At 33.5% G+C, this 68,773-nt stretch overlaps 2 protein-coding genes across 8 annotated transcripts; both read right to left on the bottom strand.

Moving 5' to 3' along the window:
• Positions 1-13,699: 13,699 nt before the first annotated feature.
• On the bottom strand, positions 13,700-38,983 carry LOC18447454 (putative amino acid permease 7). Of its 3 annotated transcripts, XM_088849284.1 has the most exons (7): positions 38,053-38,983; positions 37,173-37,409; positions 23,116-23,209; positions 17,999-18,213; positions 16,285-16,418; positions 15,102-15,329; positions 13,700-14,532 (listed from the first exon to the last, which is right to left on the bottom strand). In XM_088849284.1, the coding sequence occupies exons 1-7, from the start codon at positions 38,126-38,128 to the stop codon at positions 14,131-14,133; spliced, it is 1,386 nt and encodes a 461-aa protein (XP_088705410.1). In that variant the 5' UTR covers positions 38,129-38,983; the 3' UTR covers positions 13,700-14,130. The 3 variants fall into 3 exon arrangements, with proteins under 3 accessions (XP_088705410.1, XP_088705412.1, XP_088705411.1); XM_088849286.1 differs by lacking the exon at positions 23,116-23,209; XM_088849285.1 differs by lacking the exons at positions 23,116-23,209; positions 37,173-37,409; positions 38,053-38,983 and adding an exon at positions 18,678-18,814.
• A 6,555-nt stretch (positions 38,984-45,538) lies between these two features.
• On the bottom strand, positions 45,539-56,523 carry LOC18447455 (putative amino acid permease 7). Of its 5 annotated transcripts, none has more exons than XM_088849281.1 (8): positions 56,233-56,523; positions 55,987-56,056; positions 55,820-55,900; positions 50,904-50,997; positions 50,308-50,525; positions 47,850-47,983; positions 46,520-46,741; positions 45,539-46,077 (listed from the first exon to the last, which is right to left on the bottom strand). In XM_088849281.1, exons 4-8 carry the CDS (start codon positions 50,912-50,914, stop codon positions 45,676-45,678), a joined length of 987 nt encoding a protein of 328 aa, XP_088705407.1. In that variant the 5' UTR covers positions 50,915-50,997; positions 55,820-55,900; positions 55,987-56,056; positions 56,233-56,523; the 3' UTR covers positions 45,539-45,675. The 5 variants fall into 5 exon arrangements, with proteins under 5 accessions (XP_088705407.1, XP_088705408.1, XP_006857614.2 ...); XM_088849282.1 differs by having other exon boundaries at positions 56,150-56,251; XM_006857552.4 differs by having other exon boundaries at positions 55,820-56,056; positions 56,233-56,459.
• Between the last annotated feature and the right edge of the window lie 12,250 nt (positions 56,524-68,773).

Raw genomic sequence — 68,773 nt, 5'->3', positions numbered from 1 at the left:
AAATTCGATCATCTTCATCTCCTCATCTGGAGATGGAACTCTTGATCATCAACCATAACTTCCCTTTGCATAGTAGTTGGAATGATCTAGAATTTGGATTTTCTTGTCCACATAGCGACAGTAGAGATGTTGACTTCATCTCTACTCATTTCATCTCCATATCTCCTATTCTCCATATCTCATGTGCTCACCCCCTCAAGTAGGGTGTGGATGCGAAGAAACACCCAACTTGCAAAATACAATTTGTTTTGTTTTGTTTTTTTTTCCTTTTGAGTACAATCATGTAAAAAAAAATACTAATGAAATTGGGCTTCTAGACAATGGGTGGAAGCTCGACAAGGAAGGCGTGCTATGGTACCGCATCTCGTGGAAGACGTGGCTTGAGTCAAGGGGTTTTTTGAAGCTTTGTTCCTCCAGCTACGACCTCCATTGATATCAAAGAGGACGGCAGGAATGCTAGCACGTTTCCTCCATTAGATTCTCATCTTTGTAAATTACATTCAGGGCTCTTGATAAAAAAGAGTCATCTAGAGGCACAGGTCGACGAAATCTCTAACTCATTGGAGAGATTTAAGAAAGAGGTAGAGTCCCACTACAAGAGTATTTGTACGATGAAGTCGACTCAGAGGCCGAGCCAAGAGACAAATTGAAGGTGGCTTGGCGAAGGGATAAATTGAAGGTGGGTTCCATATAGAGAGAGAAACTGGAGGTGGGTTTTTAGATCTTAAGATCGCCTCTATCCCTGTCTCGAGAGAGGCAGCTTGCTTATTTAGGGTTTGATTTTTCAGCCCAAACAATCAGATCAGTGTCGAACAAAACCAGGGAACCAGAAGAGAGAGGTGTTCGCTCAAAACAATTTGAGCTCCTCATTAGGCTTCATGCTGAATTTGGAAGGGCCTTTGGGTTCACTATGTCTATCAAAAGATGAGAGAATTTGGGTGAAAGCCCAGTGTTTTTGTCATTAACAGGGTCATGGATGCATTGATTAGGACTGAGCATGTTGACTTGGCCATGATTGTGTTTGAGGACATTGACAGAGATGGGTTGGTCCATCAGTTTCATGATACCTGTCAAGGGGCTATGTAGGGAAGGCAGGTTGGATGAGGCATTCACGCTATTGGGGCAGATGTGAGAGAAAGCACACAAGCCTGATGTATGTGCTTATACTGCGATGATAAAGGCACTAGTTTTGTCGAAAAATTTCAATGCTATATGTTGTATGACATTGGTTGGTGGTCTTTGCAAGGCAGTGGAGTTTGAGAGCCTCTGGTCTCGAAGGGCTCGTCACGTCCGTGTGAGTCACTCACTCAACGCCCAATTTCTTGAGCTATGGAGTAGAATATGTTGGTTACGAGGTCTTCAATGGGGATTTCATGGCTAGAGAAGTAGGCGAGGACTCAATCTTTGAGGGAGCAACCAAAATTGTCGGCTCCTGCAATAATCTTTAAAGTTGGGAACTGGAGTTGAAATTTCTCGACCTCAGATCTGAGGTTGGCGATCTCAGATCTGAGCTGAGGAGTCTATAACAACCAAAATTGTTGGCTCCTGCAATGATCTTGAAAGTTGGGAACTGGTGTTGAAATTTTGCGACCTCAGATCTGAGGTTGGCGATCTCAGATTTGAGCCGAGGAGTTTGTGGCAACCAAAATTGTCAGCTCCTGCAATGATCTTGAAAGTTGGGAATTGGTGTTGAAATTTCTTGACCTCAGATCTGAGGTTGGCGATCTCAGATCTGAGCCTAGGAGTCTGTGGCTCTGATACCATGTTAGAATTCGTGGGAGCATATATGCACAGATATTGAATGGTGAATGGAGAGAACATGCACATACATTAAATGGAGAATGGAGCTAACACATTGAATGGAGAATGGAGAGAACATGCACATACATTAAATGGAGAATGGAGAGAACAAAGCATTTACGTGGTTCATGCCGAAGCCTTACATCCATGTATCCAAAGCCCAACATGCTACATCTTCACTATTTTGGATGAACATTTACATCAATAAGTATCTCTATATAAAGAGGACAATCACACAATTAGATAAAATAATTATGGTATAATAACTTGATGACCAAGTAATTTGGTCTCTATCTTCTAGATACCTAACCTTATCAAGAGATATATATCCATACATCCATAATAATATGTATCAATATGTAACGAGAGATCCATATCCTTACAGTTACTTGGGCACAACTCCTTGCCAAGCCGAGTAGCTTAGGCTCGGCTCTGTATAGATCTTAGTACTCGGATTCAGCTCGAGTTATTTAAAAATAAATAACAACAGTGCTTTTTAAGAAAAAAGCCTTCTAAGATATTTATTTTAATAAATTAGACCTCATGAAATTTTGTTTTTGAATTTAGCTCTTTCTTTTTTTTTTCTTATTTATTTATTTTAGAGGGACAAGTAGAACAAGTTGCCCCTCTTTCTAAAACAAAATCCTAAATCTTTTCTCATTTATCATTTTTTGCCTATAGTTTCTTGATCCATCCTCTTAGGTTGTCTTTGAAAACTCAAAACATTCATCCCTCATATTTTTTTCCATTCGCATTCTAAAACCCAATCCATTATCCTCTCCTCTCACATTCTCTCTTTAAACATGGTGACCATTTTTTTTTTCTGTTGCTCGAGCTTATTATGTTAGGGTCATATGTTATTGAGATTAGCTAATCTGCAGTTTCTCGAGCTTGTTAATTAGATGTGGGTCTGGTGTTTGATAAAGATGGCAAGTTTGGGGATAAGGTTATTAGTTATGTTGATGTTGACTTTGCGAGTGATTTGGACTGCAGGAGATCTACTATAGGTTATGTGTTTATATTTGCAGGAACTCTGATTAGTTGGAAGTTGATGCTACAAACAGTGATTGCCTTGTCTACAATTGAAACCGAATACATGGCAATTACCGAGGAAGTGAAAGAAACCATTTGGCTTAGAGGGCATGTAAGTGATTTGGGCTTACGACAAGATGTGACTGTTATTTATTGTGATAGTTAGAGTGCAGTACATTTGATGATGAAACATGTATATCATGTAAGGACAAAACATATTGATGCCAGGTTTTATCCGTGAGACAATAACTGAAGGTGATATCTTGTTACTAAAAATTGACAATAATAAGAATGATGCAGATATGTTGACAAAGCCGATTATATTACAGAAGTTCAAGTTATGCTTGAACCTGACTAATGTGTTGTTAAAGTGAGTGCATGTAGGGGCACATGTGAAGAAGACGGTCGATGTGAATCTATTTTGAAATTCAAGCCAATGAGGAGATTTATTAGTTATTGTCTTGATTTCATTTTATATGGGATTGTTTTCCTATTTCTTTAAGATAGCTATTAACCCAATTTTCTATTGTGCATGAGTTGTTTTTTGTGGGATAATGTCTTATTAGACTAAAATGGTCATAAGAGTCCATCTTTTATGAGATAGTGATTGATTCCATAAAAGTTGAAAAGAAATCAAGAATTCCATAAAGTTAAGCTTTAGTCTCATATTTACTTTTGGGGTTTTCTTTCCCCATATAAAGGTGTATTGTAGAGAGAAAAACTAGAGGGAAAAGGTAAATGGGCCATTATGTGCACGTTGGGTTTGTTTCTTCTCTCTTTGTTAGAATATTTTATATAGAGAAAAAGTGCATAGGAAAGAAGAGAATCTTTTCAGATATTTTGTAGAGAGAGAAAATTATAGAGAGAAGAGGGCTTAGAGGGAGATTGAGTTCTATGTCTCTAGTTTTATCAAGTAAGTACTTTGTAATTTTTTTTTTTTTTTTAGTGAAAAACATCGATTGTTTTTGTTCGAGGATGTAGTCACATCTGTGACGAACCACGTAAATTATAGTGTTCTCTTTTTATGTTATTTCTTTCATGCTTTATTTTTCTAGCTTGTTGCATGTTCCTTTTTTCTCGTACTTTCTTTGTAAAAAATAACCCATCGAGTTTAGTACTTCCACACAAAACAACAATAAAAAAGAAGTATGCAGTCCCATAGAGAATTTGTGAACCAAATAAATGTTGGACTTATGATACATTGGATATCCTTGAGCATTTCAGAGTTAGAATGAAGAATTGGAAAGGGCAAAAAGACACATGGTGGAGGAGTATGATGGCCTGCCACTTTCCATCATCACTTTAGCTGGAATGGTGTCATGCAAAGTGTCGGAAGAAGATAAATCGGAAGAAAGTTTCACACATAGTTACCGAGAGCGTCCAACTACGGTGGCGCTCTTGCTCTAGGACCTAGCTCCAGTGCTCTGTGGCTGGGATCTCGTCCAGAACCCATTCCCAACTTTTTGGAAGCTCACCCCTACTTTTAGGATTCTCGATCCCATTAACAACAGAGCTCGCTCCCGCTACCGCATGGATCTCATTCCCACTGTTTCACGGAACACATTCCCAAGCAAATTAGATCCCCACTCCTAGAATTTTATGATCGCGATCTCTACGTTCCCGGAACTCCATCCTTAGGGAGGATCCCACCATGAACAAAAACAAAGCTACCTACCATTAAAATAGTAGGGTTATCTACTAAAAAACATGTAGAAATTGGGCCTTCAGGACTCAAAGCAGCTATTCTAGCCCTAATTCCAGATGGGTAAGTTTTTAGTACTCCATTAAAAATGTTAATTTGCTTTTCTAATCCTTTACAAAGGTTTTTTATTTGATTTCCTATAGAAAATCATTCACTATCACCAAGCTCCACAACCATGGAGTTGCCTGCAATCCAGTGAATAATTTTCATTAAAGATTTTAGCCATTTTCAGAGCTTGTTTGGCCTTTTGGAGATCGTCATTAGGTCCCCAACTGCTAGCAAGCGAGGTTGAGATGGGTATGTAGATTTTTGTTGTTGTTGTGATCTCTGAGGAGAGAAAAAGAGTCCACTCACTGTGCAGTTAGACGAATCTGTTCATGAAGTTAGAAAGAGAGGTACGTTTTGGTAGATGGGTCCATTGGATTAGGGGTGGGGAGGTTGAAGAGGTGGTGAATGTCTGGTCAAGAGAGAGAGATATATATATAGAGAGAGGGAGAGAGATATATATATATAGAGAGAGGGAGAGAGAGAGAGAGAGGACATGCGGATATTGGTTCCAAGTTAAGCGGAATACGATCCAACCTTGAAAGGAGCACAATCCATTCCAAATAAGAATGCAATTTTCTTAGATGGGGGAGTGACTCAATTTAAATGAGATCCCGTTCCTGTTGACTATAGGAGCGTGATCCTAATGAGCATGGGAACACGATCCTATTTTACATGGAACACGTTCCTGTTAAATAAGGACCTTGATTCCAATGTATCGGGAAAGTGCTCCCTGTTCATACGGGATCTCGATCTGTAATTTTTACCCTCACCGAAACTCGCTCCCTGAACTCTGGAGCTTTAAACAGCCCTCGATCTGACGCTCCCGCTCCCGGAACCTGAGCCGTTCTCGCTCCCTGTAACTATGGTTTCACAAAGTTTATTTTTAAAGTTTTGGGAAGAACCCTTGTGTTCAAAGACATCAATTGTTAACAATATATAGAGACATAACCACCAGATAAACATCTTACCAATTGGGTATAGACAATCTCCAAATACATGCTCCCTCTAGTTCACTCTACCTTTGCCTATCATTAAAAAGCAAAGCATAAGGTATTGTGGTGTATGTTGTTGCAGATGGTACAGTTTTAATTAATGAGATTGGAGATTGCGTCAATAATGTGTTAGAATTTTGGATGGATGCTCTATAATATAAAGGTTTCAACATTAGTCGAACGAAGATAGAATATATAAAATGCAAGTTTGGTAATAATATGAGTATAAATAAAAAATGAAAAATGATGGCCAAGAAATACCTAAAAGAGATTATTTTTGATATCTTGAGTCAATAATACATGAGATCGAAGAGAATGAGAAAGATAGTTGCGTATATAATTAGAGCTAGGTAGATGAAGTGGATATGTGCATTTGGAGACTTATGTTATTGCTGCATACCAATAAAACTAAAAGGGAAGTTCTATTGGCATGGTTGAAATATTAGGAGGTCAAAAAACAACATACATATGGAATGAGTGTAGCTGAGATGATGATGTTGAGATGGATGAGCAACAAGTCAAGAAATGATATATTTTGGAATAAATACATCCAAGAGAACTTAGGGATAGCTCAAATATTAAAAAATTAGGTGTATTTTGATAAATTCTCTTTTGTAATATAATCTAATTAAAGATTTTATGCTATGGTTTAAAATGTAGACCTAAACCATAGCATAAAATGTTTAATTAGATTATATTACAAAAGAGAATTTATCAAAATACACCTAATTTTTTAATAATTTAACAATTTGTCCTTTTTCAAGTATTCTGAAACTAAAAATATGTGTACTTTGAAACTAAAAATATATAGATTTAAACGATGGAAAGAGTTTATATAGGTTGCAACCTTAAAATATAGAATTACATATGCACCACAAAAATCCATCGGAGAATGTTGTTTTAATGTTGAAAAACCCTCTAATTGATCATCTCGACATTGAGATGTATGAATATAAAGAAAATAAAGATTTGGAGTCGTAGAAGTAGTGCATCTAGCAATACATTATCTAGATCGTCCACTTTCAAGATTTTCATCTGTTTGTAAATCTACTTCATTTTAACCATTTTTGGAGTTTAAAATTATATAATTAGATATAAAAATAGATTTTTAGATAGTACTAAAAATTTTTTACACCAAAATTACATGTTACAATAAAATTTGGAGATGCACCTTCATTGGATTGTTGAAGGTTGCAACCTTATAGAAACCACAACCTTAAATGATAAACGGTTGATCTGTTATGTATAATGTATATAGTGAGACGTTTTATTTTTTATATAGGGAGATCACAATTATATAGGGTAGTTGGAGGTATATAGGGTATTTGGAGGTATATCATTCATTAAACACAAAGTCAAAATTTCTCAAATATTATAATACAGTTTAATCTATCATATGGATAAAATGATTATGACAATCTTGCACCAAAAATAAATGCTATTATAATATACAATTCCTTTCGTAAATATCCCAATTGCACGCAACCCTGAGGCTAACTTTTTGCTTTCTTTTTTACATTTGAGGTGACATAGATGATTAACAAGATAAACATTTTAAGAACATTTCCCCCTGCCAATCTCTACTGTGCCTTTTCTCCTTGAAATGCCCGCACATTCAGACAAGATTGTGATTTCACACGGCCAGAGAACAAAATTTTCAATAAGTTGTTACTTTTCTAACCATTTATCGTCACAACCAATGGAACCATCCTACCAATGCTTCTTTTTCTATTTAAAAATCAACAAAGTACCTGCAAAGTTTCAATAGACAAAACAAGTAGGAGAATAAACAATTATATAAAGGGAAAAGTTTATATCTCTAAACAATCAAATTTGAGCCTACCTAAAAAATTCCATTAGAAGAGATTGTTTGATGTCCAAATATCTTCAAATTGACCATCTCGACATCAAGATGCATGGACATGAAAAAAAAATGAATTTTAAGTTTTGGAAATAGTGTATTTTGTAACACATTTTGGACCGTTAATTTTTAATATTTTCAAGTTTTCATAGATCTATCCATCTACACTATTTTCGAACCTTTAAACTTTATAAATAAATATGAAAATATATTGTAAGGGTATTACAGATTTCCAATATTGAAACCACACTTCTCGACACTACTGGAAGGTGGGCTCTAATTTGATTGTTTAGAGTGTAGTCCCTATACAAACTGCACCCTTATATAAAAGGTCTAAAACAAATTATTTATTAATGTGATTTTCTAGAGTAAAATAACAAAACGAATTATTTATTGATGTGATTTTGTACAATAAAATAACAAAAATACTTCTAGGTCATACGAGACAAACTTTATGGGAGAGTAAAATATGGGCAAGGTTTGGTTGAGTCTCCTGACTCATCTTCTGTTTACATTGATTCCGCTTCGGAGATTCCATCTGTGGTTCTAAATTTTGAGGGTTGAGAATCTCGACCATGGTCAACATGAACATGAGTAAAAATGGTCTTTGAAAATTTAGAATGAAACAGGGTTTTCATGAATCCACCCTCTCGTCTATTCATATGAGTCATGTTGCCGAAATCTATTTTAGAGATGAATTTTGAATTTTAAATTTTTTATAATAGAAATCTCAATCATAATGGGTAAATGAAAATCTAAAAAAAAAAAATTAAATAAAATAAATTTTTAGATATAATTTCAACACTCTCAATTTTAAATTTTGGTGGGACCACTATTTTGTGATAAATTTAATGCGTCAGATGATGTCATGGTAGAAGAACTTTTCCCTTACGCACAAATTACTTTTCCGTCTAAATTTTTATCTTCTAAGTTTTTGATAGGGGCACCAATTTATCGAAAGAAAAAGTTTATATAGAGTCGAGACTCTAACCATCAAATTAAAGCCCACATAAAAAACTTTACTAGAAGAAGTTGTTTTGATGCTCAAATATCCTCAAATTGATCATCTCGACATCCATATGCATGAACATGAGAAAAAAAATAGATTTCAAGATTTGGAATTAGTGTAGCTTGTAACACTTTAGAAAATGAGTCCTCTCTTAAAATTCTAATTTTGAGATGGATTTTATGACCCAATTTTTCAGGATATATAATCTCTAACCTGGATATCATGAATATGAAAAAATAACTAAATTTTAAAAATTAAAATAATAATTTTATAAAGAAAACATTTGGACATTTAGTTTCAAGTGTTTTTAAATGGACCACCCATTTACATCCATCTTTGAAATTGATGCTTTATACGTCAAGGGACACAAATGTAGAAATGCGCCTCCTGGACCCATACAACAATTTTCCTTTATTTATTTATTTGAGCAATTGAATGTTTAAAAATTGCCTTTATAACCCATTATTACCATCTTATGAGTGTGCCACAAATTTGGGAGCCCACGGGGCACTTTACAAATGGACCCAACAAGTCCGTTCTATACCTAATGGATTTTTTTTTGTTTGATAATAGAAATAATTAGTGGTTTTCAAATGCGTAAGTAAAAATGAAACCTTAGACGGGTAGACGAAGCTCAAATAGTACTACCACGATATGTCTAAATCTAATAGACTTGAAAGTAATAAGGTGCGAGTTGAGCTTGGACTTAACCAGGTTGGATCAGTCTCGAATCCAACACTCGGAAGCCACAAGGAGCGGCTTGAGCCCAGACTTCATTAGGTCAACTAAATGGTTTAAAAAGTGGATCGGTGATCCGGATCGGGTATCTCAAAAACCTATCCAGATCGGTAAATAGGGGATCCGGATTGAGAATTTACTGAATAGGTCGGATTAAAGCTTCAAAAAAATCCGAAAAAATTATTAAAATTTATTATAAATATTGTTTTTTAGGAATCCAATAAGAAATGAGGGTACTACATTATTAACTTTTATTTTTTTCATCAATTTGTGAATATTGAGATACTATTTCCCTGTATGAACTTATGTTAACCATTAAATTTACATCACACAAAAGAAATCATAGAATTATCATGGATTAATTATATAATAATATATGGACTACAATAAAGAGTTGACTAAATCGATGAAAATTTGGCCACTAAAATATCGAATTGGCGGAAATTCCTAATCCGCTAAAAAACCTAAATTATTACAACCTAACTAACTATAATATTATATATCAATAATATTTTATAATTATTTTACTATATAAATAATAACAAATCCAAAATATTTTATAATATCATCTAATTTAAAATGTATTATTGACAACTGTAAGAAAAATAGTACACTACATGATTTATAATATAAAAATTAATAAATAAAATAAAAGATTTGGTTATCACTGTAGAAATTATTAGAATGCGTACCAATTTTTTTTAATTTTTTAGGTTTCTAGAATAAATTAGTAGAAAAGGTTGTTGGCAGAAAAAGAGATTTCAAATGGCCTCATTGCATGAATCCTATCTTTAAATTAATATTACTAAATTTATATTAAAGACCATCATGTTATAAAAAGAAAAAATATAATTAGACCATTTATTCCTAGTTTGTATTAAGAAATACCTTTTATTTTTTTGACAAGAAATACTTATTGTGTTATTATTATTATTTTTTTTACAAGAAAAACATGATACTTGTTGATTATCTTTTTTTTTTTTTTGACAAAAGAAGAAGACGTTGTACTACATTTTTTTTTGCAAGTTGTATTACTTTTTATTTTTTTTTACAAGAAAAATAAAAAAATGATGATGCCAAAGTACATTTTATTTTTTTATGCCTTTTGATTTATTTTTTTGCAAGAAATACTTGTTATATTACCTTGTATTTTTTTTACAAGAAAAATAAAAAAATGTTGTATTATATTTTTTATCTTTATCTTGAAAAGCCTTTTATTTTTTTATGTTTTCTAATTTTTTACAACAGTATTTTCTGCTTTTGTTTATTTTCGTTGTCAAAAATTTTTTTTTATGCCTTGTGTTTTAATTTTTTGCAAGAAATACCTTTTATATTACCTTGTATTTATTTTACAAGAAAAATAAAAAAATATTGTATTATTTTTTTTATCTTTATCTTGAAAAGCTTTTTATTTTTTATTTTTTAAGCTTTTTTTACAACAAGAAAAACTTTTTATTTTTTCTATTTTATTTCAAGCTTTTTATTCATTATCTTGAAAAGCTTTTTATTTTTTATCTTTATCTTAAAAAAATATTGTAGTATATAAACGACGACGCACGGGAGGTTCGAACTCAAGACACCCGCCTGAAATCCAAGGTTGTCAACCAACACCACCACATTGCCTGATGTGATTCATTAGCTTCTATAATGTAATACATATTCAATCTTTTTGCTTGAATTGTTTTTTGTGGGAATTATCCCACATCGAAGGATGAGTGACCCTTTGTTCTCTATAAAATGTTATGCACTAGTCCATCAGCTATGCGTATAGATAAGAGAGGGGGGCATACAAGTGAGGTGAATTAACACATATGGATGATTTTTAGGTGCCACGCCTCACTCTCGTGAGGCTGTCATGTGTCACTCTCGATGAGACTCGCGATTCACTATTGGAATCGCCAGGAAGAGTGAGGCTGCCACGTGTCACTCTCGGTGAGACTCGCGATTCACTATTGGGAATCGCACTTGTCACTCTCGGTGAGACTCGCGATTCACTATAGGGAATCTCCCGGTTCTCTCTGGACACGGGCGATTCCCGATTCTTTCGTGAAATCCGCTCGATATCAAACGATTCCCGAATCGAAGCGGACAGGTCCAGCTCGACTCGACGAGTTTTTAAACACTGAGTCAACCTAACCTAAACCAACCTAAAATATATTACATATATTATACTATATAATATAATATAATTTCAACCAGACCATCTGGTTTGGGTCCAGTCTGGCCCTGACCTTGTGGAATTGATAGACTGGACCCAGACGTGACCCATTGGCCACCCTAATTCATGGTCTGCTCATCATCGAGATGTACTTGATGACAGAGGTTGTTGGAGCCTTGTTTAACATGCACTAGTAACCCCTATTAGGAGGCTTTCTTATCCTTTCTTTTCCTTTTTGAATTGGTTTAAAGTAAGTGGCATTTTGGTAATATTAGGTGAACTGAAAAATGCTCAAATGCGAAGCTTCTTCCCAATTTCCATTTGTTAACAACACAAGGATATGGAATTGTTAATAATTCAATGTACCAGAAATGCAATTGTTAATAATTGGCGTAAAGGGACTGCACCCTTCTATTATCCACATAACTTCGTGACTGAGATACAGAGCACTAGGAGGAGGGTTCAAGCAATTTCTGACGGGAGGTTGAGGTACCAATTGGAAGTGGAACAAGAAGAAGGAACATCCTCAAATGATTCAATCGAACATTGGCAAGATCCACGTCTCACATTTTCTTCTATGGAGGAGGAGGAAGATGATATCACGGCTATCGACGAGCCGGTAAGGAAATTAAAATCTTGGTTACTAAATCAAAACCCAAAACGTCAAAGTGCTTTCATCGGTAGGGATGGGTGGAGTGGGGAAAACCACTCTTGCAAAGAGAGTTTATAATTCCCTGAAGAGCAGTTTTTCATGTTGTGCATGGTTCACTGGATTGCGGACATAGTTGAACGTATTCTCAATGAATTTGGGGGGGGGCAAGAAGTGGCGAAGGGGGATCAGGTGAAATTGAGAGAAAACCCTGGAGCCATACAAAGGAGAAGACCATTACAAAATACATCGCATCCCTCGTGTCCAGATGATGTACGGCTTCATTCAAAGATTTCAGTTATCACCCTCTGCTCCGGGCTTGCCTTGTACTTCATCTCCCATTGTCCAGCTTTGAACCAACAATACAAAAACGGGTTTCTCTCCCGTACTCTCCTTCTCTCTTTTTTTTGAACTTCTTCTTTCTTTTTTCTTTCAATGTTTTGTACTTCTCATGTAATCTCAATCGTATCATAATAATTTTAGTTGAAGATCGGTGGGTCATGGTTTTAGGTTTCAGTCTGATTTGTTTGGTTTTCGACTGATATAATGTAATGGATTGCACCGATATGTAACTGTCATATCGGCCCACATGCTATTTGTGAATTTTGGCTCTCCACTAGTAACATCAAATTATACCTTAGTTCTGCATTATAAAGGTGATCAATTGCGCATTTGCATGGCTAACTACAGATCATTTTTATCTAGTCCCCATATATATATATATATATATATATATATATATATATATATAATATGGGAAAAGTTTATATAGAGCCGAGGCTCTAAACAATCAAATTTGAGCCTACCTCAAATATTTCACTAGAAGAAGTTGTTTTGATACCCAAATATCTTCAAATTGATCATCTCGACCTCAAGATACATGGACATGAGAAAAAAATGGATTGCAAGTTTTGGAAATAGTGTATTTTATAAGGCATTTTTGGACCGTCAATTTTCAATATTTTCAAGTTTTCATAGATATGCCGATCTACACTATTTTTTAAGCTTTAAAATTTCTAAATAAATATTAAAATATATTTTAGGGCTATCACAAAGCTTTCCGATATCGAAATCACATTTCTCGACACTATTTGAAGGTAGGCTGTAATTTGATTGTCAGATATATATATATATATATATATATATATATATATATATATATATATGTTTTTTTTCCTTCATAAAAAATTTCAGATCATTTTTATTTAGTCACACCAATATCAATTCCATAAAAAAATGACCTGGAGGTCAAGAAATACTCCAAATCAGTTTCCCTTCAAAGAATGACTTTGAGCCATCCATTTTGGGATTGATCGTTGTTTTTAACATGCAAGTCTCCACGACAAAGATGTTTGAAATATCAGTTTTAACATAAACAAAATCCTAATTTTATTTTATGGTGCGCTAGAGCATATGATCTTTTTTCTTTACTTAAACACACAAAAACATATACATATGAGAGCATAAATAGGAGTATTACTTTGAATTCTCTCCTCGAGGCATTCACCCTCTAATTTCCCTAAAATCTTTATCTCATTGAATTTTGCTTTTATTTGTTATCCAAATCTGATGATAAAATTTCTAAGAAAATTTGTCAAAGACTCCATGTTTCAAATTTCTTCTTTTCGATATCTTTTTTCTTTTCGATATCGTTTGTTGGTATAAAGAGTAAGTGCAAAATTTAGGGTCCAACAGATACCTCAAACACAATTTCTGAAGGAGCAGTTTCATTATATTTATTACAGAATCATGTCATGGGATCACTTCCCACTTCAATATTGAGGAAAATTTACAAAAAATTTACAACTATGTAACAGAGAAATGGATCCAAAAAGAAACTTGGACAATAAAAAACACTAGGGATCCCTGTGACACAAAGTAATAATGTTCATGTTGAGGCCTTGAGTCACAAGTATTGCTCACCTAACAGTTTCTTATATTGAGAGAGAGAGAGAGAGAGAGAGAGAGAGAGAGAGAGAGAGAGAGAGAGAGAGAGAGAGAGAGAGAGAGAGAGAGAGAGAGAGAGAGAGAGAGAGAGAGAGAGAGAGAGAGAGAGAGAGAGAGAGAGAGAGAGAGAGAGAGAGAGAGAGAGGTGGGTTGTTTTTTTTGGGGGGGTGGGTGGGGTGGTGTAATGGTGCTTTTTAACTTGTTTTCTCACTTACAATCCCTTGAATGGATCCAGTTAGGGCTATAACAGATGCAACCAAACAAATACAGCTGAAGGTCTGAAAAATAAGCCACTTGCTTGTCCAGGTCTGCACATTCTTTTGCACAATGTACATTTGAATAGGGAAATAAACAGCAATTGGCCAGAAATTAAGAGCCCCAAGTACACCCAGCACTTGATTGAAGTAAGGAAAAAACATTGCCAAGCCAGTGGTTGAGACAACATATGCAGTCCTAAAGCAAAGCCTAAGTAAATTTAACTGGAAAGTAGGAATGAATGGGATGTGAAGTGTGTATGTTGTTTTCATTAGTGCACAAGTTGGGAATGTTTGGATTAACCATTTCTCTACAAATGCAAAAAGGGGCTGACTGTACACCTGCATAAAGAAGGTACAAAAAACCATCTTAAAAACTTGTAGAACTGCAACAAAGTCCTTGAATATGGTAGTAACACAAAAATAGACATTATATCTGGCTTTCCCAATATCCCCAATGTTTCAAAAGTGAAAAAAAAAAAAGAGACAAAAGAAAAAAAGATCCTCCTTAATGTTTTCCAAAACACCCTTCGAAATCCATAGTTACTCATTGTATGGAATTCTTAATAACCTTCTCCCCTCCTTATCATTACCCGCTGTTAAGGAAGCGCTCATCATTTCCATATTAAAGTTGTTTTTTTCCTATATTCATGAAAGAGTTTTTTCTTTCTTTACAGCTTTTGATAAAGCCCTCTTCTTTGTGGCATTTTGCAAACATGGTTTAATTCTTGTTATGCCAACCATGAATAGTGACAAGCCACGCTAACACCCTACTTATATCAGGGCAACTTCCTGGGAGTTTTATTTCTAATTCAAAAAATCGAGATGTTCGCTTATATCTAATATTTCCACATTCACGAGCATAAAATTTGTGTATAAGGAAATCAAGTTTCATGTTGGGTTTCATTTACCTGATAGCCCCCCACCAAATGAAGCACAATGCAGGCATTTGCAAAGTCTATGAGCCAATATGGCTCATAAAAACCGAACCCAGTCAAGAGATTTCCAGGTGTTGAGTCTCCAAAGGAGGCATAGCCAAAGCATCCACAACACAGATAGAAGAAAGTAGTAATCACAATGGCTGTCATTGAAGCTCTCTTCATTGTGTGGTTCTCTGGTGGAGGTGCCTTGAGTGTATCCTGCAATTCCATGGTAGTGAGGAACTTCTCTTTCTTTTTTCACAGAGCAAGCAAGCAATCATTTTTATTTATTTTTCTCTCTTTGTGTGAACTTCAAAAAAAATAAGTTTTTCTTTAATGTGGTCATTGTAATTATAAGTTTATAATTTAAGTATTTGATTCCTTGTGTTATTTCGAGTATGGCAAACATAACCATTGCTATTAGATTCAGATTGGCCATGGAACTGGTTAACAGTTTGATAGCTCTGGTCCAATAAAAAGTGGTACGAATGCTGGTCAAATCAGTTGGGCTAAGTTAAAAGAAAATAAGAAAGGAATAATAATGTAAGCTAAACTTGGGGAGTGAGGGCAATTCATAAGTTTATGGAACTAGAATAGCCGACCTGACAAGCCCTACTCTCAATTGTGAGACTTGAGTAGATGGGATAGCTTGAGTCACACTCTCACAAGTTGGCTCCTGAGCGTTAAATAATGATCCAACAGTCTGGAGTGTTTTATTTTTAATCATTATTCTGTAAATTATTTTGCAACGAATTAGGAAAGTACATAATCTAGCAAGGGCACACTTGATAAAAATAATAAAATATATATTTTTGGATGGAAACTTACGAGAATCCCCCTTAAACTTTAAGCAACATCTTAGTCATTCATTTTCACCATTTTTTTTGTTTTGCTAGGTGCACCCCCAATAAGATGGATGCTCGAAATTTAAATTAGAAAAGTTTTGCAGAAAAAAATAAAAATCAAACAGTATTTGATCTTAGGCTGAAAAGTGAGGACACATATAATTTTATATATGGATAGGGTCACTTAGAAATCCCATTTTGATCTTAGGCTGAAAAGTGAGGACACATATAATTTTATGTATGGATAGGGTCACTTAGAAATCCCATTTGAGAAAGGAGAAAGATGACCAATTTTAAGAGGCCAAATACTTGGACCATTTTGCCCTGACCTGTATCTCGATGAGAACAATGGAATATGGATATGCGAAAGCAATGTCTCCTAGAGCCTGGCACACCCTTGACAATTTCGCAACCGTTGATGACATTGCCACTCCTGTTATATTTCCATATATTTTTCCATTTTCTGCATTTTCACAACATATAAAAACATAGGAATGTTCAATATAAATTAAATCTTAAGTACACGAACTAACCAGACTTAGTGTGTATGTGTGTGTGCATGTCACCCGGCTTGGCAGGCTGGGTCTAGGTCCAGTAACTGGGACTGTACTCAGATACAAGATTTGGGTCTCACCTCAACCTATTTGGTTAGGGTCCAGGTTGGGGTTGAATAGGACCTAATCTGATCCGTTTACGGCCTGAAGTGTTACCGTTTACCGCTGAAGTGTTTTAAAGGATGGACTTGAGTTGGGACTCGCTAAGGTCCACTTGACCAAATTTGAAAGTGACTAGGCTGAGTTTAAAAAAATTGGCAATAAAACTTGGGAACATGTGAGTCTAGCTAGCTCTCAAAGTTTTTATCTCGGGGATTCTCTACAATGAGACCATTTATCGTTAGGACGATGAGTCACAATTACTTATAACCATTTGATACGAAATTTGATAGCTTGACTGCATTACAATGTTCGAGAATTTTTTTTGAACTTTAAGCATGATCAATGGAATAAATGCAGCCACCCAATTTTACATCCAATGGTTAAAATTAATTGTAACTGCCTTATACCGAAAAAGTAAATTGTCTAATTGTATGCTTTTCCTTTATCAAGACATTTTGTTGAGTTGAGTAACTCAAGCTAGTCCCAGCAGACTCGTTGAGTGTTCGAAACCTTATGGGAATAATTTTATGTGCACAATATTAATACGAGGTTAACACCCAAAAATATGTTCAAGTTGAACTTAGAGGGGATCCTGCAGGTTAAAATTCATGACTGAACCACATAATTCCTTCGCTGCAAAAAATGCTTGTTTATTGTATATATTGTTCATTTTAGTATGGTAATTTTGGTTAATTTAAGGAATACAATAGATTTTTTACCTAAAAAGATGGGCATGTACATGCAGGGAGTAAATTTTTTGGATATGTTCCTCTTTTTTTCTTTTTTGTGCAACACCAGTGTGGTTGTATTCTTTTAATATGAGATGATCTTACATCGCATATTTACTTAGTATCACCATGGAAATTTACATAGGGATATGGGATATCTTTGTTCTTCTTTGAGGTCCTGCCATAACTTCAAAACAATAGAATTTTGGGAGAAAAAAAAGTTAGCAAATTTTGACACTTCATGCTATGCTAGGTTTAATTGATTAACTAACAACCACACAAAATTTTGTTTGGTCCCCGTGACCACATATCTCTTCATAACTTCTGAAGAAAGCTCAAGTTTAGCGTTTAAAGAATTAGGATTTAAAAAAATATACAATAAGACTTTTTATCTTCGATACAAGAAAATGACGATCACTCTTAGCCATTAGATGTGGAAGCGGACGTCTTATAGTATATAATCACTGACGGCTACACATGATCTTGACCTCCTCGTACTAAAGATTGAAGGTCTTATAGTATATAATCACTTGAGGATGACCCCATTATTATTAATAACTATTTAGTTGAATCGCGGTATTATTTGGGTTCAAATCCTATCGAACCCACTATTTAAATCAACATACTTTAGCTTAGAGAAAATAAATTGAAAAAAATACCAATTGTTTTGGCAAGGCCAAGGCCGAATCCAATAGATGAATAGGAGAAAGACATAGCTGCTGCAACAATGGAGAGCCATCCCATGTTGTGGAAATCAGGTATCTGAGAGCATACCAACTGTACCACCCCAAATGTTAACATATATGCTGTATCTCCATATTTACATGCAGCTTCATGCCCTTCTATGTGAAAGCAATTAGATCTCTGAATAGCTCTGCATTTACAGCAAAAAGAAGTAGAAAAGAGAAAAGAAAAAGATTGGTCAACCAAAGTAAATAAAAATGCTTTTATATCTACCAGTGCTTAGTCACATGAACACCTCCCAAGAAAAGGAAAATTAAAAAATTTGAAGATAGAAAAAAGAAAAATCCATGAATTATACTTTTAGGAAATATTTAATGTTCATGTGTATTAGAACCAGTATTGGAAACCTCTATGAGTCCGACTGGGACTTGCCCGAGTAACTTGGGCTTGGCAGCCTGCTGATTCTGGAGCCAAACACGGGGGAACTGGCTGAGCCGGCTGGTTAACAAATTGTTTGTTCGTATTTTTGTTTTGGACTCGGTCGACCCTGTTACACCTGACTCAGGCTCAGGACCCTTTGCGAGAGTCATGATCATAGTCCTTGTTTCTAAGCACGGATTAGTTAAGACTCAAAGCTACAAGAAATAGGGATACCTCAAACTGGAGGAAGTAGTGATTACATAAGCAATTGCAGTCGTATACATGCTCAGATACTGTAGAAAACCACATAGGCATTTCTGGTTTTTCCCTGGATTGAGCCATCAAACGTTTCTTTTAATAAAAACCGATCTCTTGGCCTAAAAATAGATGAAGTTATGATCCTTCAAATTGTGTATGTATCTAAAATTTTTGTGTGTGTATACATACTACTACCAAGATTACACCTAACAGCATCCATATACGTGTAATTCCTCCTTCCATTAACCGAGTCAGGATGTCGATAGCAATGACGAAGTAGCATAGGTAACGATCGCGAAAAAGAGCAAAGATGAGGGGCCTCTGATCCATCCCAACTGAGCTGTGCTCCAAGCCAGTGACAGAACTCCTGAGCCAATAACTGCTCTAATTATATGGGAAATGCAGTTCCATATAGGCCCTGTTTATGATTTTTAACCGAAAAGCTTCAAATTAGACGTACAGATGTTTTCATGCGATGATAGAGATAAAAACTGTGGATTCATCAGTTATTCGGGTGTTACCGGTTCTCTTTGGCCGACCATCTTCATCGAAAGAATTACTTATCGCTCCCTGAGAATTGGGTGTTTGGTTTTCAGTAGTCATTGTTGAAATTGGTGTTAAGAAAAAGCTTCAAATTAGACCTATAGATGTTTTCATGCAATGAAAGAGATAAAAACTATTGGTTATTTGGGTGTTGCCGGTTCTCTTTGGCCAACCATCTTCATCGAAAGAATTACTTATCGCTCCATGAGAATTGGGTGTTTGGTTATGAGTAGCCATTATTGAAATTGGTGGTAGGAAATTCTGAGAAGAATCGATATATATCTCAAGTTTTTTGTCAACATGGCTAAATCTTGATTTTGGGGTGCTGAAGAGAGAACATTTTTTTCTTTTTTTTTGTCAATGTGGCTAAATCTTATTTTTGGGGAGGTAAAGAAAGATTTATTTTTCTTATTAAACTTCCACCATTTGTATGGGGGTGGACCGGTTAAATAGATTTTTCTTTTTTATCTATAGTTGGTGTAGGGATGGACCAGTGAATTGACTGTCATAGAATAAGGCTTTACCATGGTCTACTGAAAGTGGGTGTGAAGTCTTATTCTGATTTTAAAGAAGTTTGTCTGTTTTCTTGCCTTGGACCGATATGAAGATTCCGAAAAGTTGCTACTTTAGGCTAAGGAATGGTTTGTATCTAACTCTGAAGAGAATGAGCTTGCCACCAGATTTGTATGACTATTTGCATTCAATTACACCTATCCTGATCTTCGTCTCGCCCATAAGGCTAGGCCGAGTAACTCGGCCTAGTCTCGGACTAGAACAGAAGCAAAAATGTGAAAGGAAGAAACACAGGCTCAGAATTCATAGTGACTGGGCTTTCTCACTTCTTTTCCCCTTCTTTCTCTAGCTCTCTCTTCATACCACCATCTCTATTTTTTTTCTCTCTCTAATTCCTCCACTTCTCTTTTCTTTCGGATCCATCCATCCACCTCTGTGAATTCTCTCTCAGTACATTTTCTCTCTCTTCCTCTGATTCTTCCCCTTCTCTTGGATTCTTTTTTAGAAGTAATGGTTGCTTTTTTGTCGCTGTGATGTTTCCCTATAAAGAGTTCAAGATCGTGGTCTTTTAGGACCCCAAATTTTGGGGATGTCACATCTTCAACGTATAGATTAATTTCAATAAATAAAAATAAAGGTCTTGAAAAAAATAATGTCTTTAGATTGAATAGAGGTCCTTTAGTATTTAGTATGTAGTTAGTGAGATTTAAGTGGTAGATAATTCAAAATTATTATTATTATTATTATTATTATTATTTGCTTCAGAACAATCACCTCTAGTAATTCTTAAGTAATTTCCAAAATTTTTGATTCGTAAGTTAAATCGTGCTCCTGAGGGAGCATAGAAGACGTGCTCTTTTTATATTAAATGGAGTGATTTAAAGGGGAGTTGATTTTTCATTGATCATTATTTAAGGCTCCTTTTCCTCTATGTAGTCTTTGTTCACTAATATTCTCTCTAGTGTTAAAAACATTTTTAATTCAATCTTTAAAGGGTGTGGTTTCTATAAGGTTGTAACAATAAATAATCCAATTAAGGAGCATCTTCAAATTTTATCATGATATGTAATTTTGGTATGAAAAATTCTTACGATTATCTTAAAATCTATTTTTATATCAAATTTCACAATTTTAAACTCCAAATATGGTTAAAATCAAGTAGATACATAAAAAATAAAAATCTTGAAAATGGACAGTCTAGATAATGTGTTGCAAGATGCATTATTTCTAGGACTCAAAATTTTTTCTTTTTCATATTCATACATCTCGGTATTAAGAATATAAATTAGAGGGTTTTTCAACATTAAAACAACCTTTTTCAATGGATTGATTTTTGATGTACATCTTTAATTCTACATTTTAAGGTTGCAATCTTTTATAAACTTTTTCCATCTTTTAATGGTTTTTTTTTAAAAAAGACAATACTTTCATACTTCCACTAGGCAATACTATCCATTTAGGCCCTTGAGCAAAACCCATTCGAGTATCTTTAGGACCTCAAATTTTGTTGATATATCCTCTTCAATTCACAAACTAATCTCAAGATTGAATAGAGAAGTATCAGAGAATTCAAAATTCAAAATTTTCTTTTAAAAATAATCATCTAATAATTTTTAAGTGCTTTTCAAAATTTCACATAAAAAATTCTTTCCAAGTACCATGCCCAAGGGAACAACCACAACCCACGAGAGCCCAAAATGGTTGCAGGAGAAGTTTATGATATTGATACCACGAGTATCCTTCATTTAAATACTAGAGAGAGAAAAAGAGATAGAGAGGCAGCGTTATATGGGCACCGATCGTAGTTATCTAGTGTAGGGGTGGCAATGGACTGAGACCCTTCGGGTTTACTAGAACGGGTCCAACATTTGGGCCCGACGGGTCGGGTCCTGGTTCAAACCTGGACTTGAACACTATTTAGGTTTGGGTCTGAGTTCCGTTGGACCTGATCCATACCCACAAATTGTTGGAGATAAAATACTTCAAGCGGTATTCATTTGGGTATATTAAGGATCATATACAACAAGAATTCATATTCGTCTTTCGCTATGAAACAATAAATAAGACAACTTGAAATTTAATAGTTGGTGGTAATTTTGTTGCCAATAATTTTGGTATATGATGGTACAAAAAAAAGCAAAAAAAAAAAAAAAAACAGAAGCTCGTAGTGAGGATGGCAATGGACCCGACCATACCCGGGACCCGATGGGTATGGGTATGGATCCAACTTTTGGACAAGACGGGTCGGTTCCGGGTCCAAAACTTGGACCCGAATACATTCGGGTTTGGGTTCCGGTCTTGTAGGACCCTATCCATACCTGACATTTTGCCACCCCTAATCTAGTGATCGGTTACCATCACGTGGTCTCCAAGGTATAAAGCATCCATCTTAAAATGGATGCAAATACATGGTCCATCTAAAAATAATTGAAACTACCTGTCCAAATGTTTTTTTAATAAAATTATTATTTTAAAATTTCAAAATTTATTTATTTATTCATATTCATGATCTCTAACATAGAGATTACATGTTTTTAAAAATTAGGATTTTTAAGAGATGACTCATTTCTACATGGACTCATAGAATTCATAAAAAGAAAAAACAAAAAAAAAAACATTTGAGTGAGTGATTTAACATGTTATATCAAAGCATATTTCCCTTGCATGATTAAGGACTTCCTTTCAGTTATGTATGATCTGATTGATTCGGTTTTATATGATCCATTTGGATAGATAACTAATAGATCACGTAGTTTATCACCATGCAACTGATGTGTTGATGGTGATGTAGGAAAAGTGGAGATGTGCTGCCCAATTACTATCAATTATTTGAATGGTATGGTAGGACAAATTCCGCTCCATAATCGCCAACCCATCGATAGGATGGTGATAAAGAGTGTGCCAGGACGTCTTGGCTAGGGACCTTCCCCCTGGCTGAGGCAAGTTACTCGACTCGTCCTGAGGACTCCCTAAAAAAATTTGAAAAACAAAAAATATGTAGTAAAAGTAAATTGAAATCTCAAACAAATTTTAAAATTTAAAACAAGATTAAAAACGTAGATAATATCGAACAAGTTTAAAATATTCACAAAAAGAGGAAAATATGAAAAATTAGTAATTATAGCAAAAAAGGTCAGCATTCTATGCCAAATACATCCAAATGGTAAAAGAATATAAAACAATCCAATTTTTTTTAATTTTTTTTAAATTTTTACAACTTGGGGAAACCCGGCCGCACCCATAAAGCAAGTCCAAGCGGACTCGGACGAGTCACGGCACACTTGTGATAAAATTACCATCATCGTTCTGATTATGATCATGTGAATCACATTATATGGGAGTTTCAAAGTTGGCATACCTCATAGACTTTGCAGAGGTAATTGTGTAGGCAACTCCACAACCGTAAAGCCCAATTTGCTGAAAGAACCCACAAAACCACACGCTCTTCTCACCTAAAAGTACAATTCAAAATTTTATTACCAAAAAAAAAAAAAGGTAATATTAACTCATGTCACCAAAAAAAAAATTTCAATTTTGTACATGTTTTTATAAATGTCAACAAGGTCATAGAACCCTACGTAATGGGGACACTCGTGTCTATCGTTTTCTACTTATATCAATACATCTAGGAAACGACTCTCTCGTATGCCATTTTTGTCTACATCCAATGTTGACTCACATATTCATGTCTATTTACCGGCTAGACATAGATGTCATTAATGGGGGGCAATATATATAACCTAAAACCTCCCGGTTCGACTCGGGAATCGGCACAGCCCGTGTCGGTTCTAGCACAAAACCAGGAACCGTCGGTTCTGTTCGGTTTCCTCTCGGTTCTAGCCTCAAAACCATATTCACACTTGTGTACGCATCACGCATGCGACACATACCATTCCCACACGTGCAGTTTTAGCCTGTTCAGGCCTCAAAAACACTTTCACACGTGAAACACACACCACTCCCACATGTGCCACACGCACATGCACACGTGCATCTGCACGATTGCCCTAGTGTTTTCACACTTGTCTTTATCTTCCAATTACTTAGTTTATATAGCATATGTGAATACTCATCCTTCGATGTGGGATAATTTCTAAACATCATTAAATGAAAACAGAATGTAAATATATGCTGGTAATTTTAAACACATATGCTAAGGAGGTATGATGGTTATCACTAATGTTATTTGTTTTGACTTCTCAAGTTTGAATTCCCCCTTGGGCCATATAATAGTTTATCGTTTTTTGAGCTAATTTTTGTTCCCCCTTGGGCATATAATAAATTAAAGTGTTATTTCTAAAATTTGTATGCATTTTATTAATTTTTACATTGATAACCAAATATTTTATTTTATTTATTAATTTTTACATTATAAATCATGTAATGTATTATTTTTCTTACAGTTGTCAATAATACATTTTAAATTAGATAATATTATAAAATATTTTTAATTTGTTATTATTTATCTAATAAAATAATTATAAAATATAAACTAATAATTATAATTTCAGTATATAATATTATAATTAGTTAAGTCGTAATAATTTTAGATTATAGTTAGTTAGGCTGTAATAATTTGGGTTTTTTTAACGGATTAAGATTTTTTGTCAAAACGAGATTTTAATGGCCATTGATTTAGTCTAGTCTTTATTATAGACCATATATAATTATATATTTTATCCATGATAATTCTATGATTTTTCTTTTATGCGATGCAAATTTAATACTTAAGTTTATACAGGGAAAGAACATCTCAATATTCACAAATTGATGAAAACAATGAAAGGTAATAATGTAGTACCCTCATTTCTTATTGGATTCCTAGAAAACAACATTTACAATCAATTTTAATAATTTTTTCGGATTTTTTTGCAGCTTTAATCCTACTGATTCAGCCGATTCTCGATTCGAATCGTCGATTCACCTATACGGATCGGTTTTTGAAGTGCCTGATCCACTTTTTAAACCATTGCCTAAAACAATAAAAGTGGTGTCGTAAACCTCTTTCTCTTAAGAATATATTTTCAATGTCAAATCTAGCAAATCTATAAATACTTAAAAATTTTGAAAATAGATAGTGTAGATAATATGTTAGAAGATGCATTATTTTTAAGACTAGAAAAACAACAAATTCATTGGTGAAATCCCACCATTGGATCTGCCAAATCTTATGCAATTTAACTTCTTGTCACCTCTAAATTCTCCAGGGAGATACAATTGCAGTAACAAAAACAACTAAGATTATGTGAAAATATATTACACTTAAATTTAACGCTCTAAAAATAGTGCAGATTGAGCCGATGTATAAATATTCCACTTAAATTGAATGGTCAACAATGATTTACAAGATAAATTAATTTAAGTTTCTAAATTCTTTTCTTAATATCTATTTTTTTTTTAAGGATATCATAAGTTCATATAACTTTAAATTGCATAAACAAAGGGGAATACTTTCTATTGACTAATTCTATGCTTTTTTCTATGTTATTCAAATTTAAGTTTAAGTAAAAAGATACATTAAGAGTAGTTTCCATGTAAAACTCTCTCATGTAACCATCTCAAAACTACCGTTCAAACATGTGATATGAACTATTCCAAAGCTAAACGTTCAAAGGGTAGTATTGAGAAAAAAGCAAAATGTGTCCAAAAAGAATGCGGAGGTCGATGGAAAAGACAACATAGGCAAAGGGTAGTATTGAGAAAACAAGCAAAATGTGTCAAAAAAGAATATGCGGAGTTCGATGGAAAAACCACGCTCCAAAAAAAACTAGGGTTTGAGCCACAAAACATAGCCCGAAACTCGAGGCCACGGCACATGATAGCACCGCCAGTTTTGCCCTTGACATTTTGCTATATTTTTTGCTTATTTTTCATAAATTTATAAGGCCTAATCTAGTCCGACCTTGATGGGACACCGGCTAGGCTAAGCATAGAGTCTGCTTAGACACTTGCTAGCTCTAAATATTTAGGCAATTGAAAGAAAACAAGTATTTATTCGTTCGAACAGAAAATGGTGCTTTGTTGAGAGAAATATTTTAAAAATATTAATTTTATTATCCATGATTTGTTTACCAAGCATGTACAGTTGCTCCAGCAAATAGCTGTTTATGAGGATTACGTTGGTTGAAATTTTAAAATCAAATTTAGATATCACAAGATGAGTATTAAAAAAGAAAAAAAGATTTAAGTTTTTAAGTACTCTTTGACCTCAAAAAATTGAACCGTTTTTATTCAATATTAAAATATTAAATTTTATTAAGCCCATATAGAGTTTGTATTGATTTATTATCATCATTATCGTCATCTTCATCACCATCGTTGTCATCGTCATTATTTTCGTTTGGGAAGTTAAATCCCAAAATGTGGAGCCCTAAAAATACTCCTATATAGGTTTTTACATCAAGAAGTGAATAGATGATATGCTACTGCAGAAGCATATGATCTTTTGCCTTGTTTATATAAAATTATTTCCTTCTTACCGGTGTTTGAAACCTAGTAATTTGAATCGGGAATTGCCAATTTAATTTTGAAATCGAACCAGTTCTAAAAAAAATATGGATACCTACACAAAATAGAAGGCTTTCTTATAACCAATATCCAAGCCTTATCTTAAATTGTGTCCACGGGCAATCATGAATACATGCACTCCTTCGTAGTAAATAAGTCATGTAATTTTAAAGAGAGTGGTAAAAGATGTTTTTTCCTTTTTTTTTCTTTTTCTCTTTTTATCCCCGAGCATCATTTCTTTATCAAGGGAGCTTAATTTCTTATTATAAACATAAATAGCAACGCACCAAACTAGTATACCATTCATTTGCCCACAAAGAAAAGAAACTTTAGAAACTCATTGCTATGGTGAATAAAGAGAATATCCAAAAGGGTTCTATTATTATTCCTTTGGGAGGCCTATCATATCAAAACATTCAACCTAACTTTTGAATGGTGAAAACCAAGGCAAATGACTAGATTAATCCAGATTTGAGGTGTACGTGGCTCATCCGGGTTATATTCTTCTATAGTTGAGAACTTAGTCAATTAGGTTGTGGTATGGAAAAATGTGGCTCAGGGGATAAATGTGGGTCTCACCTACTAAGACCGTGTTTGGGTCACATATACTATTCTATGGAAGACTATCTTATCTAAAATTGATATAATCAAGATAATATTATTTTGTTAGCTATTTAGCATATCCTTTGTATTATATATACTATTATTTAATTATTTAACTTTTTTAAAATTTTCAACTATTTTTTAAAATATTATTTTCATAAAATTACTTTGAATTAAGTTAAAACAACTTCTTAAAAGATACATAAAACTACTTATAAGTTTATCTAAAGTAACTTTATGATGGACAATGCAAAGTGACATATGCTTCATTTTCAGGATTGACTTTATAGAAAAAGTGAATTATATGTGATAATGAGTAGATCAAACATGCCCTAAATGTCCAAAATTATTAGTGAAATGAGACAAGTTAGTTTAAACTAATGATTCAAAACACGTCGGGTTGAGTCAAACCAGTTTGAGTCTGCAGGGATTTGCCCAAAAAACCAGTTGGTCCCCCACAACTAAGATCCCTTGTTAGCATTTTCTCAGTAAATTGGTTGAGTCGCCCTCTGGTCTGCTGATTTTCTGACCAATTTTGGCTTAGATCTTGGCGAGTTCAAGCCTTAGTCTATTTTTTTAAACACCTATATAAACCTTAGCGTAAACTGTTTGATTAGATTATGTTACAAAGGAAAATTTATCGAAATACACCTAATCTTTTAATAATTTAACAATTTAGCCTTTTTTTAACTATTCCAACTTATGACCATGTGTATTTTCAATCTAAATTAAAATATATAGATTTAAATGATAAACGATTTATCGTTTATATATAATGTATAAAGCGAGGCTTTTTATTTTTGAGATAGGGAGATCACAGTAATTATTGGTTGTTAGGTATAAAATCGAATGGTTGGGGATATTCATAAAGTTCAAAATAAAATTTTTAAAATATTATAATACATTTAATCTATCAGATATTACATCTATGGATAAAAATCATTATGACAACCTTGCCCAAAAAATGAATGATCTCATTGTATACAGTCCCTCTCGTAAATATCCCTATTCAAACAACCTGAGGTTAACCTTTTGCTTCTTTTCTTCTGTTTTTTTTCCTGATACGGATGATGAACAAGACAAACATTTTGGAGAATCTTTCTCCCTTGGAATCTCTAATGGGCCAGTCGTTTTCGCACGTTCAAATAAGGTTGTGCTTTCACGCGTCATGAGCATAAGATTTTCAATAAGTTTTTACTTTTCTAACCATTTATTGTCACATTCAATGGAAACATCCTGATGCCTATTTTTTTTATGGCTGTGATTGGTCAGTTGGCCGACTCACACTATTTTTGTGCAATCTCCTTACGAAATTATCGATCCAAAAATTTTAGGGTTTCATAATCTCAACCATCACACTGGTTTAAATATGGTGTTTCTTTTTTTTCAAAATATAACGTTTCTGCTTATCTTTCTATGGATAGGTGTTTGGTGAGTTGGCCGACTCACACTATTTCTACGCGATCTCCTTACAAAATATATCTCAAAGATGTATTTTTCATCCAAAAATTTTAGGTTTTGATAATCTCAACCATGACATTGATCTAAATTCGGTATTTTTCTTTTTCAAAAAAACAAAAGTGTTATTTTTCGAATTCTTTTTCTTCACTGTCCATTTTAACTTTTAGTGGATGTAACATTTTTTGATACCCATCTTAGAGACGGACGTTAGGTAGACATGGCACCGCACATTAATAGGTGAGTCGGCTACTCAGCAAAACCGTGTCCTTTTTCTATTGTAAAATCAACAAAGTAGCTACAAGGTCTCAATAGACAAACGTGCAGGAGAATAAGCAATTATAGAAATGGACAAAACTCAATTATTTATTCATGTGATTTTCTACAGTAAAATGCCAAAAATATTTCTTGGTAGGAAATTTCATATTTGGATCTAAATTTTAGGGGTTGAGAATCTTGACTATGGTATGAGGAAAAATGATCTTCGAAAATTTGAATGGAATTAGGTTTTCATGAATCGACCGGCCCGTCTATTAAAACGAGTCCGGTTGCCGAAGTCTATTTTAGAGATAGATTTTGAATTTAAAATTTTAGATAATAGAAATCTCAATCATTCTGGGTAAAAAAATCTATAAAAAAAATAGAAATTCTAAATAAAAATGAATTTGTAGATATAGTTTTAACACACTCAATTTTAAAAGGATACGATTAGCATGTACCTAGCCCGCATATTGTAGAAATGCGTTCTTGGCAATAAATACTTTTTTAAAATATAATTCGATCTTAATGTTTAGAGGATATATAATCCTTAACATGGAGATCATAAATATGAGAAATAAATAAAATTTTAAAACTAGAAATAATAATTATATTAAAAAAAGGGAAAGGTTTCTATACTTCATCTACAGCATAGAAGATTTATGCTTCTCCTACCATCCAGCCATCCAATTTTGATCAAGAGAGCCGCTCACTATTTGATCTTAGATACAGCCTCTCAAAGTATTTTATTTTTAATTTTTTTATACAAATTGTATGAATATGAAATTTGGTACATGTCGTCTTCTCATTGGGGCGCACCTATAAAAAATATTAAAAATAATTTTTTGATAAAATATAATGACCAAAATACCTCTTGAAACTTTTAGAGGTATTTTGGTCATTTATTTTATTAAAACTATTTGTTTTATATTTTTCGATAATACGAGTTTAATAGAAGATTGGACGTACAAACTTTAGTGTCAAAATAATTTACAAAAAAAAAAGTTAAAATAAAATAGTGTAAAGACGTGATATTGTGATTGGAGCAATCTTAGCCCTCCATTCAGAATGGACGGTTGGATAAGGGGGAAGTATATAAGTTTTATGTTGTAAGGAAAGCATAGAAAGCTTGCCCTTAAAAAAACATTTGGACCATTAATTACAATTGTTTTCAGATAGACCACCTATTTGTATCCATCTTTACGATGGATGATTTATACTCTGCTTGTAGAAATGCGGCCCAGCCCACTTGAAACAATTGTTCATTTTAAAACTCGGTGGGACCACCATTTTGTGACAAGTTTGATGCGTCTTGATGCAATTGTAGAAGTACTTACCCTTACGGCACAAACTACATTTTCATTTTGGGCCACCAATTTATCAAATCCTGTTAAAAATGGAGGACGTTTTCGATAAAATGTAGCATAAAGAGGGCATCTCACATGCTCACACATAAATATCATTATTTTGTTTATCTTATAGAATTGTATACAATTAGGCCATTTAATCTTGGTACAAGGAGGTCACAATTACTTATAACTATCTGATATGAAATTTGATAACTCAAGTGATACACAAATTTCATATACTTTTCCTTTATTTATTTGAGCAAGTGAGTGTTTATCGGTGCCTTTATAACCTATGATGATTATTATTATTATCTTATGAGTGTGCCACAAATTTAGGAGTCCTCATGGCACTTTACAAATGAACCCAACAAGTTGGTTCTAGATCTGATAGATTTTTTTCTGGTAGATCATACAAACCCCTACAAATTTTAGAAATACTTAATGGTTTTCAAATGTGTAAGTGGAAATGGAAACTTAAATCGTGGCTAAGGTATTGTTATCGCCACAAGTCTAGATCTAATAGACTTGAAAGCAACAAGGTGCGGATTGAGCGTGGACTTAACCACGTTGGGTCAGTTCTGGATCCAATAGACTTGGAAGCCACAAGGGGCGGGTTGAGCCTAGACTTCATTAGGTCGGGTTGACGTGACCTGAACCAACCATTATATTACATATACTACACAATGATTTAAAAAATGCCAAGGTGGCAAGAAATAGCCCGAACCGACCCGAAAATCAGTCAACCTGTTATGGTTCTACGTATATAGGAAAATGACTGAGTATATAAGGGAATTGCGATTCTGTAAAGTAAAACGACGATTCTCTGCAGTTAAACAACGATCCGGACCGTCTATTCACTGATATGGACCAGTTTTTTACCGGTTCACTAATTTGTCATGTGTTTTTTCTCCGGTTCACTGTATTTTTCCGCCCCGGTTCACTGTATTTTTCCGCACAGTAAAACAGTAATCCAGATTGCAGATTTATCGGTCCGAACTAATTTTTTGGATGCCTAATTCGGTTCACCGATTTATTTTAAAATCATTGATACTATATAATGATAATGAAAAAAGCTCATATAAATTGCTAATTTTATATTGCCGAAAAAAGGTGTATATGAAAAACCTCTTGAAAAAGGTAATTTTGATATTAAAAACCCTCCAAATTTATAATTAAAGGCCTTTTAGGTCATTGCAAAGGTTTTCGACTTCAAAACTACACATATTTTTTTTTTTGCCAAGTTCGATCATGCACCCCTCTAAACCAAAGGGGAATGACAATTAGGTTGTCAACTGCAAAGTTTTAGGCCAATCCTACGGTCCACGTGTTCGCCCAAGGTTTAAAACAGATGCAGGACCCGAAAGCAAATCTTCAATCACGGTAAACCACTAAATTAATTTCCATCTCAAATTCATGAGTTTCGAGTTCTTAAAACTATATAGATAAGATGATCAGCGAAGAATCAAAATAATTGGTCAAAAAATACAAAGTAGATCAATTTTAAGACTCAAATTTTGTTTCCTTTATTGATTTATTTCTCATTATCTGGTTTAAGATGGTAATGATCTTAAACTTTTTCTTAACCTATCTTAATCCGAGATATAGGAGGTGTGTTATGTTAAGTAGGCAGCTAACGTAAAATTTGCCAAAACTTTCTATACATATTGAATCTAAATTATCGGACCAGGATTCATATAGCCGACCTAAAACAGTTTAAAAAAGACTTACAATGATCTTCAAATAGTTTAGAAAAGACTTGAATAATGATGATTATTATTATTATTTGTTTCTGGTTATCGATGATAAACCTCTAGAATTTTCGAACTAAAATCCATCTTCTCCAAACTCCATCATATCCATTAATTTTGGAAGGTAAACTCCCTGCAATTGCACCTAGACGTTACCTGTAAATGTAGGTGCATCTCAATGTTTTTTTTTTTTTTTTCTTTGATATATTAACAGTCGAATGAGGGTACATCTCAATCGTTGATATGATCTTTGGTATCTAGATTGAAGGTAGGGCCCATCACCACACGGTCATCCCCTTTTAAAGGGAGATTAAAAAATATGGTGGTTCAAAAACACTGCTCCCATTTCTAATCATAGTTATGAAACAGTTATGCCAGATCACATAAGAGTCTAACTTAATAATATTCCTTAATTATAGTTATCAAACCAAAAGCATGACAGGAAACTGACAAAAGAGAACCGATCTACCCAGCCAATACGGGTTTTTAAAACAGGACCCTACTAACCAAGAAACATACACAAATAAAGGGACAATACAAATAATAATGGCGACGACTAGCTTGATGATTTGCACCCTCCATTGAAATACTTAAGAGAAGGGTCCACTATTGTCGTCTTAGTGGGTCTCGCTTTCCCATAGCATGGAAAGAACCTTACATCACCCACTAGGCTAAATAAAGGAGAAAGTTTACATAAGGTTATAACCTTTTGTTTTTTTGTTTTTAAGACATATAATGTGGTAACCTTGAACTATGAAAGTGAGGAGCACCTCAAAAATCGAGTAGAAAAGAGTGTTTCGAAGTTAGAAGACATTCTAATTGATTATCTTGACGTTGAGATGTATGAAACAATGAAAACACAAGAATTTCAAGTCCTAAAATACTACATTTTATAACAAGTTATTTTGACTGTTTATTTTCAAGATTTTTTAGTTTTTATAAAATTTCAAGATTTTTGAGTTTTTATAAATCTACTCGATCTGTACAATTTTTTTACAATTAGATTTTATAATCATGATTAAACATAGATTTTCAAACTATCATAAAGTTTTTGACACCCAAACTATATATTCTTACTTGTATAGTATAAAGTGGGCACCTAAATATAATCCTGAAAGTATTTGTTTTTTAATTTTGGTACTCTTGATCCTAGCGAACACCTTGCGGGAATAGAAATATTATACTTTGCTCCCCCTTATGATTCTCTTTAGCTAAAAACGACCTCCCTAAAAGGCAATGTTAGATGTATTTGTTTAAGACCCTGACAAACATTTCCATGACATAATTTTTTTTTTTAAAAAAAATGTAATAAAGTCATTTATTTTTTTATGCAAAAAGGGCCACAATCACTTTTTAACCTTTAAATGTGAAATTGAGCTTTCAGGGAAATATTAGTAACTTAACTCAAATCCTGAAGAAATTTTTCGAATTTTGTAGTGCACTTCATACAAATTTGACATTTATGAATTGATTGTGACCTTGTGCCAAATACAAAGGCCATGTAGTATACAATCACACAAAATTATATCACCCTCTATTCTCGATGCATTTCTCAATCTGAAGAAACAACCTTCCTAAAGAAACAATGTTAAAGGTGTTTATTTAGGAAATGTACTCGACAAGACAATTTATTTTTGAAAAAGTTTATACAAGGTTGCAACCTTAAAATATAGAATTACGGTGCACCTTAAAAATCCATCATAAATGGTTATTTTGATGTTGGAAAACCCTCTAATTAATCATCTTGACATTGAGATGTATGAATATGAATAGAAACATAGATTTCGAGTTTCAAAATAATGTATCTTGCAATATATTATTTGAATTGTCCATTTTCAAAATTTTATTGTGCTTATAGATCTACTTGATTTGAACCATTTTTAAAGTTTAACTTTTTATATTTAGATATGAAAATAGATTTTTGAGTCATCCTAAGATTTTTTTTTTGACACCAAATTATATTTATGATAAAATTCGAAGATACGTCTAAATCTGATTGTTTAAGGTTGCAACCTTACACAAACCACACCTTTTGTATTTTTTAATAAGAATGTCACAATTATTAATGGCTGGCGTTGTGAAACCAAATGAGTCCAAAGTCCAAAATGCTTCTTGAACATGTGATGAACTATATACGGTCGGATTTCACATCCAATTGTTAAGAGCAGCGTTTTAAAAAATGTCGAGTCGAACCGGACTCGCCCGGTTGGACTCGGAATTCGCGAAAAGGGACCGGATCGGTTGAAAAATCGAAAATCGTCCGGTTCTAGAGAGAACCGGACGATTCCGCACAGTGACTCGCCGATTCACTGTACGGAATCGGCGAGTCCGAACAATGAATCGGCGAGCCCGTACAGATTTTTTTTTTTTTTTTTTTTTTTTTTTTTTTTTTTTTTTTTTTTTTTTTTTTTTTTTTGTAATCCATGATTGATTTTTTTGTAATACTTGATCGATTTTTTTGTAATCCATGATCGAATTGTTTTTGTTTTTTTGTAATCCATGATCGAATTGTTTTTGTTTTTTTGTAATCCATGATCGAATTTTTTGGTTTTTTGTAACCCATAATAGAATTTTTTGTAATCCATGATCGAAATGTTTGTTTTCTTTTCTTGTAATCCATGATCGCTTTTTTTGTTTTTTTTTTTTTTTTTTGTAACCCATGAGAGAATTTTTTGTAATCCATGATCGAATGTTTTGTAATACATGATCGAAATGTTTGTTTTTTTTTGTAATCCATGATCGAAATGTTTGTTTTTTTTTTTGTAATCCGTGATTGAATTTTTTGTTTTTTTCTTTTTTTGTAACCCATGATAGAGTTTTTTGTAATCCATGATTGAATTTTTTGTAATCCATGATCGAACTGTTTTTTTCTTTTTTTATAATCCACGATTGAATTTTTTGTTTTTTTTTGTTTGTTTTTTTTTGTAATCCATGATCGAATTTTATGTAATCCATGATCGAATTTTATGTAATCCATGATTGAATTTTTTGAAAATTTGTGATTTTTTTTTTTAATCCATGATCGAATTTTTTTTTGTAATCCATGATAGAACTTTTTGAAAATTTGTGATTTTTTTTTAATCCATGATCGATTTTTTTGAAAATTTGTTATTATTTTTTTTAAATCCATATTATTCAAAGAGAAAATGAGAGAGATGATGATTCTGAGGCTACCCTATCCCAGCTATATTATTCACATATCGAGTCCCAACAGCAACAGTGTAGGGATGAGCATGAAATACTGTAAATTAAATGCTGAATGGCGGTTCATGCAGGGAAAGAACATATCAATATTCGCATATTCATTCAAAAACATGAAAATTCTTAATGGAGTACCCTCATTTTTTATTGAATTCCTAAAAAACAATATTTATAATGAATTTTAATAATTTTTTCGAATTTTTTTTAAGCTTTATTCTGATCGATTCACCCGATTCCCGATCCGGATCGTCGATTCGCCCATCCGGATGGGTTTTTTGGAAGCCCGATCCAGGTCACCGATCCGTTTTTTAAACCATTGGTTAAGAGTAATTATGATCTCTTCATATCGAAAATAAATTATTTTCCAGTATGCAATCCTATTTATTTAACAAATTGTTTTTCACACACATCTTCTTGACCCTAGGGTACACCTCGATTAAATAAAATTTATATCACCCTCAACCAATGGTTTAAAAAACGGATCGGTGACCCGGATCGGGCTTCCAAAAAACCGATCCGGATCGGCGAATCGGCGATCCGGATCGGGAATCGGGTGAATCGGTTAGAATAAAGCTTAAAAAAAATTCGAAAAAATTATTAAAATTCATTATAAATATTGTTTTTTAGGAATTCAATAAAAAATGAGGGTACTCCATTAAGAATTTTCATATTTTTGAATGAATATGCGAATATTGATATGTTCTTTCCCTGCATGAACCGCCATTCAGCATTTAATTTACAGTATTTCGTGCTCATCCCTACACTGTTGCTGTTGGGACTCGATATGTAAATAATATGGCTGGGATAGGGTGGCCTCAGAATCATCATCTCTCTCGTTTTCTCTTTGAATAATATGGATTAAAAAAAAAAAAAAACAAATTTTCAAAAAAATCGATCATGGATTAAAAAAAAAATCACAAATTTTTAAAAAATTCTATCATGGATTACAAAAAAAAATGCGATCATGGATTAAACAAAAAAAATCACAAATTTTCAAAAAATTCAATCATGGATTACATAAAATTCGATCATGGATTACATAAAATTCGATCATGGATTACATAAAATTCGATCATGGATTACAAAAAAAAACAAACAAAAAAAACAAACAAAAAAAAACAAAAAATTCAATCGTGGATTACAAAAAAAGAAAAAAATAGTTCGATCATGGATTACAAAAAATTCAATCATGAATTACAAAAAACTCTATCATGGGTTACAAAAAAAGCAAAAAACAAAAAATTCAATCATGGATTACAAAAAAAAAAACAAACATTTCGATCATGGATTACAAAAAAAAAACAAACATTTCGATCATGTATTACAAAACATTCGATCATGGATTACAAAAAATTCTATCATGGGTTACAAAAAAAAAAAAAAAAACAAAAAAATCGATCATGGATTACAAGAAAAGAAAACAAACATTTCGATCATGGATTACAAAAAATTCTATTATGGGTTACAAAAAACCAAAAAATTCGATCATGGATTACAAAAAAAAAAAAAAAATTCGATCATGGATTACAAAAAAATCGATCAAGTATTACAAAAAAATCTATCATGGATTACAAAAAAAAAAAAAAAAAAAAAAAAAAAAAAAAAAAAAAAAAAAAAAAAAAAAAAAAAAAAACCGTACGGAATCGCCGATTCACTGTTCGGACTCACAGATTCGGTACAGTGAATCGGCGATTCACTGTACAAAATCGTCCGGTTCTCTTTAAAACCGGACGATTTCCGATTTTTTGGGCGATCCGGTCCCTTTTCACTATTTCCGAGTCGAACCGGGCGAGTCCGGTTCGACTCGACGTTTTTTAAAACGCTGCCCTCAACTCTCCTTACCCATAAAAAGTACACCACATTTATTTGACTAATTAACGTCTGATTAGACTAAAAGTAACACAAATTCTCAATGAAATTCACTTTCAAAATCTTGCCTTTGGCTTAAAATGGGCTTTTATAAAAGATAAATTTATTATGACAACCTACTTTTGATAAGGTTACAATTAATCTTAATCCAATTGGGTGGCTGAATTTATTTTATTGATCAGACTCAAAGTTAAATATTTTTTTTTTTCAACTTTATGATAGGTAAAATTAAATATTTTTTTTTTTCAACTTTATGATAGGCCCAAGCTATAAAATTTCACGTCCAATGGTTATAAGTAATTATGAACTTTTTGTACATAGACAAATGATCTAAAACAACATTCTTTTATACTCGTTTTTTTGGAGACATATACGCCTAATTTGGAGAAGACTGATAAGAAAAGAAAAGAAAAAAAACTCACCTAAATTCAACTTGACAGCATCCATGTAGCATCCATTTCTAATGAGCCCTTCCTCTGAATCAGGGGATCTATAGCAATCAGCTAACAAACTTGAAGAAACTGCTGTAATTCCTGCAAAAACCAACATTGCAAGAGGCCCTGCAATCCAACCAAGCTGGGCAATGCTCCATGCTAGAGAAAGAACTCCTGAACCGATTACTGCTGTTATAATATGGGCAGTTGCAGTCCAAACATCCCCTAATCAGAGAAAACACATTTAACCACTCTATCCTTGATTCAAATGGAGAGAGAGAGAGAGAGAGAGAGAGAGAGAGAGGTTTCAGATTCTCTCAATTACCAGGAACACAAGTCTGAAAATTAATGAAATTTTACGAGTCACCAAGACCCAATTTCCAATTTTACAAGAGAGAGAGAGAGAGAGAGAGAGAGAGAGAGAGAGAGAGAGGAGACTAGGTTTCAATTGCCATAAAACCCAATTCCAAAAATCAATGAAATCACGAGTTACCAGAACATGAAAAAAAGAAGAAAAAGAAGCAAATTTCATGAGTTACCATACATACCCCAGATTCGAAAACTAAGTTCCGAGTCCTAAACAAGGTCGAGTGAAAAAAAACAGAGGAAAACAGAAAAGAAAGTAAAAGGAACCAGCGACTTCATGAGTGTGGTTATGCACTAGAGAGCACGCTGAGTCCGCGTAGATTGGGCGAGTCCAAGTCGATTGCCTTGTTTTCCCGCACGCTCAAAACTTATGAGCGAGAAAACGAGGGAGAGTGATTCAAAACTTCCCCTTAACCATAAACCCAGCTCCAAAAATCGATAAAAATTCCATGCACTTTACAGAGAGAGAGAGAAATCAAAGAGGAGGTATTGAATTTTTCACCTGTTCTTTTGGGTTGAGCACCATTTGGTGGTGCTCCTCTAAGCAATGGCTTCTCACGGTCGTTCTCTTCTCTCATGGCATGAAAAATAAGCTAAGATTTGGCCTTGGATTTCCTTTTAACGGAAATAATGGAGTCTGTTAGAGTGAGAATGGTTGTTATGGTAAAATCCAAACAAGGCTTTATAATGTTCATGTATTCTTCAAATGCAGAACAAATAGGAAGCTTTGATTGTGACGACAAATGATCCTAACGGTGACCTTAGTGTAAAAGATTCACCCTACTCCATTCACATAAAAAAAAAGGTCAAAAAATTCCTTTAAAACTGTAGAGAGAGAAGAAGGGTGATAGTTAAGTTTCCATGAGAAATTGGAGGGGAAAAGGATGTTTGATAAGATTTCACAGGGTGAAATTTAGGGGGATTTTTTTGGTAATTCAGTGGCGAAGACGTGCTTTTTTCTAAATAGTTTAAGAATTAGCTTTTTGAAAGTGGTGGGAATAAAAACCAATTTGGGTGTGGAGTGCTACCACCACGACCCCAACTCCTTTCGAGAGAGAGGACTTGATCACATAGCCTTCTATAGCTTGCCTTGGGCCACAAACTTGACCTTCGCTAGAGCTGAGTACCTCGGCCGAGTCGTATTAAACCTAAAACATGCCTAAAATTTTTTTAAAAAATGTAAAAGGTTGCTAAAACTAATTAAGAATCAGCAAAAATTAAAATAAGCAGCATAAATCCTTTAAGGTCTATAAAAGATGAAAAATATTTAAAAGATAGAATATTAAAACTGATTTATACCTTAAAATATTTAAGAAAAGCCACAACTAAGGAAAAATGATTTATACCTTAAAGTATTTATACCTTAAAATATTCTAATTTTATGCACATGTGGCTGGATTGAGCATCAGGGTTTGTCAGCGCTATCCTCTTATACGTGATCAAAGAAGCCCAAAAGATTTCATACTCCCATGAGAGTATTTTTCTCATTTACTCTCGCAGGAAGAACTTGTTATTTTGGGGATGTTATCTCCAGAGACCAACCTCATAGGGGAAAAAAAGAAAAAAAAATCTCACTCCTCAAAATACTAATATACCAAGTTTGGGTAGGAACAATCCAATTTTTGACGGGAAAAATCTAGATGTTCAAGAATTCAATTTTCTTTTTCTTTTTTTTAATTTAAAGTAGTCGATATTAGATTGATCCCAAAATTTCTTACCAGAAAAATCTCCCCAAGTAGTTATTTTTCCCAAGGGAGTTGTTGTACAATATGCTCTCAAAGAAAAATGTGGAGCTCTTAGAATCTTAGATCTATTGAGTCCTCAAATAGATGCTCGATTTTAATTTTTACTCTTAAATCGATTTTAAAGACTTTTCGACTGAATTAATCGATTTTATTTTTAAATTCTAAAGATAAACAATAATTCTTTGAGACCAATAATTATCATGTATAGGCCATGGGACCAAATTTATAGTTTGGCGCTGCGAAACCACATGTTTTTTTTCCATGAAGAAGAATCAAATACGCCCAAATAGAACCAAAATAGTCATGCTCACCACCACAATTTTATTTTTTTACTTTTGTTTTTCCTTTCAAGTAATATGTAGAAACGAAAAGCAATCCATGAAACAAAAAAGATGAAACAAATACAAAAGAAAGACAAAACCAACAACAACGCAAAAATATACGTAGTTTAGGAACGTGTCTACGTCCATAGAAAGATGATAGCTTCTTTACTGACAATGGAGAATATGGTTACAATGACTCTCTTTCTCACTCTCTTCTTCATACAAGACATCAATCTTCAACATAATCCACCTAATAATTTTTACTTTGCCACCTTACTTTGCCACCTAAAATATGTGTGGGCAAAAACTATCCATCACCCTTTTCATGATTTTCCATCAATCAATTTCGTAGAACAGTACTGAAAACATGGGTGGCCAAATTCTACCATATTTAACTCAAATTTGGTGACCAAAGCCATACATGTCTGTGCCAAAACTGAGAAGGAATAACAACACTTACATCACCAATAAAATTTGGAGTTCAATCAATTGCTCCATGCCTCACATCTTGCAGCATAAAATGATTATTAGGAGTGGAAATCGGGTCGGATCAACCTAAACGGGTACGGGTAGAGGTCTATATTTTGGAGCCAATGGGTTGGGTTTGAATCTAAAGGACCCGATTTAAGGGGTCTCGGTCCAAGACTTCGTCAGGTTGTTCTGATCTGGGTCGAGCCGAATTGGTATACAATGTATAAAAATTAGATAAATATATAGAAAAAGTACACATTAAGATCATTTACCTTTGGTACAAACTTGTCACAATTAGTCTTGACCATTGCATATGAAATTAAATAGTTACTTTTATTTTATTGATCAAGCTTATAGTTGTATATAATCCCAAAGGGAATTTCCCTTCTATGATTTTGCAAATGGTTTGGACCCATTAAACGCTATTTTCCATAAAAAAAAATTTTTTTTTTTTTTTTTTTGAAACTTTTGTACCTTGGCTTTTTGCCATTGTCTAATGAATGCGTATGTAAATGATTCCTAGCTAGACCATCCGTCGTCCCTTTATGCGATGAATGGCGAAGAAGGAACTGAATCTGGTTGGATGTTTGTGATTTTGCACTTTATTTCGATCTCCGCTGTCCATATTGAAAACAAACAATGGATGCCATTTGCGTATTATATGCCATGTGTGCATACATAGGCTGTGTACGGTTAATCTTTTATGTTTCTTCACTCCTATTTAGCTATGTTAGATACATGTGTTAGTATCTGACATAGATAAAGTATCTTATAAGTAGCATCAACTTTAAAATTAATATTTATACTTATAGAATGACTATAGCATGATGAGAATATTGAGATGGATGAGTGACAAGATCTGAACAGATAAAATTCGAAATAAATACAATCAGAAAAATTTAAGTGTGGTTGCAATAGACTATAAGATGAGAGAGAGAGTAGACTTAGGTGGAGTGGCCATGTATGGCGTAGACCCAATACAACATCTGTTAGAAAGTGCACGTTAATTCAAGTGGAAGGTTAAAAAAAAAGCAAGGGGTTGACTCAAAAAGATATGGTTGAAAGTAGTAAAAAAAGATATGAGGACTTTTGATCTCATTGCGGATATGACATTTAATAGAGTAGAATAAAGTACTAGAATTCGTGTAACCGACCTTAATTAATTGATAAAAGATTTTGACAATGATGAGATACGACAAATCCGCACACCATCTAAAAGGTCTGAGGTAGAGGATTTCAAATAACAAGAATATTTCTACAATGATATTTCGACAAGAAAGATTAGAAAATGTAAAAAAACTAGACACTCATGTCCATGTTCCACATGCGTTTGCCAATTTGATTCCATATTTGACATGCCTTTTTATATGTTTCTTTTAGGGAAGTAAAAAGCTGTCCCATTACAATTAGTGAAGATTTAAAAAATGAGAGTTGAGATGAGAAGGTGTTCGAGGATTTAAGGTCAGGCACATATTAAAACGAAATGCACTAATGCATTTTAAACCATAAATTTCGTTGTTTCCTATAAATTATCTTCCTCTCATGACATTGGCTCTTGTCATAATTTGATCTCTCCTCTCTATGTGGGGTGTGACCGCAGCGCTGGCAACAAGCTTGGTTAGTCTTGGACCCAGGCTAGCTCGGATTCCCATAGAACAGGACTGAGTTTGGCTTCGCTCCGACTAGGTTGAAAGGCCCTAACCTAGGCCTAGCCTTCCGTTGTGTGGGCCGGATTAGCCCTAATAGACTCGGATAAAAATAAAACAAACGAGCGTGTGTATTATGCTCATTCAATTGGGCAAAACACTCACACGAGACTTTTTTTTTTTTTGAAATTACACGATGATCTGATTATAACTTGATGATTATTTTCAATGAATAAAGTTTGGATTTTGACTTCTTGATTATACTGAGCATTCCCTCCAAAAATTGGATGGTTTAATATTGGGTGTCTTTTTTTGCGGCACATAGAGGCTGCGTGTTGATTTTCATTTTTTATTTTCTATTTCTTTGAGGTTAGTTGTTGGGTTTTAAAGGCCACATCCCTAAAATTTGAGATCTAAAATATATTTTTAGTGTAAGTTTTTCTCGAGGGAGTAGATGAAGAGTATGGAAGTAGGAAATCGTTTGGCGAAACAAAAAGAGAAAAAACAGTTGGACATGTTGTATGCTCGACCTGCCCTATGGCCGCATTTTGTGACCTAAGCCCTAATTTTTAAGCGGGGACTGTCCTAGGTCCCCCGCGCTTGGTCACCGGCATCTGCACTATATGATACAAGACTTTTCTAGGTTTTGTTTTCTCTCTTCACTCAAGAACAATAAAATTATAACAGAAAAGAACAAGGAAAAGGTCAATTTATCGTCCATCCATCAATAAAAAAAGATAGCAAAAGCAAAGCAAAAAGGAAAAGGTCATTTTCTCACTCATCCATCAATGGAGGTGCACACAACTGATATCTTATACGCAATAGCATAGCGTCTGGTTTGGGGAAACCCCAACTTCAAAGCCTTTGACTGGTAGAGAGATGGCCATGACTGGAAGTTAGGTATGCATGGTTTCGTGAGAGAAATGTTAGGTGAATTTAGAGAGATAAACTCTCTCGCTCTCACACATTTTAGGGAAATCCTTTATTGCCATCCAAGTAATTGGCCTATGCAAGCCCCACAAATTGGCCCACAAATATTTATGATTTCCTGATCATGCCTTTCTAGAAAACTCTTACATGACCTTAGATGGGTAGTTACATAAAACGCAATATTTGAAATATGCAGAAGCACCATTTAATAGTTGAGATTTAGCCTTGCCTCATCCGAGGGACAAAATTAATTTTATTTTTTATTTTTCATTTAATTTATATTTGTCTAAAATTTAAGTTTTAGGTTCACTTTTATAAGCAAAATTAATAAAATAATAAAAATGTTTTGAAAAAAAATATTGACTAAAATATATTTAGGGGTGTTTTGGTAATTTTTATTTAAAATAATTTAAATTATTTTTAATTAATCCTCTTTATAAAGACAAATTTACATCCCAAATTCTAGACAAGTATAATATTTAAAAAAATAAAAAATGAAATGCAAAATTAATTTTTGGCCTTTAGATATGACCTTGTGAAATTTCGTGCAACCTTCCAACCGTCCACACAATGTGGAGGGGATACTTTTCGTATTGGAAAACCTACCTTGAAAATCTAATGAGCATTGCCCCTAATATTATTATTTTATTAATTTGTTTACAACACTTGGACAGGTATTTGCTTTATCATGTTTCAATCAAGAAATAAATTACACAACCATTTGAGAAATACTATGTATTAATAGTTGCTTCAACTAACAACTTAGAAAATTTGTCATCTCATTTGTTAGAAATGATGAATCAATGAAATAATTCATCGACTATGGAATTCTTTATTATCATCAATGATGAGTAATAAATCCCTCCACTGTGCAAAGAGTTGCTTTAAAGTGGTAAGCTCTTTTTTAATCAAATGAGAAGTTATATGTGCAAGTAATGAAGTAAAACAATCCCATGCATCATGTAGCTTAGACCTTAATGAAGAATTATAGTCCCACCACTGTACAGTAGATTGGGGGTCCTTGGACATTAATTATAATTTCTCTTGAAGAAGTAATCTTATTACTTATCGAACACTTTGAAATGATCATGTCGACTATTGCTTCTAAAACCAAGCAGAATCATCCTTCTCCTGATTCACAGTTGGTGGTGCAATTCTTGTTGAAGCATTACTTCTCTTGACTGGAATTCGAGAAGAAGAGAGATTTAGATTCAGATAGCAAGAGATGTGATCGTGCCTGTAAATTTTATTGCACAATTAAAATAGATGGTATAGATTACTTCGACCATGCTTCTATAAATGAGGTTGCAACCTTATATAAATATTTTCCTTTATTATTTGTTGTACTTATTATTACATATACCTCAATAAGAACAAATTCATGTGACACCAAGTCTCTAACTTTTACATGAGAATAGTATTTTAATACACAAAATGGATGGCGTCCTGCTTGTACTAAGAAACTAAAATCCGATTACATAATGCATTTATGTGTCCTATCAAACTGATGAGAAATTCTTTTTCATCTTTTGAGCGATAATTCAATGAATCACGCTTCTCACAAAAGCCATTAAACACCGAATCTATGGTTTCAATCCCCATTGAAAACCAATGACTCACTTTCCAGGGGTTTCTAAATCTTTACCTAAGAAAGGTGATCAGAAAGAATTGTAATTTCTCTATTTATTAACTGAAAATATACTGCTTAGCAATAAGTCATTGTAATTTCTTTATTTATGGACAAATTATAGAGAAATTACATAGATTTATTGATTTTATACAAATTTATTAAAGATTGTTGTGTGTGTGTGAGAGAGAGAGAGAGAGAGAGAGAGGACATATACAGAGATAGGTGCAGACATTACGGATAAGAGAGAGGGTAGAGAATAGAGAAGATGGTTCAAAGAGATTCTTTGGAACGGAGAGAGAAAAAAAACACCAAATCCCCTCCAAATAATATCCTCCTAAAAATATTCGATTTCAATCTTCAATAAAGCTTCATATGATCCAATATTTATTCAAAATGGATGGCCAAAATTTGATTTTGGGGCTGCCATAGATTTGGAGTACTTTTGGAACTCCAAGCTATTTTTTCAGAAGATAGTTTTCAGCGTGCTTAATTCAAATAATGGCGCCTATAGCATGCTCCTGCACCGGCATATACTGTACATTAACTCCCTCTGGCAAAATAGTCAATTGGGAAATTACTTTTCAGTCCAAGTTTTGGGTTCCATCTAAGTATCACTAGATGATTATTATCAAGGAAAATATTTAGATTTTGACTTCTTGAACATTAAGATCGTTCCCTCCAAACATTTGAAGGTTTCTCTACAATGGATGTCACTCTTTTTAGAGAGGTAGAGAGTGAGATTTAGTTGGTCCGTGGTCTCTAAAGAATACATCCCCCAAATTTGGGATATAAGAAATATTGCTAGTGTTAGTTTTTCTTGAGGGAGTATATGGGCAATATACTCCCATAGGAGTAGAAAATATTTTGGCTTCAAATACAACTTAATTTAGATCTCCAAAAAAAAAAGCTCTAAACCCCTTAGATCAACTCTCCCATTCAAGTGGAGCACTGGAATTGAGTTTGGCTGTGACAATTTATTTTGAGCTTTTTTTTCTTCTTAAGGTCTCCTCTTCATTTTATTTTATTTATTTATTTTTTTTTTGAGAAGATCGTATTTTGGGAAGGTTCTTCTCTTGAGAAGAACCTCCCATTTCTTATTTTGCCCCAAATATGCATGTTTAGTGCTTTAGATCATCAAAGAACATATGGATCGAGAACATAAGGTTTTGATGACCATGGAGTTCAACTGAGCTGCAATGAAAATGGGTATTTGTTAGTTTCCAATCTGATTTAGAGGCACATATGAAGCATCAAATTCCCTTGTCCTTAAATTATGAACTTTTATTCTGCCCTTTGCAATCAGATATATCATCTTGGGCAGTAATTGTTCACAAGGCTGGGGGGGTCGACAGAGAGAGAGAGAGTGTGTGTGTGTTTTGTTTAGCTTGTCTTCTGGCCCACCAGCCCTTGGATAGACCCAATCAAGGCCACAATAGATATACACAAGCAAAGAGAGCTGAACATCTTAAGGGCCACCCATTTCCTTGTCCAAGCCCCCACCTTCTTTTGCACAATGTACATTTCAACTGGGAAATAAATAGTAATGGGCCAAAATCTCAATGGCCCCAAAATTCCCAAAACTTGATTGAAGTAAGGGAAGAGGATTGCAATGCTGATGGTTGTGACAACATATGCAGTCCTAAAGCATAGTCTAAATAGACTGATGTGGTTAACATGAATGAATGGAACATCCATTATATATGACCCTTCTCTAAACACACTATTAGGGAACTTCTGTGCGTACCATCTCTCTACAAAGGCAAAATGGGATTGGCTATAGACCTGCAAAAAGCAAAATAAAACAATGAAATTTTGTCAATATCCACATAACTAATCAACTATTTAACATCTTATTTATATAATTTCAAAATTTCGTCACGATGCATACGATCATGAGCTGAAATAATTGAAAATGTGTAAAATGTCAAGTAGTCGATAAGTTACGCATATTCTGATAATTTTCCTTAGAAGTTAGAACCATGTTTAAATTTTTACTATGCCATCTAAACATAGGCCAAAAAGAAGCTAGTCTAGTGGCAAAACATGTGTGTTCCCCTTGTCATATGCATTTTTAAGTACTATGTTCCAATCCATTCTAACATTTTCACCATTTCTAGGATAATCTTAAGCTTCTTCTCTTTTTTGAAAATGTTCCTAAACAACTCTATTACCAGTCTATTACTTGCAGGAAAATATAGCACTAGTGAGCTTCATTTGAGTTTACCTGGTAACTTCCAACTAAATGAAGGAAAACACATGCATTTGCAAAGTCGTTAAGCCAATATGGCTCCACAAAACCAGTCAAGAGGTCTCCAGGAGTGGCATCTCCAAATGCTGCATACCCAAAGCATCCACAACATAGATAAAAAAAGGTGGTGATTGCCATGGCTATTGTTGAAGCTCTTTTCATTGTCTGGTTTTCTGGGGGTGGCGCCTTCAATGTATCCTGCATGCCATGACTTTGAGTTACTTTCTTTACTTTGTGGTATCCATTCTTACTAATACTACCCTATTAATACCTTAAAAGAAAATAACTCGTAAATTATTCGAAAAGACAGTTAGGGGCCCGTTTTCCCCATTGAATTACTAAAAAAGAGAAGGTTCAAAGCAAATTACTAAAGACAAAGAAATGTCTGTTGGTCAGAAACTATCAAGGAACCAAACGAGTTCAATTATATCTCCCTCTTCATGGTGGAAGTCTTCTTAAGAATCAGTACACATGAAGAAGTTCCACTAAGGTCGCCGACCCAGCCGACAGTCACTATGAAGGGGCCCGAGCACAGTCCATGTTGCACCTGGTCTGACCTGGCCCATTAACACCCCTAGTTGTGGGAGCAGATCTTCGCTAACATGTTTTCCCACTGATCAAATGCTTCAGATTTTCTGCATAAATATCTATGGTTGACATGGAATTGTTGAGGGCTTCCATTTACTCTCTTGGAAGAGACCTAATATAGGAGTAGTCTTAGGACCCCAAATCATGGGTATGTAACCTCTTCAACTCATAGACTAAAATCAATATAAAAAAAAGAAACAAAAAGCAAAAACAAAAACAAATCTAAATTGAACTCTCTATGTACTAGAAATAAATAATGTCTCTATGTATTAGAAATAAATTGAACAAAGACAGTCCAAATTTTGAAGGGCTAAATCTAAGTACCAAGAAACTTAAAATTCAATTGTTTTTATTGAGATCAATTATCTACCGATTCTCGAGTAGTTTCCAAACCTTGAGACTTAAAAGATCCTCCCAATTAGGTATCTTGACTGAGGGAGTAGATGCAGGAGCATAATATATGTGCACTATTAAAAAAATATATATCAATTTTAAGCATTACAATAGACCATCCATTGGAAGGGCATACGGTAAACCACAAGAATATTCACCGTCCGTTACCAAATATGGACGGTAGAGATCAACCGTACCCATGTGAAAGTCCATCTTTGAGATGTACAGTTAATCCCCACCATTCATAAAAGGGAGTGGACCTGTGTGCCAAAACTGGGGTACTAGGGTCATATTTTAATTGTCTTTGTCGATTTTTGCCCCTCACCTGTATCTCGAATTGAATAGCGGAAAATGGATATGCAAAAACAATGTCTCCAAGTGCTTGACATATCCTTTGTGCTTTCTCAGCAGTTGAGACCATTGCTACCCCAGTTATGCTGCCATATATTTTCCCATTTTCTGCATCCCGAAAAAAACAAAAATTAAAATACTTAATCGGAAATTGAAAGAAGCTCCAAATCCATATGAAGATTGCCAAACTGCTCTAGAGGGCAATTTTTCCTAAAATGATAATCAAATACCACTAGCTATTTAGTTTAATCAATAATGTGATGCAGCGTTGTCAAATTCGCTTCAGCTGAAGAGGCCGAAGCCTTCATATTTTAAGCATAGATTGAAGCGAAGCCTGGTGTTGCCGCTTTTGACTTCTTCAACCATATTAGGGTCTCCTTCGGGTCGATTTGGCCAAAGCAAATAAATATTTATATAACAGATTTTTTTTTTAGTTTTTGAAATTTTTATTTTAAATTTTTTCCATAATTTTAATATATTTATATAAAAATATCTAATTTATTTATATTAAATTTTAAAAAAATCCAAAATCTACTAATAAAACCGACGGAGACTCCGAGACAAATCTGACAACATGGATTAAATGAGACATCTACTGTATTTAAGTTAGGGGGGGGTATTTGTGTCTCTCCAAATATACTTGTGTACATGTCAATAATTTAAGGGAGCACCCGAAAAATAGAAATTGGGTGCCGACTCGGGGGCACTCATTGATCGGAATCAGCTCGTTGATTCTCGAGCTGGCAAGCTGATTCCAATCAAGTCGACCACAACTATGAAGGAAAAGAACAGGAAAAAAAGAGAGAGAATCGCTTGGTTCCTACAATGAATCAAGTGGTTCACTAAAGTGAACTATTTGGACAATCCGAGCGATTCCCTGCTTGAGACCATCTGGTGGAAAAACGCTGGGTTCAAGCCAACTAGAGCGATTTCGAGCAGGGTCAGTCAAATATAAATGTTATGAACTCAAATTCTAATGGGAGTAGTCTATATAGAGTCGAGGTTTTAAACAATCAAATTCAAGCCTATCTTAAAAATTTCTCTAGAAGAGGTTGTTTTGATGTTCAAATATTCTCAAATTGATCATCTAGACATCAAGTTACATAGACATGAGAAAAAAAAAATAGATTTTAAGTTTTGAAAATAGTGTATTTTGTAACGCATTTTTGGACCGTCAATTTTCAAGATTTTCAAGTTTTCATAGATCTTTAGATCTATTCTATTTTTTAGCCTCTAAAATTAATAAATAAAAATAAAAATATATTTTAAAGCTTTCACAAAGATTTGCAGTATTGAAACCACATTTCTTGATACTATTTGAAGGTAGGCTGTAATTTGATCGTTTACAGCCTAGGCTCTATACAAACTGCACCCAATTCTAATTGCATTTTCTTTAAAAGAGTGTGTATAATTTGCTCCTGCAGGGGCATACTATGTATTAGTCCACTTAGGTAAAAACGTACTTTGGAAAAAAATTTATTTTGAGTTTTTGGGATCCTGCTTAGAATAACTAAATGATTTTTTCTATAAAAAAAAAAAGAGAGTGGATTTTGAGTTCTTCAACACCTAGATCTTTCCCTTCAAAAATTCGACACCTAGATCTTTCCCTTAAAAAATTCGACGTTCCTCAGGTTATATCCCAAAAAATTTGGTGCCTTAAAAATATTTCGACCTTGGGATTTACCCAAGGGAGCAAATGAACATTCTGCTGCCATTGGAACAGCATATCTTTTGGCTTGGAATAGCATATCTTTTGGCTTCTTTAGAAAACTCATTTGGATATTTTAAAAAGGAAAAAGATTATATAAAGTGACAACCTTAAAATATAGAATCAAGGTGCATCTCAAAAATCCATTGAAAAATGTCGTTTTGATATTGGAAAACTCTATAATTGATCATCTCGACAACGAGATATAGGATTATATGAAAAAATAAAAATTTTTAGTCTAAAAAATAGTGTATCTTGCAACATATTATCCAGACTGTCCATTTTTTAAGAATTTCATGTGCTTATAGATCTACTTGATTTGAACTATTTTTGAATTTTAAAAATTCATAATTAGAGATAAAAAAAGGACTATAAGGTCATCCTAAGAATTTTGAACACTAAAATTACAATAGAATATGGGGGTCCAATTTATTTGGATTGTCTAGTGTCAAAACCTTATACAAACTACACCCTCTAAAGAAACCCCTCTTTACTGGGTATTTTGGCCGAGAGAGTAAATGTATAGAAGGAGCATAATTTCTAGTCTGGAAGAATTTTTAATTACTTTAGGTGGCTAAAACCTAACGTATTAACTCAGCATATATACCACATTGCGTTTGATGACAAATAATCCAATACTGGTTTGCTCTATGCTAGCAACTACTGATGTTAAGATTCTGCCAACCCTTGCTCAGCATTTAACTTTGAGATTGAAAAGCGATACCTATTACTTTTGAAAGGCCAAGGCCTAAACCTATAGATGAATAGGAGAAAGACATTATGGTTGCCGTGATGGAGAGCCAGCCAATGCTCTTGAAATTAGGTAACTGAGAGCACACTATTTGTATCACACCAAATGTCAATGCAAAATGAGTTGTGTGTTCATAGTTGCAAGCAGCTTTATGTCCTTCTGTGTGAAAACAATTGGTCCTTTGAATAGCCCTGTATCCACAAAAATAAGAGGAAAAAGCCAAATGTTTACAAAAAAAAAAAAATTATTTATTTTTTGTAAATAGAAGTCACAACCATTTTCACTTATTAGATTTCAAATTTGAATTTTTTTTGTCTATAAAGAGACCATTTATCTTTTTGAACGTTGGAATTATAAGTCCCGGTAAAATTCGAGATGTGACTCTATTTTTTATTTTTTCTAAGGACTAGGCCTTATTTTACCCTAGAATTTTAAAATGTGAATCTATATTTAGGCAGTGTTATGGAAGCCTGAACAATTAGATTATTCCATTAAATTATGACGCCAATCTCATCATATGGTAAAACACTTTCCAAGTAACAATCATAGATAAATATCATATCGCATACCTCAAGCACATAGCTGAAGTAATTGTGTAAGCAATCGCAGTGCCACAAATCCCTAATTGTTGAACCAACCCACATATCCACACGCTCTTCTTACCTGAAATTCATGAAATTATTACCGAGTCATAATTGTCGTAATTTGTATAGAGTTGACAAAACAAGAAAAAGTTCAAGAATGTCCATATCAATAATTTTAATGAGAAGATTATTGTTGCACAACTCCATAATATAATATCACGTAATCAGAATTTTGGCTCTGGAAGTCACTCGGTAAACCGTGGGATCAGCAATTCCGTTCTAGATCGTCCCGATTCTGGAATTTCCAACAGAAAATAATGGAAATGTTCAAAAACCGAAATAACTAAGTCTATCATGCTAGGAGGCTTGAAAATGATTTAAACTGGTCCTTTGAAACTGAAAAAATATAAACAGTGTGTTGTGAACTGCCTGAGTCGAGTTTCCCTGAGATGGATGTACACCTCAGTTATATAAAAACAAAATTTTAAATTTTCTAATTTTTTTTAAAAGTATTGGATTATTTTATAATATTTTTATATATGATTTGGATGTATTTAGCAAAGTTAATGATTGTTTTTTTGTTATAAGCACTATTTTTATACTTTCCTCTTTTCTTGGAATTTTTACAAATATCGCAAACTGTAAATTTATTTTTCTGCTTTATGAGGTTTTCCTTAAGGTTTGGTTTGCATAAGGTTGCAACCTTAAACAATCAAATCAAGGCACACCTCCAAATTTTATCCTAACATGTAATTTTGCTGTCATTCTTAGAATGACCTAAGGATTCATATTCATATCCAATTATAATATTTTAAACTCAAAAAATGGCTCAAATCAAGTACATATGTAAATGAGAATCTTCAAAATGGATGGTTCAGTTAATGCATTGTAAGATGTACTATATTTGGGGACTCAAAATTCTTTTATTTTTATATTCATACATGTCGATGTCAAGATGGTCCATTAGAGAATTTTCCAACATCAAAACAACCTTTTCCAATAGATGTTTAAGGTGCCCCTTAATTCTATATTTTAAAAATGCAACCTTATTTGAACTTCTTTTTTTTTTTCTAAATTGATCTTTCTATACATTTTTAAGCATATTTTAACTTTTAAAGTTATTTTTAGGTTTAAAATTACAAGTCTTTTATTTTTCAAAAATTTTCAAGTTTTTTTATTAATATTTAAAGGCCAAAAGTGTTAGGATTTAAGAACCATCTTTGATGCAAAAATAAGAATCCCAAAAGTTGGATCTCACCAAGATCATGTAATTTTCCAGCTATAAACAAAATAGGCGAGATCACGAGCCATAATATGATAAATAAAGCATGAAACACATATCACAAAAGCATAAAGATTTAGAGTGCTACATCTACATCCACAACCACGACAAACTCAAATCCACTATTCCAATTGGGAACCATCGTCGACCTCTCATTTCTATTCCACAGCTTAACCACTATCCAGGAAGAGAGAGAAGAACCTTAAAAGCAATCAAGGCTTTCTCTACAAGAAATCGACCTCTCATCTTTATTCAACAGCTAACTACTGTCGAAAAATATATCATCTCCATTCAATAGCTAAACCATTGTCTAGGAGGAGAACCTCGAGACTTTCTCTCACTATAACGAGAAACCACCCAAAATCTTCATGGGAATCACTTCTCTACAAGAAACGAGCCTCCTCAGTCTACATGAGGCACAATGCGGAACTTCTCTCCATAGAAAGCTCTTTTCTCTTTAGGCGTAGGCATTGCCTCTCATGCATATGAGGCCCCTACCTCTATTTAGAGGAAACCCCGTTTTCCCTTATAGTGACCCAAATAAAGCACACAAATTCGATGCACTTTCTTCTTTCGAAGAAACCACCTTTCCCATATGGTGACCTAAACTTTCTTCTCTACAGGAAACCACCTTTCCTATATGATGACCCAAATAAAACATACAAATTCTATGTACTTTTATAAAGGTTAAGAGCCTACACCAAATACTAAACTTCTCATAGAGGTTACATATATCTTAAAATCAATGGATTTGTCATAGAGGTTACATATCTCCTAAAATCGAGATATATATCATAAGTGTCCTATTCTTTTGGATTTCTATTTCCTTTATATATCAATCCTAATCCCACATAATCCCAACTTATTTTATTTTTATTTCCTTTCGAACCTTATCAATATCAATCCTAATCCCATGATTTTCTTATGTGAGTGATTTTAGATAATCATCATATCCATTAAAAGGCCTTTTTAAAAATTAGTTAAAAATAAGAAAAAACACAACTAGTCAAATTCATTAGAGATCTAAAAGGAAAAAAACACTCTATGAAATATTGAAAATTTAGATCTCGAATATTTTTTAATTTAAAAAAAAAATCCCAAATTGCCTTTAAAACTATCAAAATTATCCATAAACTAATCGTAAGTAACATGATGGTGTTTTCCAAATTTTTTATATTTTTCCCATTTTCCCCTCCATAATAATGATAGGTGAATTGCCATGGAACTCGCCCCAACTCGGCCTCACCAGAATTATTATTATTATTATTTTATTTTATTTTTCTATTTTTCCTTCTTAATAAGGTTGCTGCGAGTTGTCATAAAACCCGTCCCTACATGGCCTCGCACCTAGGGTAGGTCTGCATAACTCACCTGAGACCTAGTGGACTTGAGCAGTGTTTGACTACTTGGTCTAAGTGCCGAGTAATCAGGCCGAGTACTTGGGCTCGACGCCCTGGTGATCCTGATTTGCCCCGAGTTGGGTGCCCCTCTCGGGGATATTAAAAAAATAAAAAAACCATAAAATGACCCTTTTTTAAATTATTTTGAAAATACCCCAGTCACAAAGTTGATTTTTAAATATATATATATATATATATATATATATATATATATATATATATATTTTACTACTATTTTACCTCATTTTGATACGTTTTACGTAATCTTACTTTAAACACACAGATTTTTTTGATGGGCACTACTCGGGCCAAGTATTCGGCTCAAGCATGAGCCAAATAGTCGACCGTAGTAGTGATGTCCAAACCCGGACATGAGCAAGTTAGGAAATGCTGCTCCCGGGCCATCTCTGCCCAATTTGTCTCCCTTCGTACCTAAGCTTTCTGAATGTAACATCAATTCAAGGGGTAAAATAAATGTCCAGGGCCTGCTTTTCTGAATGTAACATCAATTCAAGGGGTAAATAAAGGTCCTGGGCCTTCCTGCCAATCCGCCCGTCGTACGCCGTGGTATTTAAACTGTATTACACAGTGGACGTGTGTTCTTTTGGCACGGGACATGGTGCGGTTTGTATAGAGCCCATGCTCTAAAGTAAAGCACATTTTTAAATAGTGTCAAGAAATGTGGTTTTAATTCAAGAAATCTTTCTCATAGCCCTAAAATATGTTTTTATCTTTAATTATAAAATTTTAAGCTTCAAATAAAGTGTAGATCGAGCAGATCAATGAAAACTTAAAAATATTGAAAATTGATGGTCCAAACCTGTATTACAAGTTGCACTATTTCTAAAACTTGAAATCCATTTTTTGTTTATGTTTATGCTTCTTGATATCGAGATGATCAATTTGAAGATATTTGGGCATCAAAACAACCTCTTGTAGTGGAATATTTGATGTGGGCTCTAATTTGATTGTTTAGAGTCTCAAATCTATATAAACTTTTTTTAAATTGAAATGGCAACCCACATTTTCAAGGAAGTAATTCACAGAGTCCTAACTCGGCTGAGTTTAACAATCAACACAGGGCCAAGAGGCCCTAAAATAATAATAATAAAATTTCGAAAAATAAAACTAAAGTTTACAAATAAATTCAAATTTAAAACATCTTTAAAAAGCTAAAACAAGGTTAAAAAAGTATAAAAAAAATATGGATTAAAAAAAATGTGTGCAATGAGTCTATTTACTTTTTCTTACAAGAAGGTCACAAACAGAGCTTTAGATTTAAAATCGGGTGGTTGATAAAGTATCATTGTTTAAACAAGATGACCAAAATTAAATTTCTCGAATGTTGTGACAACTTCCATTTATTGGATTTCACATCGCATGACTAAAAGTAATTGTGACTTCTTTGGTCCAAAAATAAAAGGCCTCGTAATATACAATCCTTTTAAAAAACTAACTTAAGAATTTGGGTTATTATTTAAAGGGTGTGGTTTCTATAAGGTTGCAACTTTAAAGAATCCAATTACGGCGCACCTCCAAATTTTATCACAACATATAATTTTGGTGTACAAAATTATTAGGATTGTCTCAAAATCTATTTTCAAATCTCACTATAAAATTTTAAAATCTAAAAATAGTTAAAATTAAGCAGACCTATAAACATATAAAAATCTTGAAAATAAACGGTCTAGATAATGTGTTGCAAGATGCACTATTTTTGAGATGTAAAATCTTTTTTTTTTTTTTTCAAATTCACATATCTCGATATCGAAGTGATTAATTAGACATTAAAATAACTTTTTCTGATGGATTTTTGAGGTGCATCTGTCATTCTACATTTGAAAGTTACAACATTATATAACTTTTTTCCTTATTTAAAAATCCGAAAAAAAATATAAAAATGTGAGAGGGCAAAAAAGACATACAATCTTAACCAAATGCATCCAAATCATATGAGAAATGAAAACCAAAAGTAAATAGTATAAAAATATTTCTCCTGTGAAGATTGGTTCTTTGATTGTTTGGAGTCTCCGCTGTATCCAAACCGCACCTTTTTTTAAAATAGACAAGGCAACTTGGCCTAGCCCATAGAGGGGATGAGTGGACACGGCCCCATAGAGGGATTCGAAAATTTTTCTCTAACCATCAAATCAAGATTGAATAAAATAAAAATTAAAATTTCCTGCATCCATGCAACTGATATAGAGATATAGACTCACCTAGATTAAAATCTATGGCATCGATGTAAGTGATATGCCTAATGTGCCCCTTCTCAGAATTAGGGGACCTGCAACAATCAGCTAGCAAATAGGAAGAAATGAGTGTGATTACTGCAAAACCCAGGATTGCCAAAGGCCCTGCAATCCAACCCAGCTGTGCTACGCACCATGCTAGAGACAGAACCCCTGAACCAACCACTGCAGTGATTATATGAGCAGTTGCAGTCCATGCATCCCCTGGAGAGACAAAGAGACCGCATTAAATCCAACCCTAACATACATCTCCATTTGAATAAAGAAATCAACAGAGAGAGAAGGGAACCAGCATACAACTTGAACTGTCAAATGATTGAATTAATGTCTCCGGAGAGGAGGTAATGGAGAAGAACTGTGAATTGGCTTTTGGGTTTCACCTGTTCTCTTGCACCGTACTTGGGCATCAGCGATAAGAGGTTCCTGTTTGTCTGTCATCTCCATTCCCACAGGAAGAGAGAAAGAGAGATTGGGGGGTAGTGGATTTTGGGTATATTTCCTCTGACAGCTTATCAGACAATTGGGAAGCGTTGTCCATGTAATTATGGACACAGTTTTAATGTCTCAGCCAGCCGATTCAATTATTTACCTACGTCTATCTAAAATTGATTAGATCCAAAAAATTTGGTGGGTTGATAATCTCAATCGTCATCAATACGAAATTAAGAATAAATGATAAAAATTGCATAGTATTTTTTATAGTAGTTTTCAACCGTTTATTTTAGTAGAGTTGGCAAAAGGTGGGGCCATTCATGGCACTGGTTCGAGTGCCCCGGCCCTGCCCACAGAAGGTGCTGGGTCGGGCTGTCCATGGCCTAGGCCTGGCCCATATGGCATGTTCCTACGGAACGTATTGTACAACAACTCCTTTGGGTAAAATAACTACTTTGGGGAGTTTTCCTTTTCGAAATTTGGGATATACTTGGATGATTATTTTCAAGGAAAAATAGTTTAATTTTGAATTTTTTGAACATCTAGATCTTTTCCTCCAAATATTGGACAGACTTTGTGCAATCTTAAGATGTCATTTTTTAAGCACATAAGTTAAACCTTTTTTTTTTCTTCGAGGCTGGTTGTGTTCTATTGACTATGTGTCAAAATTCAGGATCTAAAAAATATTTGTAGCATGAGTTTTCTTAGAGAGAGTTGATGTATAAAATACTCCCACGAGAGTATGAAAATTTTTGGCTTAAAATAGTAGTATAGAAACTTATTCTTCTAAAACACACACAAAATATCATTCACATGTGACGAAAATTTTAATATATTAACGTGAAAGCCTAAAAATAATGGGTGCGGTTCCTATAAGGTTGCAACCTTAAAAAATCCAATTAAGGCGTATCTTAAAATTTTATCATAATATGCAATTTTATTATAAAAAATTCTTAGTATTATCTTAAAATCTATTTTCATATCTAATTAGAAAATTTTTAAATCTAAAAATGGTTAAAATCAAGTAGATCTATAAATATATGAAGATATTGGAAATGGATAGTGTAGATAATGTGATGCAAGATGCACTATTTTCGGGACTCAAAAACTTTTTTTTTTTATAGACATACATCTCGATGTCGAGATGATCGATTAGAGGGTTTTTTCAATATTAAAACAGCATTTTCGATAGATTTTTGAGATGCATAAATGATTCTACATTTTATGGTAGCAACCTTATTAAAACTTTTCCCAAAAATAATTGGCCATATTGCGTTATAAAAGTATTTATGAGGATAAGATAATATGATGTAGGAGTTTTTAGCATTCCATTTTCTTAGTATTGCCTTGTAGCACGGTACGGAAGCACGTTTCCCACGGGAATTTAAATATATTAACGTCAAAGCCTAAAAATAATGGAAAAAGTTTTTACAAGGCTGCAACCTTAGAACTACGGATGCCCTTTAAAAATCCATCGGAAAATGTATTTTTAATGTTAAAAAACACTTTGATTGATCATCTCGACATCTAAGATATATGAAGATGAAAAATAAAAAGGTTTTAAGTCTAAAAAATAATGCATTTTACAACATATTTTCTACACCATCCATTTTCAACATTTTTATATGTTTATAGATCTACTTGATTTTAATCATTTTTGAAATTTAAAATTTTATAATTAGATATAAAAATAGATTTTGAGATAATCCTAAAAACATTTTACATTAAAATTATATATCATGATAAAAGTTGAAGGTGACCACAAGGGGAATGAGATGGTTGGATGGTTTGGAAGAATTAAATGGTTCGCTGAACTTCTTCATTATCATTCTTGTATGCAACATATTACGATCTGTACGAATTGTATGGTGCATGTTGGAAGATCTGTATGAATTGTATGGTGCATGTTGGAAGTTCATCTACCATCCATTCCCAACATACATGGCTGAGGTGAATTGAAGAACAGATGCCCTTTATGTGGATCATTTTGTAGTTTTTGGCTAGTGGCCGTTATGGAAAAAGAACGAGGTTTATATAAGTTCCCAACAATGTCAGAAAGTTTAAGATCGCCTAAAAATATATTTTCAACATTGAATATGAAATTTTTAAACCTTAAATATGATGCTAATCGAATAAATCTATAAACACTTGAAATTTTAAAAAATTAACGGTCCAAATACTATGTTACAAGAATCACTATTTTTAATGCTTGAAATCCTTTCTTTTATTCATAAATCTACATCTCGATGACCATAGGAGGATTTTCTAGCATCATTTTGATGGTTTTTGTGATGCGCATTACTTTTACAACATAAGGTTGATACCTTATATAAACATTTTGCAAAGATTATATATACCAACAGTATAAAGGCCAAATAAACGACTTTGAAAAGTAGAAATCCACAGGACCTGAAACTTTACACATTTATAGATCCGCGTTGAGTCTATATCTCTTTATTTTGGTTATAGACAAATTAACTAGCCGTCTATAAGAGGTACCGAGTTATATGTTTTTTCACAAATGACACGGTTTTTATTGATGAGACTAGAGATGACATCAACACAAAGTTATAGCTTGGGGGAGATGCTTTGGAATCTAAAGGTTTTAAAATTGGGTGTGGTTTCTCTAAGGTTGCAACCTTAAACAATCCAATTGAGACGCACCTCCAAATTTTATCATAAGAAGTAATTTTGTTGTAAATTTTTTTTAGGATTATCTTAAAATCTATTTTCATATCTAATTAAAAAATTTTAAACTCGAAAAATGGTTAAATCAAGGAGATCTATAAACATATGAAAATCTTCGAAATGGACGGTCTAGATAATGTGTTGCAAGATTCACCATTTTTAATACTCAAAAAAAAAAAATTTATATATATTCATACTTCTCGATGTCGAGATGATCAAATAGAGGGTTTTTCAACATTAGAAAAACCTTTCTGATAATTTTTGAGGTGCATATGTAATTCTACATTTAAGGTTGCAACCTTATATAAACTTTCCTTTTAAAATTAGTTAGAATAAGATAAAATATATAGAATGCAAGTTTAGTGCTAACACGAGTAGAAACGAGGTAGCAATTAATTTTTAATATCTAGAGTCGGTAATCTATTAGATTGGGGAGATTAAGGGAGATGTCACATATATAGAATTAGAGTTAGGTGAGCGAAGTGAAAATCTTCCAGAGTTTTATGTGACTGCCACGTAACACTGAAATTTGAAGGGAAAGTTTTATAAAACAATTGTAAGACTAACCATGCTTTATAAGATGAAATGTTGGGTGGTCAAGAAACAATGTATCCATAACATGAGTGTTGCTGATATGAGAATGTTGAGATGGATGAATGTCAATACAAAAAATGCTAGAGTTCCGAATGAATACATCTGAGGGAACTTAGGATTAGATCCAATAAGTGATAAAATGAGGGAAAGTAGACTTTTGTGGCTAGTCATGTGTAGCATCGACTTAGAACAATACAGGTTAGAGGGAAATTTAGTTCAACGGGAAAGTTCTTAAAGGGCAAAAAGAAGGCCCAAAAAGATTATAATGGAAATACACTGAAAAGATATCGTGACTTATGATCTAATTAGGGTATGAACGTTGATAGAGTGGAATGACGGAACGGTATTAATGTAGTTGGTCCCAAATAATTGAAATAAGCCTTGGATGATGATAACGATCATTACGATGATGACAAAATCTTATCTAGGCCATTAAAAGACAATAAGGAAATCACACAAATAGGGGGGAGGGAAAAAAAGAGAAAAAAAATAAGAGAGAAATCACGAGACCTGAAATTTTGCACACGAATGGATCTCATCCAGACCATTAAAAGAAAATGAAGAATTCACATAGACACGAAGAAAAAGATAGAGAAAAAAAAACAAGAACTCCATGTTTAGTGAATCCCTTGGACCAAGTGCTTGGCCACGTAACAAGTATGCATTGACCTATATTTTTTATAGGGAAAATTACGAACTTTGATCCAACTTTCTTTACAACCTCTGTCGTGCTTTTTTTTCGCAACTTTTATCTAAAAACAAATTCTTATAGCAATACCCTTAAATCAAAAAGTCATAATTTGGAGGATGACAATACCTTTACCTGTATATGAAGGCGCCACATTTCCGTAGATGCTCAATCACCAAAGACGATCCGGCACATATTACTGCCTGATCGAAACCCATACTACATTAACTGCTGGACCACAACAACCATCTGCCAGATAAAATGCCAGACCGCAGCAACAATCTTTAGGACCACATTTACAAGTGCCTGACCAACGTCATTCAATGACCAAGGAGAGGGCATTTTAGCCCAAAGAACTATGAATATTTGACTTTGATGGTATTTGATATAAAAGTTTATTTTCAAGTAAAGTTGCCATAGAAAAGTTAGTTGGGGGTTTTTTTTTTTGAGTAAAGTTGCCATAGAAAAGTTAGTTGGGGTTTTTTTTTTTGAGTAAAGTTGCCATAGAAAAGTTAGTTGGGGGTTAGTTGATAGAAAATCTCCATAGAAAAGTTTAATATAAAAGTTGCCATAGAAAAGTTTAATATAAAAGTTGCCATAGAAAAGTTTAATATAAATTTGCCATAGAAAAGTTGCCATAGTAAAGTTGCCACATAAAAGTTGATTTTTGAGTCATGGGTTTTTTTTTAATTTTCTCTTCTTTGTTTATCAACTAACAATCCAGGTGGACCTAATTAGAGTTCAGTTATTTTCTTTTTCATTTAGGGAAAGAACACCATAATCCAATAGACAATGGAAAATCATAGTCCATTGGGTCATTACCGTCCATAAAAACAAAGGATGGTGATAGAGGGAGAGTGGGACTCACCATCAGGCTTAGGCCCCATAAAAATGGGGCCCAGTCTCCCCATCACCTTCAAAGATGTACGGCCATGACCCAACGGACAATGGTATCTCCACAATCCGTCTATACTTTGCTTTATAGGTATGGTGAAATTTTTATAAATTTGAAAGGTAGTCCAAGCATATAGCCCTGAAAAATACCTAAGAGATGCTAAGGAAGCATCATTGCATACTTTCCCTTCCATTTAATACCATTTTATATAAAGAAAACAAATTAAAAATCAAATGTATTTTTTCGGCAGAGTTACTCTGTTGAGTACTGTGTGCCAATTTTTTATATATACTATGTATCCCCATATATATACATACTATGCATCCCCAACTATAATCATACGGGTTGTAATTGGCTTTTTGGCTATTATCCATGCCTCAGGAGTTTAAATAGGCGTTTCTTATTTTATTAAAAAAAAGAAAGAAAGCACCGTTATGATTTAATTAAATAATTAAGAGGGATTTATTTTTTTAGTTGTAATTGGCTTTTTGGCTGTTCCCCATGCCTCAGGAGTTTCACGAATAGGCTTTTATTTTTTATTTAAATAAAAAAAAATCACCATTATGATTTAAGTAAAAAATTAAGAGTTAGTAAAAATAAAAAAAACACCATTATAATTTAATTAATAATTAAGAGGATTTTCGTTTTTTATTCACAAAATGACATGCAAATCGGCAAGATTTGATACATACGTCAACCTCTTGAAGGGGCTCCGTATCCTTTTACCAATACGTTACATAAGTACTAATGAATTTGATGCATACCTCTACCAATACTAATGAATAAAAACAAGTATTTTATCATATATATATACCTTATCTCTTTTTGTTATTCTTTTTTTTTTTAACATGGCTTGAATTCAATCGAATTACTCGAACTCGACTAAATAACTCGCCTCAGCCAAAGTCCGAGTACTTTTGCCGAGTCGTTTTTATGGACACTGAGCCAATCCATCAACACATGCATTATGCACATCATCTCACTATTGTTATCGGGAGAAGCATCACTCACCTGCCTGGTTTACCTCGGGCCCTAAATCATTGACAGCCATCTAGATCACACCAATTTAGTGAGAGTTTAACACAAGGTTGCAAGTTTTTTTTGTTTTCTTTTTATTATTAGCAAGATTGTCAATAATGGCCATTTATACAGTAGGGCCTTCAAAGCTAAAGGTGCATGGCCGTTGATGAAGAATGCAAAATGTCGTAAAAGATGCCTAGAAAAACATGAAATCCTAGATCCAATATCTTACATTCAAGGATGAGGATTTCTCCAGTGCACAAAGGAAGATCTTTTCTATAACAGAGAGCCCAGAGTAATTCAAAGATAAGCTTGAAGACTGAACTAAGCCCAAGGCCATTCTCATACTTCCATTTTTGAGAATTTTTTTGAAACTCAAATTGCATCTAAGTGGAATGTCTCCACTGTCAATAATGCTACACCAAATTGCTGCACAATGGAGTTTGGGGTCGTCTTCTAAGCATATCAAACTGGGAAACCTGGCTGTGGAACAATAGCACGATCAACTTTCAAGAACAACATCTTCCTCTCTTTTCAATTCGGTGCAGGGAAATTTTCTTTACTCCATAAAATATCTTTACTGGAGAACCTTCTTAGTGCATCAGTTCGAGGAAGAAAACCCCTGATTCTATTATTTAAAACACAAATGCATCAATCCACAGTGCACAAGTTTCCTTAGGCCTTTTGGGTTGATTTTTATTTTATTTAGCAAAATTATTGATATGCATGGAAACGTTTCCTTAGGATTTTAAGTTAGCAAGATATTTTCTTCCTCGAACAGGGAATAATGCTACACCAAATTGATGCATGCCCTAAGAAGTTCCTCCAGTTAGTCGATCTTATAGAGCACAGGAAATTTCCTTGCACCTGAATTGAGAAGGGAGGAAGTTGTTCCTCTTGTAAGTCGATCTTGAAGACCCCCCAGTGCAAGAATTCCACAGCCAACAATTACCAGATCGATATGATTGGAAGAAGACCCTGAATTCCATAGTTGCAACAATTTGATGTAACATTACTTACAGTGGAGCCATTCCACACAGATGCACAACCCTAATTTGAGGGATTTTTTCGACATGTTTTAGATATTTTTAGGATGAAACCCCTTATAAAATCATTAAAGGTTCAAATTAACTCTATTGACATTTGAGGGCATAGTTTTTCTTTTTTATTTTGAAAGATACCTCCCAAAAAAATAAACATAATTCGTCCTTGTTTGGTATTATAGAATACGGAACAATCATAGTCAATTTTTGTAATTTAGCCCCTAACCGGCCTTAACTGAATGATGAAAATACCCTAGTGTTACGAATACATTTTGTTTAATGTTAATAACTCATAAAAATTATGGGTGTTTTTGTCATTATGCACTAAATACTTTGCATGTATCAAATTATAAAAATGGAAAAAGTTTATATAGAACCGAAGATCTAAACAATCAAATTGAGTCTACCTCAAAAATCTCACTAGAAGAGGCTGTTTTGATGCCAAAATATCTTCAAATTGATCATCTCGACATCAAGATGCATGGACATAAGAAAAAAATAGATTTCAAGTTTTGGAAATAGTGTATTTTGTAACATATTTTTGGACGGTCAACTTTCGAGATTTTCAAGTTTTCATAGATCTGTCGATCTACACTATTTTTGAAGCTTTAAACTTTATAAATAAATATGAAAATATATTTTAAGGCGATCACAAAGATTTCCAATAGTGAAACCACATTTCTCGATACTATTTGAAGGTAGGCTCTAATTTGATTGTTTAGAGCCTAAGCACCATACGAACCGTGCCCTATAAAAATAACCCTAGTTGTTCCATATTACAAATACTGAACAATTTATTTCTTATTTGGCATGGTGAACAACTTGGGGCACTTTTATCCTTTGGATGAGGCTTCTTAGGGGTTAAATTATTGAAATATCCCTCACTGTTACTCGTTGCAAATAGGCAAATTTGGGTATTTTTAAATGTTTTCGAGGAGGTGTACAAGTGAAATAAAAAGAAAAAATATGCCCCTGATATTAATAGGGATAATTTGATCCCATAGATGATTTTTTAAGAGGTTTAATCCCCTTTAATGAAGTTTTTCCTATAGTTTTTTCATCTTATCGTATTTGTAATGTTGTTGTTTGCGTATTTATTTGTACTATTTTTTTTTGTTTCTAATCTTTTTTAGAGTTTCTTTGCCCGGTATACTATTCAGGCGAGTCAATTGTTACTCGACCAAGCTACTTAGGTTGGACAGGGACCAACTCCCGAGCCAGAACCCAACCCCTTGGGGGAGACCTTAGTGAGTGGGATTGAATACAAAGCCTACAGTGCCCCAAACTTTTTAGTGGTTCTCATTGTGTGGGGCTGGGTTACAGTGTGTAGTACAAGTGGTGATTGGATCATTTGCTCTGAAGGACGACAGTCCGAATTTTGAACCTCCATTGTTTTGTTGTTTGACAAGTGACTTGGGCTGGGTCTGTTATGGGTCATGGTTTCTTTAGTTCGATAAGTAAACCTCTCTCACTGTTTTTTTTGGGCGAATCAGTAGGGAAAGGGCTCCTCCTTTTAGTAAGAATTGAGCCTAGGACATAGCGTTGGAAAGCCTCAAGGAGAGGACCCTTGCCTTTGATGGAAATTGAGCCTAACACGAAGCGTTGCAAAGCGTCGAGCTTTAAAATCGAACCCCTCTGTCACAATGGGGATTAAGCTTTTGGATCTGAAATAGCCGGCATCAACTTATGCATCGTCTTCGGCCTCTATATTATTATTGAAACATGCTTTTGGCAGTGTCAAGATTGATGGTTTATTGTACCCTAGTGAGGATGTGTTTATGTCCTAAGCTACATCGACAAATACAGAGGTCTCTTTTCTTTAGGCTTGCATGGCAATTTCTTCACATGGAAATTTAGTAATAAAGGAAAGGTATTTGGTGAGTTAGACGAAGGGCTTATTTTTGTCCATGCTCCTTTTCAAAATTCATCTTAAAGATGGATTTGGGATTCAAAATTTTTGAGATTTTGCTAATCTTAACCATGATGTAGTCATGAATCTGGATTTTTTTGTTTTCAAAAAATAGAAATGGTATTTTAGAGTTTTTTTTTTTTTTTCATTGTCTAGACTTTTTATTGGAGGCACCATTTTTTGATGTTTATGCAAGAGATGGACGTCCAATGCACAAGGAGATGCATAAAGTTGTTTAATTCAGTTGACTCAGCATACATCATTAAAAAGATATGGCTTATATGTGTCCCCGAACTGATATGTAGATGCGCGTCGTCTCTCCATGATCCATTTGATATGAATTGTGTGTCCATCTTTAATATGGATGCTTGGTGTGTTAGGGACACTAATGTGAAATTGCATCCCACAATGCATAGTACACTTTTCTTTACTAAAATACCAATTAGAGATTAACCATTTAATAGAAAAAGTTTATTTAAGGTGTCAAATCTTTTTCTTTTTAATAGAAATTTAAGGTGTCAATCTTATATTATGGAAGTATGGCACCCATCAAAAACTCATGGGAAAAAGTTGTTTTGATGTTGAAAACCATCCAATCTATCATATTGATCTTGAGATGTATGGACGTGAAATAAAAGGGAGAGGATTTCAAGTCCTGAACATAGTGCATATAGTAGCGTATTATATGGACTACCCATTTTGAAGATTTTCAAGTGTACATACATCTACACTACTTTGTATATTTAAATGCCATAGTTAGAGATGAAAATGCATATCATCACACAGATTATTGGCATTGAAACGTCGTCTTTTAGCATCATTTGGGAGTGTGTCTTACTTTGATTGTTTAAGGCATATAAACCTCAACTTTTTCAATCTTTTATCCATTTGGAATGTTTCTAACTCAAGACCATGTAATTTTTTTTGGATATTTTGAAATTAAATCAAAAGATATATGTAAAGTGTTAAATCATTCATCTGTTGTGGGTAATTTGATAAACTTTTTATGACATATAATAACTTTTGAATAAAATATTATTACAATATCTAGCGACTTCGAAATTTAAGGGTAATATCTCTTACAATTTGTAGAATAAAAGATATATATTCAATATTATGTATTTTATGCCGATATTTTTTGAGCATTTTATGACAAAATTACATGTTCACCCGTAAGATGGGAGTTCCCATGAAACACTCCAGTTTACTATTCTTGCATGCTTATATTCTCCAAAGTATACAAGTAGATCATTTACTTTTGGTATAAATATGTCAAAATCACTCTTATCTGTATCTCAAATCAGGTTATTATTAGAGTGTCATTGGTTAGACTCAAAGTTTAGAAAAAATAAAAAAATTTGTCAAATTTCTTGACAGACCCCAAGCCATCCAATTTGATATCTAATGATGACTAAAAGTAATTATGACCTTATAACAAAGATAAATTGTCTCGTTATATTCAATACCATAAAAATTTTCTTTGATTTAAAATTTTGATCCACTTTAGAAGTAGTCAAGGATTACTTTCAAATAAAAAAAGGGTGCGGTTTGTATAGAGGTGAGGCTCTAAACAACAAAGTAAAGTGCACCTTCAAATAGTGTCAAGAAATGTGGTTTGTAGAAATCTTTGTGATAGCCTTAAAATATATTTTTAATTTTAATTATAAAATTTAAAACTTCAAAAATAGTGTAGATTGAGCAGATCTATGAAAACTGAAAAATCTTGAAAATTCATCATCCAAAAATACATCACAAAATGCAATATTTTTAAAATTTGAAATCCATTTTTTTCTCATGTCCATGCATCATGTTGCCGAGATGATCAATTTGAGGATATTTGATCAACAAAATAACTTCTTCTAGTGAAAATTCTTAAGTGGGTTCTAATTTGATTGTTTAGAGCCTCCGCTCTATATAAACTTTTTCCATAAAAAAAATAAATTTTCTAAATAAAAATATATTTTATTAGAAGGACTGAGAACATGATGTGCTCCCATAGGGCGATAGCACAAGTTTGATGGGGTTACAAAACAAGGCCGAACAACTCCTTGTCCTCTTTTCTAAAGTGTAGCAGAATCGATTTCCTAGATGTCGGTTCAAAACTTGAACGTCGCCTATATTTTGGGAGAAAAAGAGATGGGCACGAATAAAATAAATATTTGAGGATATTTTGTAAGGAAAATTGTATCGTGCATGCTGGACCGCATTTCTACCTATATGGTGTTGAAAGTGTAGAGCTTCAAAAAGATGGATGCAAGTAGATGTTCCATCTAAAAACAATGGAAATTACCGGTCCAAATGCTTTTTTACTTGAATTTTTATTTTTTAGTTATAAAATTTTATTTATTTTTTCATATTCATGATCTCCACGATAGAAATTACATGTCCTTAAAAATTAAGTGTTAAAATCCATCTCAAATTAGATTTATTAAGAGGCCCGCATTTCTACATATGCGGGCTTGGCCGCATAGAAACTAGGTCCATTTTTTAATCCATAAAGTATAAGAGTTATTAGCATAAATTTCTTCAAAAATTAACAAATGATGAGATAGTCCAATAAAAAAGCTAGAAATTCCTCCATTCAGGGACATCGCAAGTTTAAAAATAAATATCCAAATTGATCTTGTTCTTGTTTTGTAACTCTGTACAAGCAGATATATTTTTATTTTAAAAGAAGTTATATTGGGTTGAGGCCCTAAACAATCGAACTAAGTCACGTCTTAAAAATTCACTAAACGAGGTTGTTTTGATGCTGAAAAACCTTCAAATTCGATCATCTTGACCTTAAGATGTATGAACATAGAAAAAATAGATTTCAAGCCTTGAAAACAGTGCATTATGTAATGTATTGTCTAGACCGTCAATTTTTCAAATTTTTAAGTGTTCATAGATCTACTCGATATATACTATATTTGAAATTTGAAATTTAATAATCATAAATAAAAATAAACTTTCATGCCATCATAACGTTTTTTAATACCGAAACCTTATATTACAGTACTATTTGAAGGTGCACCATTCTATGATTGTCTAGGGCCGCGGCCATGTATAAACCACACCTTTTTGATAAATTGATCTACTCAAGTTATTTGAACAAGTGACATAAATACCCCTAATAAGTTTTTTATGCAAAATATTATTATATTATGAAAACTAAAACAAATAAGAATATTTTAGTAAAAAGATTGTACACATTGAGACCATTTACTTTTAGTGGCACAACGCGTTTTGGGTGTGGCACAAAGTTTGAAAAAAAAATAAAAAATAAACTTTGAGTTTTGTTAATAAAATAAATGAGCCACTCAATTTCACATCCAATAGTCAACATTAAATATAACACCCTTGTATGGTTTCATTTTTCACTTTCTTTTTAGTAAAAGAAAAAGTTTATATAAGGTTGTAATTTTAAAATGTAGAATTAAAGATGCACCTAAAAATCCATTAGAAATGTTATTTTCAATCTCGAAAAATCATCTATGAGATTATCTCAACATCGATATATATAAATATGAAAAGAAAAAATATTTTGAGTCTAAAAAATAGTACATCTTACAACATATTATCTAGACTGTCCATTTTCAAGATTTTCATAAATTTATAGATCTGCTTGATTTTAACTATTTTTTAAGTTTAAACTTTTAGAATAAGATAT

The sequence above is a fragment of the Amborella trichopoda genome, chromosome 10, assembly GCF_054954075.1.
Source record: "Amborella trichopoda isolate Santa Cruz 75 chromosome 10, AtrichopodaSantaCruz75HAP2 v2.0, whole genome shotgun sequence".
Taxonomy (NCBI): domain Eukaryota; kingdom Viridiplantae; phylum Streptophyta; class Magnoliopsida; order Amborellales; family Amborellaceae; genus Amborella; species Amborella trichopoda.
Note: the sequence above shows the minus strand (reverse complement) of the source record. Positions and strands in the feature narration are given on the sequence as shown.

Bases quoted from the DNA above. Each gene is read 5' to 3' on its own strand.
- LOC18447454 (XM_088849284.1), bottom strand. From the start codon at position 38,128: ATGAGAGAAGAGAACGACCGTGAGAAGCCATTGCTTAGAGGAGCACCA. The intron at 16,419-17,998 runs GTATTTTTTTCA...GTGAAAATGCAG, and splicing joins TGGCCTTGCCAAAACAATTG to AAAATGGAAAAATATATGGA. The intron at 14,533-15,101 runs GTAAATGAAACC...TTCTTTATGCAG, and splicing joins ATTTGGTGGGGGGCTATCAG to GTGTACAGTCAGCCCCTTTT.
- LOC18447455 (XM_006857552.4), bottom strand. From the start codon at position 56,296: ATGGAGATGACAGACAAACAGGAACCTCTTATCGCTGATGCCCAAGTA. The intron at 50,526-50,903 runs GTATGCGATATG...TTGTGGATACAG, and splicing joins ACTTCAGCTATGTGCTTGAG to GGCTATTCAAAGGACCAATT. The intron at 46,742-47,849 runs GTGAGGGGCAAA...CATGGCATGCAG, and splicing joins CTATTCAATTCGAGATACAG to GATACATTGAAGGCGCCACC.